Below are 51470 nucleotides of genomic sequence, written 5' to 3'. Positions count from 1 at the left end.
ACAGTCTGTCCATAGGACAACAATCAGTCGTACACTGCACAAATCTGGCCTTTATGGAAGAGTGGCAAGAAGAAAGCCATTTCTCAAAGAGATCCATAAAAAGTGTTGTTTAAAGTTTGCAACAAGCCACCTGGGAGACACACCAAACATGCTTTTTGGCAACAATGCCAAACGATATGTTTGGCGTAAAGGTAACAGCTTATGACCCTGAACACACCATCCCCACTGTCAAACATGGTGGTGGCATCATCATGGTTTGGGCCTGCTTTTCTTCAGCAGGGACAGGGAAGATGGTTACAATTGATGGGAATATGGATGGAGCCAAATACAGGACCATTCTGGAAAACCTGTTGGAGTCTGTAAAAGACCTGAGACTGGGACGGAGATTTGTCTTCCAAAAAGACAATGATCCCAAACAAAGTAAAATCTACAATGGAATGGTTCACAAATAAACGTATCCAGGTGTTAGAATGGTCAAGTCAAAGTCCAGATCTGAATCCAATTGAGAATCTGTGGAAAGAGCTGAAAACTGCTGTTCACAAACGATCTCCATCAAACCTCACTGAGCTCGAGCTGTTTGCCAAGGAAGAATGGGCAAGATACTGCACGCCCCACTTTTCAGTTTTTGAATTCCCACAAAAATTTAAAATAACCAATAAATTTCGTTCAACTTTACAATTGTGTTCCACTTGTTGTTGATTCTTCACCAAAAATTTACATTTGGTATCTTTATGTTTGAAGCATGATATGTGGGAAAAGGTTGAAAAGTTCCAGGGGGCAAATACTTTCGCCAAGGCACTGTATGTGGGCACATACCTGTGCCCACCACACCTCAAATCAACTCCAGGCCTTTTATCTGCTTGAGAATGATTGATTGAGAATGACATAACGAAGGGATTGCCCACACCTGTCCATGAAATAGCCTTGGAGTCAATTGTCCAATTATTTTAGGACCCTTCAAAAACAGGCTGGCACATGTAAAGGAGCTGAAACTCCTAAACCCTTCATCCAATTTTAATGTCGATCCCCTCAAATGAAAGCTGAAAGTCTGAACTTCAACTGCATCTGAATTGTTTTGTTTAAAATTCATTGTGGTAATGTCTAGAACCAAAATTAGAAAAATGTTGTCTCTGTCGAAATATATTTGGACCTAACTGTATATATGGGCACATACCTGTGTGTGTATTCAAATTCAAATAAGCTTTATTGGCAGGACTAAATACACATTAGTTTTGCCAAAGCAAGTGTACAAAAGGGAATAGGGATAGGGACTGTAGGGATGTTGGGTAGGGGCTGTAGGAAAGGTGGATGGGGGCAGATCCAGGATGGGGCTATAGAAGTCCATGGCATGGGGAAGGTGGATGGGGGGGCATGGGTCAGATCCAGGGTGGGGGCCATATACATACAGTAGATAAAAGCAGATTAGAAATCTGCTCTGTTATTGAAAGCATTATCTATGAGCTCAAAAACCTTTCAGGTGATGCAGTTTTTTAAAAAGCTGATCTGCTTTTGCAACTGAAAAACGTGTCCTCAATAAACGCAGGAAAAACGCTGTGTGTGAATGTAGCCTTAGATCAGGAATAGAACAGCCATTTACAGGACATTTCATAACTTTCCCAAATTCCTATGAAAAAATATTCAGCACATTCTGCATTGAATTACTGTACCCAATTTATTATATATTTTAGGAGTTGGAGTCGGTCCATTTTATACCGACTCCAACTCCGACTCCACAGCCCTGCATATACCCATCACACATCCTCCATCCCATAGTCTCATGCCCATATACCCATCATACATATCCTCCATCCCATAGTCCCATGCCCATATACCCATCACACATCCTCCATCCCATAGTCTCATGCCCATATACCCATCATACATATCCTCCATCCCATAGTCCCATGCCCATATACCCATCACACATCCTCCATCCCATAGTCTCGTGCCCATATACCCATCATACATATCCTCCATCCCATAGTCCCATGCCCATATACCCATCACACATCCTCCATCCCATAGTCTCATGCCCATATACCCATCATACATATCCTCCATCCCATAGTCCCGTGCCCATATACCCATCACACATCCTCCATCCCATAGTCTCGTGCCCATATACCCATCATACATATCCTCCATCCCATAGGCCCGTGCCCATATACCCATCATACATATTCGCCATTCCATAGTCGAGTGCCCATATACCCATCACACATCCTCCATCCCATAGTGCCATGCCCATATACCCATCACACATCCTTCATCTCATAGTCCAATGCCCATATACCCATCATACATATCCTCCATCCCATAGTCCAGTGCCCATATACCCAGCAGACATCCTCCATCCCATAGGCCCGTGCCCATATACCCATCATACATATCCTCCATCCCATAGTCCAGTGCCCATATACCCGTCACACATCCTCCATCTCATAGTCAACCATTATGACATCATAATGAGGGGCAGGGCTTGATACGCACACACTTTTTCCCCAGTATGTAGATAGGGGCAAAATTGTTTGGTGAATTGGAACGCGCGGGGTTAAAATTTCGCCTCACAACATAGCCTATGACGCTCTCGGGGTCCAGACGTGTGACTGTGCCAAATTTTGTAGCTGTAGCTGCGACGGTGCGGATGCCAATCCCGGACATACACACACACACACACATACACACATACATACATACACACACTTGAGTTTTATATATTAGATATATGTGTGGGCACATACCTGTGTGCATAATATATATACACACACAGTCCCTATCCCTATTCTCTCTTGTACACTTGCTTTGGCAAAACTAATGTGTATTTAGTCCTGCCAATAAAGCTTCTTTGAATTTGAATATGTAGCGTCCATCCTGCTGCCCCCTCTGTACAGTATATATGTAGCGTCCATCCTGCTGACCCCTCTGTACAGTATATATGTAGCGTCCATCCTGCTGACCCCTCTGTACAGTATATATGTAGCGTCCATCCTGCTGACCCCTCTGTACAGTATATATGTAGCGTCCATCCTGCTGACCCCTCTGTACAGTATATATGTAGCGTCCATCCTGCTGACCCCTCTGTACAGTATATATGTAGCGTCCATCCTGCTGACCCCTCTGTACAGTATATATGTAGCGTCCATCCTGCTGACCCCTCTGTACAGTATATATGTAGCGTCCATCCTGCTGACCCCTCTGTACAGTATATATGTAGCGTCCATCCTGCTGACCCCTCTGTACAGTATATATGTAGCGTCCATCCTGCTGACCCCTCTGTACAGTATATATGTAGCGTCCATCCTGCTGACCCCTCTGTACAGTATATATGTAGCGTCCATCCTGCTGACCCCTCTGTACAGTATATATGTAGCGTCCATCCTGCTGACCCCTCTGTACAGTATATATGTAGCGTCCATCCTGCTGACCCCTCTGTACAGTATATATGTAGCGTCCATCCTGCTGACCCCTCTGTACAGTATATATGTAGCGTCCATCCTGCTGACCCCTCTGTACAGTATATATGTAGCGTCCATCCTGCTGACCCCTCTGTACAGTATATATGTAGCGTCCATCCTGCTGACCCCTCTGTACAGTATATATGTAGCGTCCATCCTGCTGACCCCTCTGTACAGTATATATGTAGCGTCCATCCTGCTGACCCCTCTGTACAGTATATATGTAGCGTCCATCCTGCTGACCCCTCTGTACAGTATATATGTAGCGTCCATCCTGCTGACCCCTCTGTACAGTATATATGTAGCGTCCATCCTGCTGACCCCTCTGTACAGTATATATGTAGCGTCCATCCTGCTGACCCCTCTGTACAGTATATATGTAGCGTCCATCCTGCTGACCCCTCTGTACAGTATATATGTAGTGTAGTATAGCCCCATCCTGGGATCTGCCCCATCCTCCCATCCACCTTTCCTACAGCCCCTACCCAACATCCCTACAGTCCCTATCCCCATTCCCTTCTGTACACTTGCTTTGGCAAAACTAATGTGTATTTAGCCCTGCCAATAAAGCTTCTTTGAATTGAATATATATGCACATACCTGTGTGTGTATATTTTATATATATATATATATATATATATATATATATATATATATATATTGTATATATATGGGCACATACCTGTGTGTATATATGACCCTGACTTTATACAGAGACTGAGAAATATAGACATTCAGATCCTCCTGGAAACATGGACCAGAGCCAAAGAGGAGTCTCTGGTGCCCCAGCGGATACAGGGCAATCTCTGTCCCTGCCCTGAAAAATAAAAACATCAAACAGGGCCGGAGCTCAGGAGGAATACTGATCTGGCATAAAGAGGAGCTCCACCAGTACATCAAACCGGTGAAGAGAGGAGGCAGCCACATATGGATCAGGATCAGCAGCTCCATCTTCACCTCTCAGTCTGATGTCCACCTCTGCGCCACCTATATACCACCACCAGAGTCACCCTACTTCAATCCAGACGGCTTCGAGATCTTACAAAGAGAAGCCGCCCACTATCAGGGCCTGGGCAAAGTTCTCATCTATGGAGACCTCAATGCAAGAACAGGGAGAGAAAACGACTTCCTGACCATGGATGGGAGCATCTACATATTTGCAGCAGAGAATGACGGCCAAGACTCAGTAGTCACAGAGAGAGACAGCTATGACAGTACAGTCAACAAAAGTGGTAAAAAGCTCCTGAACGTATGCAGAAGTTTAGGACTTCATAATTCTTAATGGATGAACCAAAGGAGACTCCTTAGGGAAGTGTACACTAAACTCCCATGTAGGGAGAAGTGTAGTAGATTATGCGATCACAGATATGAACCTGACAGATATCAGCGCCTTCATAGTCTCCCCACAAACGCACCTGTCAGACCACAGCCAACTTCTTCTGTACTTGAAATCTACAGAGAAACCATCCACTCAAAAGCCTCAGCAGAGCGGCCTCTTCACCTGGCCTCCATCCTATAAATGGCACAAAATGTCGGCATTAAAGTATAAAGAGGCTCCCAGCAGACCTGAAATACAGCGGATGCTCCACCACTTCTATAACTACGAGTACCAGCCTAACCCAAAGGGAGTGAGTCAAGCTGCAAAAGACCTCAACAATATATCCTATGCAATGGCCAGACTGTCCAACCTTAAAAAAGTCAACTACAAGAGACTAAAAGAAAAACAGATCAACGGATGGTTTGACAGAGAATATAAAGCTGTACGGAAGACCCTGAGAACAGCCTCAAACAAAAAACACAGAGACCCCAACAACCCGGGTCTGAGGGAAGCCTATGACACCATACAAAGGCAGTACAAAACCATCCTCAGGAGGAAGAAGCAGAGTTACATCTCCACCAAACTTAACCAACTCCAAGACGCCCTCCAAGACAACTCCTTCTTGGAACTATGGAACCACATGGGCACAAAAGACAAGAAAAACAACATCCATATCCAAAATGGCAACATCTGGCTCCAGTACTTCAGAGACCTCTATAAAGACATTCCAAAGGAAGATCTAAGCCAAGAACAGGAAAGCATAATGGCAAAACTAAAAGCAATGGAGGAAAAAGTAAAAAATTTCCAAAACCCCATGGATGCACCTATTACATTACAGGAAGTAGCAGAGAGAATCTCTTCCATAAGATGTAGAAAAGCAGGTGGCCTGGATGGAATCCTACCAGAAATGCTGAAGTAGACTGCAATGGTTAAACTCTTCAATACTGTGCTAAGTGCCGTCTACTTCCCTCGTACCTGGAATCAAGGCCTCATCACACCCATCCACAAGAATGGGGACAGGTATGACTCAGCCAACTACAGAGGCATATGTGTCAGCAGCAACCTGGGAAAACTGTTCAACAGCATCCTGAACAAGAGGATCCTCAGTTTCCTCACTGAGCACAACGTCTTCAGCAAGAACCAAGCTTGGTTCATGCTAACCACTGCACGACTGACCACATCTACACCCTGCACAGCCTCATTCAGAGCCAAGTCCACAATACAAAGAACGGGAACATATACGCCTGTTTCGTGGACTTTAAAAAGGCCTTTGATTCGGTGTGGCACCCAGGCTTATTCCTGGAACTGCTGGAGAGCGGAATAGGAGGAAAGACCTACAATGTTATCAAAAGCTCCTACACCGAGAACCTCTGCAGTGTGAGTGTGAGCGGCAGAAGAACGGCTTATTTCCAGCAGAGCCGGGGAGTCAGACAAGGCTGCAGCCTAAGCCCAACGCTCTTCAACATTTACATCAACGAGCTGGCTACTGCTCTGGAATCTTCCACAGCACCAGGTCTCACCCTCCACGACGCGCAGGTGAAATTCCTGCTGTACAGTCATGGCCAAAAGTTTTGAGAATGACACAAATATTAATTTTTACAAAGTCTACTGCTTCATTTTTTCTAATGGCGATTTGCATATACTCCAGAATGTTATAAAGAGTGATGAGCTTAACAGCAATTACTTGCAAAGTCAATATTTGCCTAGAAAATTAACTTTATCCCCCAAAACACATTTCAACATCATTGCAGCCCTGCCTTAAAAGGACCAGCTAACATCGTTTCAGTGATTACTCCATTAACACAGGTGTGGGTGTTGATGAGGACAGGGCTGGAGATCAATCTGTCATGATTAAGTAAGATTGACACCACTGGACACTTTAAAAGGAGGCTGGTGCTTGGCATCATTGTTTCTCTTCTGTTAACCATGGTTATCTCTAAAGAAACACGTGCAGTCATCATTGCACTGCACAAAAATGGCCTAACAGGGAAGAGTATCGCAGCTAGAAAGATTGCACCTCAGTCAACAATCTATCGCATCATCAAGAACTTCAAGGAGAGAGGTTCCCTTGTTGCCAAAAAGGCTCCAGGGTGCCCAAGAAAGACCGGCAAGCGCCAGGACCATCTCTTAAAAGTGTTTCAGCTGCGGATCGGGCTACCAGCAGTACAGAGCTTGCTCAGGAATGGCAGCAGGCAGGTGTGAGTGCATCTGCACGCACTGTGAGGCGGAGACTCTTGGAGCAAGGCCTGGTCTCAAGGAGGGCAGCAAAGAAGCCACTTCTCTCCAGAAAAAACATCATGTACAGACTGATATTCTGCAAGAGGTACAGGGAGTGGACAGCTGAGGACTGGGGTAAAGTCATTTTCTCTGATGAATCCCCTTTTCGATTGTTTGGGACATCTGGACAACGGCTTATTCGGAGAAGACCAGGTGAGCGCTACCACCAGTCTTGTCTCATGCCAACTGTCAAGCATCCTGAAACCATTCATGTGTGGGGTTGCTTCTCAGCCAAGGGAATGGGCTCTCTCTCAGTCTTGCCTAAAAACAGAGCCATGAATAAAGAATGGTACCAGAATGTCCTCCAAGAGCAACTTCTCCCAACCGTCCAAGAGCAGTTTGGCGATCAACAATGCCTTTTTCAACATGATGGAGCACCTTGCCATAAAGCAAAGGTGATAACTAAATGGCTCAGGGAACAAAACATAGAGATTTTGGGACCTTGGCCTGGAAACTCCCCAGATCTTAATCCCATTGAGAACTTGTGGTCAATCATCAAGAGACGGGTGGACAAACAAAAACCTTCAAATTCAGACAAAATAAAAGCATTGATTTTGCAAGAATGGACTGCCATCAGTCAGGATTTGATCCAGAAGTTGATTGAGAGCATGCCAGGGAGAATTGCTGAGGTCCTGAAGAAGAAGGGTCAACACTGCAAATATTGACTTGCTGCATTATCTCATTCTAACTGTCAATATAACCTTTTGTTACTCATAATATGATTGCAATTACATTTCTGTATGTGATAAAAACATCTGACAAACACACATAAAAACCAGAGGGCAGCAGATCATGAGAAAATATAATATTTGTGTCATTCTCAAAACTTTTGGCCATGACTGTATGCAGATGACCTGCTGCTTCTGTCACCATCCGAGAAGGGCCTCCAAGAAAACCTGAAAATCTTAGAGAAATTCAGCTCCACCTGGGAACTACCGGTCAACCTAAAGAAAACCAACATCATGGTGTTCCAGAAGAGAAAGAGAAAATGAGACCAGCACCCTTCATTTGTCCTCAACAGCTGCGTCCTTACAGGAACAGACAAATATACCTACCTGGGCCTAGAGATTCACCGGTCAGGGAGCTTCAAACAAACCATAGAGACCCTGAAAGACAAGGCCTGCAAAACCTTCTATGCCATCCGAAGGAAACTATACCATCTGAAGCCACCGGTGAGGGTCTGGTTAAAAATCTTCGACTCTATCATCGCCCCAATCCTCCTGTATGGCAGCGAAGTCTGGGGTCCTCACACCTACCCAGACTGGTCAAGGAGGGATCCAAGCCCAACAGAAATATTCCACCTGGAATTCTGCAAGCACCTTCTCCAAGTCCATCGGAGCACCTCCAACAGTGCTTGCCGGGCCGAGCTGGAAAGATTCAATCTACACCTAACTGTTCTAAAGAGGGCACTGTCATTCCAGGCTCACCTACGTAGGTGCAATCCAAGCTCCCATCATCATAAAGCCCTGACACATGTAGGAGAAACAGAAAAACCAGGACCCTCGGAACAGCTCACCCAAACCCAACCTGACCAGAACACCAATCACAGCAACCGGACAAAAGAAGGAATCAGGAAGATGGTAGACGAAGGCCAGGAGAGGTACGTAAGTGACTGGAAGAAGGACATCATCAGCTCACAGAAACTGACCATGTACCGGAGTCTACAGAGAGACTACAGACTAGCCCCATACCTGGAGAAACTCACGGACCCCAGAGACCGTAAGATCCTGAGCCGGTATAGACTCAGTGCCCACAGTCTGGCCATCGAATCCGGCCGACACAGGCAGAGCTACAAGCCCAGGGAGGAAAGACTGTGCCATCACTGTGACCAGGAGGCCCTGGAGGATGAGACCCACTTCCTGCTACACTGCTCCAAATACTCAGCAGTGAGGGACACTCACTTCAGGAGACTCTCACATCTCTTCCCGGATTTCATCACCATGAAGGAGGAAGAGAAAACATATATCCTGCTGGGGGAAGAAGAGAGAGCAGTAGAGATAGCGGCGCAATATGTGAGCGAATGTCATAGACTGCGAGAAAGAGAACTATGATATGCCATGGACTTCTATGGCCCCCACCCTGGATATGCCCCATCCCCCCATCCACATGCTATGGACTTCTATAGCCCCATCCTGGATCTGCCCCCATCCACCTTTCCTACAACCCCTACCCAACTGCCAATATAGCTTCTTTGAATTGAAAGAGAAAGGGAGAGAGAGAGAGGCACATAGAATCATAGAATTGTAGAGTTGGAAGGGACCTCCTGGGCCATCTGGTCCAACCCCCTGCCCAAAGCAGGATTCGCTAAATCATCCCAGTCAGATGTCTGTCCAGCCTCTATTTGAAGACATCCATTGAAGGAGAACTCACCACTTCTCATGGCAGCTTGTTCCACTCATTGATCACTAACTGTCAAAAAGTTTTTTCTAATATCTAATCTGTGTCTCCTCCCATTCAGTTTCATGCCATTGCTTCTAGTCTTTCCTTGTGCAAATGAGAATAAAGATGATCCTTCTACAATGTGACAGCCCTTGAGATATTTGTAGACAGCTATTAAGTCTCCTCTCAGTCTTCTCTTTTGCAAACTAAACAATCCCAAATCCTGCAACCTTTCCTCATAAGACAGGGTTTGCAGACCGGTCACCATTCTGGTTGCTCTTTTCTGAACTTGCTCCAGTTTGTTGATGTCTTTTTTAAAATGTGGTGCCCAAAACTGGACACAATATTCCAGATGAGGTCTGACCAAAGAGGAGTAGAGGGAAATAATGACTTCACGTGATCTAGACTGTATGCTTCTGTTAATACATCCTAGAATTGCATTTGCTTTTTTTGCTGCTGCATCACACTGTTGACTCATATTCAGTTTGTGATCTATTAGTATACCCAAGTCTTTTTCACATGTGCTGTTGCTTAGGCCTATTCCTCCCATTCTGTATATGCTTTTTTCATTTTTATTGCCCAGATGTAGTACTTTGCATACACATACCTGTGTGTGTGTATATATTTGTGGGCACATACCTGTGTGTGTATATCTACAACCCCTACCCAACATCCCTACAGTCCTTATCCCTTTTGTACACTTGCTTTGGCAAAACTAATGTGTATTTAGTCCTGCCAATAAAGCTTCTTTGAATTTGAATAATATGTGGTAACATGCCTGTGTGTATATATATGGGCACATACCTGTGTGTGAAGTTGTGGCCAAAAGTATTAACACCCCTGCAATTCTGTCAGATAATACTCAGTTTCTTCCTGAAAATGATTGCAAACACAAATTCTTTGGTATTATTATCTTGATTTAATTTGTCTTAAATGAAAAAACACAAAAAGAATTGTCCTAAAGCCAAATTGGATATAATTCCACACCAAACATAAAAAAGAGGGTGGACAAAAGTATTGGCACTGTTCGAAAAATCATGTGATGCTTCTCTAATTTGTGTAATTAACAGCACCTGTAACTTACCTGTGGCACCTAACAGGTGTTGGCAATAACTAAATCACACTTGCAGCCAGTTGACATGGATTAAAGTTGACTCAACCTCTGTCCTGTGTCCTTGTGTGTACCACATTGAGCATGGAGAAAAGAAAGAAGACCAAAGAACTGTCTGAGGACTTGAGGAACCAAATTGTGAGGAAGCATGAGCAATCTCAAGGCTACAAGTCCATCTCCAAAGACCTGAATGTTCCTGTGTCTACCGTGCACAGTGTCATCAAGAAGTGTAAAGCCCATGGCACTGTGGCTAACCTCCCTAGATGTGGACGGAAAAGAAAAACTGACAAGAGATTTCAATGCAAGATTGTGCGGATGTCGGATAAAGAACCTCGACTAACATCCAAACAAGTTCAAGCTGCCCTGCAGTCCGAGGGTACAACAGTGTCAACCCGTACTATCCGTCGGCGTCTGAATGAAAAGGGACTGTATGGTAGGAGACCCAGGAAGACCCCACTTCTTACCCCGAGACATAAAAAAGCCAGGCTGGAGTTTACCAAAACTTACCTGAAAAAGCCTAAAACGTTTTGGAAGAATGTTCTCTGGTCAGATGAGACAAAAGTAGAGCTTTTTAGGCAAAGGCATCAACATAGAGTTTACAGGAGAAAAAAAAAGAGGCATTCAAAGAAAAGAACACAGTCCCTACAGTCAAACATGGCGGAGGTTCCCTGATGTTTTGGGGTTGCTTTGCTGCCTCTGGCACTGGACTGCTTGACCGTGTGCATGGCATTATGAAGTCTGAAGACTACCAACAAATTTTGCAGCATAATGTAGGGCCCAGTGTGAGAAAGCTGGGTCTCCCTCAGAGGTCATGGGTCTTCCAGCAGGACAATGACCCAAAACACACTTCAAAAAGCACTAGAAAATGGTTTGAGAGAAAGCACTGGAGACTTCTAAGGTGGCCAGCAATGAGTCCAGACCTGAATCCCATAGAACACCTGTGGAGAGATCTAAAAATGGCAGTTTGGAGAAGGCACCCTTCTAATATCAGGGACCTGGAGCAGTTTGCCAAAGAAGAATGGTCTAAAATTCCAGCAGAGTATTGTAAGAAACTCATTGATGGTTACCGGAAGCGGTTGGTCGCAGTTATTTTGGCGAAAGGTTGTGCAACCAAGTATTAGACTGAGGGTGACAATACTTTTGTCTGGCCCATTTTTGGAGTTTTGTGTGAAATGATCAATGTTTTGCTTTTTGCTTCATTCTCTTTTTGTGTTTTTTTTTCATTTAAGACAAATTAAATCAAGATAATAATACCAAAGAATTTGTGTTTGCAATCATTTTCAGGAAGAAACTGAGTATTATCTGACAGAATTGCAGGGGTGCCAATACTTTTGGCCACAACTGTATATGTGGGCACATACCTGTGTGTATCTATCTACAGCCCCTACCCAACATCCCTACAGTCCCTATCCCCATTTCCTTCTGTACACTTGCTTTGGCAAAACTAATGTGTAGAGTTGAGCGACTTTTGTTTTTTTAGGGTCGCGTTTCGTTTCGTGAAACCCGACTTTTCCAAAAGTCGGGTCGAGCAAGATCGTCCGATTATAGGGAAAAGTCGGGGTCGTCCCGAAACACGAAACCCAATGTAAGTCAATGGGGAATAAAAGTCGGCAGTGAGAGGAGGACAGGAAACACACCTACAGTGCCCATTTGAATGCCAAAAGCATCAATTTTTCTTACTTAAGCTTGTCAACCTTAATTAACTTCATAATACAAGTTACGCACTGAAAAATGGGGGTTATTTGGCTACAGACTGTGGGGGGGGGGGAGGGCTGGCTCCAGGTTTTCATGTGCCCTGGGCGAAAGAGCGCCCCTTTAACACATACCACAACTCATCATGCTCCGATACGGCAGAGAAATAGCGGTATAGTACAATGAAAAATACCTCACTTTTTACATCTCATGACGAGGCCCATCTATTTCTCCATACAGAATCATTGGTCCCATATAATGTTTGAAACAGTATATGATGAGCTCCACATAATGCTACAGTATATGTTGGTCCCCATGGATGAAGCTCCACTGTCTTATGGGCCCAAATAATGCTCCAAACATAATGGGCCCCATTTCTAATGCTCTAGTGTATAATGGGCCCTGTAAATGCTGCTCCAGTGTCTGATGTCCACCTTTGGAATGTTCCAGTGTATGGTGGGCCCCATCTATCATTCTCAGACGGTGTTAGGCCCAGTATGGATTGCACGTGATTGCACAAAGGTTAGAAAGGGTACCGTATCCCCGGATAACATGTATGGATAGCGTACACATTCAAAATATATGTCTATACATCAGGAGGCAGGCTCAGACGGTGTCAGGCACAGTATGGATTTGACGGCCCAGATTACACAGCGGAGGAGCAGGGAGAGGTAAAGATTGCAAATGCTGGGGCCCTGCCCAAGCAAGGGGGGCCCACTCGTGGGCGTCGGTACTGGCACTGGGCCCCTCATAGTACAGCGGTGTGTCTGACGGCGGGTGTGCACCACCACCGTCAGAGACACTTGATTGCACTATGAGGGACCCTGTGCCAGTGCCCGTGCCCAAGAGTCGGCCTACCCACCTGTCCAGGGCAACGGCACTCACACAGTGTCGTGCGGTAGGTGGTGACCCCGGCCATGGGGGGGGGGGAGGCAGCACAGTTAGGGAGTTTTAGAAAGTGGCATATGTTGATGTTGGACATTCAGCTGATGCAAAAGGCGAAATAGGTGAAGTACCAGGAAGAGGTGGACCAAAGCAAGCCATTTTTCTGTCACCCTATGTGTCATCAGGGGAAGGTGGGACAAAATCCTTGGAAACCCATGCGTGGTTCATTTTAATGAAGGTTAGATCATCCACATTTTGGGTTGACAGACGGGTCCTTTTTTCTGTCAGGATTGATCCAGCTGCACTGAAGACTCTTTCCGATAGCACACTTGCAGCTGGGCAAGCGAGCTCCTGTAAGGCATATTGTGCCAATTCAGGCCAGGTGTCCAGTTTAGCGGCCCAATAGTCAAAGGGGAATGACCTGTGTGGGAGAACATCGATATGGGAGGAAAAGTAGTTTGTAACCATAGTTGACAACTGCTGTCTCCTGTCACTTTCCATCGATGCAGTATTACCAGTTGTGTGACCGGTATTTGAAAAATCAGTCCACAACATTGTCATGAGCCCCCTGTCTCCAACGCCACTTCTGCTGTGTGCACCATGAACACCTCTGCCAAGCTGCCCCCGGCCCGTACGGCTCGTGTGAGAACCATCACCGCTGCTGCTTTGTGCTGGGAATGCCTCAAGCAACCGATTTACCAGAGTTGCTTGTTTATTAGCCAATATTAGGTCAAGGTTCTCCTGTGGCATGATGTTTTGTAATTTGCCTTTATAGCGTGGATCCAGGATGCTGGCCAACCAGTAGTCGTCATCGTTCATCATTTTGGCAATGCGGGGGTCCCTTTTTAGGATCCGCAAGGCATAATCTGACATGTGGGCCAATGTTCCCGGTGTCAATGATGCACTGCGAGTGCTGGGTGGAGGAGCACTTTCTGGCAAATCCACATCCCTCCAGTCACGCACAAACCCTGTACCAGACCTTGCCACGCCAACATTTTCACTTGCCCCACGAGATGCATCCTCCTCCCCTAAGTAATCATCCCCATCATCCTCCTCCTCCTCCTCTTCTTCCTCCACCTCGTCCAGGAGAGGTCCCTGAGCAGACAATGGCTGAATGTCATCAAGGATTCCCTCCTCCTCTTCCTCCTCATCAACATTGGCTGCAGACGCCTGCTCCTTAAGGTGCGTCAAAGTTTGCATGAGCAGACGCATAAGTGGGATGCTCATGCTTAGGATGGCGTCGTCTGCGCTTACCAGCCGTGTGCATTCCTCAAAACACTGAAGGACTTTACAAAGGTCTTTCAGCTTCGACCACTGCACACCTGTCAACTCCATGTCTGCTCTCAAAGTGCCTGGCCGTGTATCCTCCCACAAATGCATTATGGCCTGCCTCTGCTCGCACAGCCGCTCCACCATGTGCAGGGTGGAGTTCCACCTTGTTGCAATGTCGATAATGAGGCGGTGGTTGGGAAGGTGGAGCAATCGCTGCAGCTTCTGCATACGAACGGAGTGTACAGGCGACCAGCGGATGTGCGCGCACAGTCTTCGCACCTTCTGGAGCAGGGCTGTTAACTCCGGATAATTTTTGAGGAAGCACTGCACCACCAGGTTCAAGGTGTGAGCCAAGCAAGGTAAGTGGCTGAGTTTTGAAAGGGCTATGGCTGCCACAAAATTACGGCCGTTATCACTAACTACCTTGCCTGCCTCAAGATGTACACTGCCCAGCCATGACTCAGTTTGTCGCTTCAAGTACTCGGCCAGCACCTCGGCGGTGTGTCTGTCGCCCAAACACATCATCTGCAACACAGCCTGCTGACGCTTTCCACTAGCTGCTCGATAGGGGGACACATTGTGTGCAACAGTGGCAGCTGCAGATGGAGTGCTCGTACGACTGCGCTCTGTGGACGAGCTTTCGCTTCTGGAGGAGGAGGAGGAGGAGGAGGAGGAGGGTCGAACGCCTACAGCCAACTGTTTCCTATACCGTGGGCTAGGCAGCACTGTCCCACCACCGCTGTCCCCTGTGGACCCTGCATCCACCACATTAACCCAGTGCGCAGTGATGGACACGTAATGGCCCTGGCCATGCCGACTGGACCATGCATCAGTTGTGAGGTGCACCTTTCCGCTCACTGACTGCTTGAGTGCATGGACAATGCGGTCTTTCACATGATGGTGGAGGGCTGGGATGGCTTTGCGAGAGAAGAAGTGGCGACTGGGTAGGTCATAGCGTGGTACTGCATAGGCCATGAGTTCGCGGAAAGCTGCGCTTTCCACCAACCGAAAGGGCATCATCTCAAACGAGATTAGTTTGGCAATGTGGGCGTTCAAACCCAGTGTACGCGGATGAGAGACTGAGTACTTTCTTGACCTACTCATAGTGTCTGGGAGGGTGAGCTGGACTTGAGAGCTGCATATGGTGGAAGTAGCGGTGGACAGGGCGTACTGAGAGAGGGTTGATGATGGTGATGGAGTTGGTGTTCTTTCTCATGGCCTAGAATCAGTCTTTCGTTGATTTAACAGTGGGATTCCCTGACTGCTGTGGTCTTGCAACGACACCTCAACATTTGCTGCTGTGCTAACCGGTGGGCTTACAGTGGGGGAAACAATGTAGCGTTGCTGACTACCTTCGTTGTGATCAGTTGCACATGTGGCACTTGAGGTTTGGTGTTGTGTCCACGCTTGCAAGTGCATGCTGGTTAAATGTCTAAGCATGCAACTGGTATTCAAATTTTTCAGATTTTTCCCTCGGCTAAAGGTCTTTGCGCACTTCTTACAGATAACCTTGGCCTGATCATGAGGATTTTGTTCAAAAAAGTGCCACACTGCACTCTTCCTACTTTGGCAGACATTTTGCGGCCTAGCACGCTGTGATCTTTTGACCCTCTGGACAAGCTGTCCAGCAACTCTTTTGATTTTTGGAACCTGTCTTTGGAGTGCTCCGGGCCTGCCAGATAACAGCTGTTGCGATGTCGATGTCTGCTGTGGATGCTCCTCATCTGAGCTATTGGAAGCAGCACCCTCTTCCCCCAATGGATGCCAATCTGGGTCAACAACTGGGTCATCCATCACCTCCTCTTCTATGTCATGTGCACCTTCCTCTGTGTCACCGTGTATGGTGGTATAGTGTGCGGGAAGGGGCACCTGAGTCTCATCAGGGTCAAAATCTGGCTCTGTACACTGCGAGGACAATGTAGTGCTCTGAGTGAATGTACCAGCAGAATCATCCATCAGCGGCTGTGCATCAGTGCACTCCATGTCAGATTCATCTTGGCCTGGGTAATTCACCATTTGACTTGATAATCCAGGCATGGTATGTGAAAACAGCTCCATGGAGTAATCAGTAGTATGGCCTGCGTCATCCTTCAATCTTGGTTGGGGTGAAGGACACAAGGAAAGGTGTGGTTCATGAACATGAGCCTCCAATGACGACTCAGTGCTTTTACTTTTTACAACTGAAGAAGAGGAGGCGATAGAGCTGGAGGCTGAGTCAGCAATGTAAGACAAAACTTTTTCCTGATGCTCTGGCTTTAAAAGCGGTTTGCCAACTCCTAGAAAACTAAGCGTTCGAGGCCTTATGTAGCCAGACGATGACGCAGGGTCAGCACCTCCTGCATTCGGTCCTATTTTGCTCTTGCCACTACCATCAGATCCACCACCAACACCATCATTACCAGCTGCCAACCCCCGCCCAATTCCACGGCCTCTTCCACCAGCCTTCCTCATTTTTGGTAGAAATGTAGACAAAATCCAACAAACTATATAGTAATGTAAAACAAGGTACAAGGTGTCTATAGGACAGGGGAGATTTTGAATTTCTGCAGACACTTGTGGACATTGGACACTTTTGGATTGTGTGAGGCCCACTGATATCTGAGCGCTATGTGACAGGCTCGATGGCACAGCTGTGACCAAAGTGACTAGAGGATAAGGGAGATTTTGAATCTCTGCACACACTTTTGGACACTGGACACTTTTGGATTGTGTGAGGCCCACTGATATCTGAGCGCTATGTGACAGGCTCGATGGCACAGCTGTGACCAAAGTGACTAGAGGATAAGGGAGATTTTGAATCTCTGCACACACTTTTGGACACTGGACACTTTTGGATTGTGTGAGGCCCAATGAATATCTGAGCGCTATGTGACAGGCTCGATGGCACAGCTGTGACCTAAGTGACTAGAGGATAAGGGAGATTGGATTGCTTTTAAAAAAGCAGTTTGCGGAGCAGTGGGTAAACAGCAATGCAGGAATGTCAGGAAGCCTTAGAAGGCAGCCCAACAACCAACACCACTGATACACCACAATATAGCCTCCCCTTGCACTGCACACACAGTGACTGGTGTGTTGTGCAGGCCAAATCGCTAGCAGAAGCAGTTTTTTTGTCTTCTTCCCTGCCTAACTCTCTCCCTACAGAATCAGCAGCAACCTCTCCCTATACTAAGATCGGCAGAAGTAAGATGGCGGTCGGCGTGCACGCCCTTTTATACCCCCTGTGACGCCCACCAAAGCAAGCCAATCACTTGCATGCCCTTCTGAAAGATGGTGGTGACCCCTGCCTATGTCATCACGTTCCCACAGTGTCCGTGGATCCTGATTGGCTGAAAAAGAGAGCAAAACAAACTTTTGAAACGCGACTTTGGCGAGTAAGTCGCCGACCTCGTGGCCGACTTCATCCTAGGGTCGGGTTTCGTTTCATGAAACCCGACTTTGCCAAAAGTCGGCGACTTTTGAAATTTTTCGACCCGTTTCGCTCAACTCTACTAATGTGTATTTAGTCCTGCCAATAAAGCTTCTTTGAATTTGAATTATATGTGGCAACATACCTGTGTGTATACATTTATGTGGGCACATACTGTACCTGTGTGTGTGTATATATATATATATGTGGGCACATACCTGTGTGTGGAGCTGTCGCAGGGGCCATGTGTGGACAGAGTCGCCCGGGGACGGTGGATACACGCAAGAGCCTCCGCACGATCCGGTTCACGCGGATTGAAGTCACCCAACCGATGCTCCGTACACAGCTGACACACGCCCCGCCTCCCGTGCTGTGTTGTTGCTGACGTCATCACGCTACGCTCCCTGAGCTGTGGCGGCCATCTTTAAAATGGGAATGTCATTTCATTCTAGTTGTTCTAGTTCACGGACTCTGCCTCTTGTCTCCATGGAGACGGGCGAATCAGCCGTCAGTCATGTGACAAGGCCTGTGTTGCGCTGCACAGCGCTGTGCCCTCGGGTCTAGTGGCTGTGGTTACAGAGGTCTCTGGAGGGGACACCTGTGAGCCTCACCCTGTGAAGCACTGTGGGGTGTGACTTATTGGTGGACAGCCCCTTTTAGGGCTCAGCAAACATATTAGTAGATGAAAGTTCAGATTTTACATTCATATAAATACAGATCCATGGAATTATTGGCGCTTACATGGCCTCCATGAGCTCCCAGCAATGTTCTGGGGGTGTTAGCGGTGACCCTCCTAATGTCATCCCTCTCCCAATGATTGCACAGCGAGCCCGGGGTCTGTCTGCTGCAATTGATGCCTCTGCCCATTGTGATTCCAATGACTCCACTTTATGTTTACCCCCCTCTATCTGCCCCGATCTACCATGGACCCCCATGATCTCTCCTAGCTCTCCATGTGGAGGCCACCCAAATTCTTGGCAGTAGGCACAGTGTGACTGGCATTGTGGTGGGCGCTGTATATAGGTTATTGGTGATCATGACAGCTGGCACCGGTACAGGGGTATGTGTGACTGGCAGTGTATAGTATCTGACGCTGTATATCTGATTGCCGGCAGTATAATTTGGGCGCCGTAGCTGGCACTGTTATGGAGGGTAACTGTGACAAGTAGTAACCAGCATCGCAGTACTTGTAGTGGGCGATATTATGGTACCGTGGTAGCACTATGGAGTATTGGTGACTGGCAGTATATGGCGCCACAGTGACTGACGCTGGAGCTCAGATATTGGCATTATGGTTTGGGCCTAGTAGTCAGCCCTGTTATGACTCTGGTAACTGGTAATGAATTTGTGGTTGGAAATATTATAGCAGTATAGTAGTTGGCAGTGTTATTTGTGGCTGGCTGTATAGAGGACCATGGTGACTGGCACTGATTGTCACTGTCATTATTATGGGGGTATAGTGACTGGCACTGTTATGGGGGTAATTGGGAATAGTAGTATAGAAGACCATAGTGACTGGCACTGTGTTTGTCAGCCATTATTATGGGGGTACAATGACTGGCACTGTTATGGGGGCATTTGTCAATAGCAGTATAAAGGACCATGGTGACTGGCACTGTATTTGTGGCTGTCATTATTATGGGGGTACAATGACTGACACTGTTATGGGGGTATTTGTGAATAGCAGTATAGAGGACCATGGTGACTGGCACTGTATTTGTGGCTGTCATTATTATGGGGGTATAGTGACTGGCACTGTTATGGGGGTATTTCTGAATAGTATTATATAGGACCATGGTGACTGGCACTGTATTTGTGGCTGTCATTATTATGGGGGTATAGTGACTGGCACTGTTATGGGGGTATTTGTGAATAGTATTATAGAGGACCACGGTGACTGGCACTGTATTGGTGGCTGTCATTATTATGGAGGTATAGTGACTGGCACTGTTATGGGGGTAATTGGGAATAGTTGTATAGAAGACCATAGTGACTGGCACTGTGTTTGTCAGCCATTATTATGGGGGTACAATGACTGGCACTGTTAAGGGGTATTTATCAATAGTAGTATAGGGGACCATGGTGACTGGCACTGTTTTGGGGGAATTTTGTCATTAGCAGTATAGAGGACCATGGTGACTGGCACTTTGTTTGTGGCTGTCATTATTATGTGGGTACAGTGACTGGCACTGTTATGGAGGTATTTGTGAATAGCAGTATAGAGGACCATGGTGACTGGCACTGATTGTCACTGTCATTATTATGGGGGTATAGTGACTGGCACTGTTATGGGGGTAATTGGGAATAGTAGTATAGAAGACCATAGTGACTGGCACTGTGTTTGTCAGCCATTATTATGGGGGTACAATGACTGGCACTGTTATGGGGGCATTTGTCAATAGCAGTATAAAGGACCATGGTGACTGGCACTGTATTTGTGGCTGTCATTATTATGGGGGTACAATGACTGACACTGTTATGGGAGTATTTGTGAATAGTATTATAGAGGACCATGGTGACTGGCACTGATTGTCACTGTCATTATTATGGGGGTATAGTGACTGGCACTGTTATGGGGGTATTTGTCAATAGCAGCATAGAGGACCATGGTGACAGGCACTGTACTCGTACTTAGTGTTATTATAGGGGTACATTATCTGGTATTGCTATGGGGGGCATTTGGCCGGCACTGGACCCCCCCCCACTGCACTCATCCATTTGCAGATTCACTTCTTTGAAATCCTTTATTTCAGCAGCCGTGGTGTCCATTATAAGCCATAAGAATCACTCCCCCCAGTGTAAATGATAAGGTTATGATGCGCCACCTCGGAGATGTGGGGTCTGTACGCAGCGCTCCTCCAGACTTTCTGGGGTCATATAATTGATCACTCTCTCCGTACATAATGGAGCCGTGCAGCCGTGGTGATGGGGGGGATCTATTTACCCCTCTGTCGCTGCTATAGGCCTAATTTGCTTTTTCCTGTTCTGAAACCTGCAGATTTCCTGTCGACGTCGGAGATATTCACCAAAGGTCGACAGACATCTGTTCCCTTGGAAAGTGCGCAATTCATGAGCCGATGGCCTGCAAATTGTGAATGGAGAAGAACGTATGGGAAGCGCAGAGGACGCTGCAAAGTTTCCTGGACCCTCTGTCCCCCTATAGATCAATCATTTCAAGGGATTTTCCAGTTTTATGTCTCAGCCATCTTTTTTTTATTATTATTGTTCCTATACATGTAAATGGAAAATGTAAGCAATCTTTGCAAAAAGGTCTTCTTTAGAAATTTCCAATTGATTTGTGCATACAGCTGCTTTGCAACCCTATGCGTCTCCATGGTAACAGACTACAAAACAACCTCTGTGCAGTCTGAAGCTACAACTGTCTGTCCCCTACAATTCTGTTGGTTAGCATGACTGCAAGGCCAGTCTGCTCATGTGGAGATGCAATGGAGCTGCATACGCAAAACGGCAGAAGATTTGTAACCAAGACATCGAGCTGCTTCGAAACTCCTTTTATTTATCAGGGTTGTTGAATATAAAATCTTGCAACTTTTTTTTTTTCCACGAATGCACTTTATTCCAAACTTTGCGACTACTTTCATGCATTATATAGCAATAATTTATTAATTACATAGCACACCCAGGGATGAAGTATGCAGGGCGAGGTCAGACCCCTCATAGAAAGTCTGCAACATACGTCAGGCACCCATTCATCATTGATTTTTTTACACGTTTTTTTTTGTCTACTTCCGCGTACTTTTTGTTTGCCCCATATTCGTCTTTTCGTTTGCGCCTTTTTTCACTTTTTTTTTTTTGTGTTTATTTTCAGTTCATCATTGTTGAGCGGACTTTAGTGTTTCCAAATGTTTTCGCCTGATTCGTAGTTTTTTATTTATTTATTTTTTGCACCATTGTTGCGACATTTTGCGGACAAAGGGATGCTGTTTTGATCTGGCACAAAAGTCATGACACTCGTTCGCCGTTCTAAAGAATTTGCCACACACAAAAAAAAAAGCCAGAAAAGAAAAGTGACTTAAAAATGCAAATAATTAACTGTGGTAGTATATCTCTCACATACGTATCATATGGTGCACGGAACCCCTGTTGTGCAGGGAAAAACTGTAAACGGGGCCCAGCACTTCTTCAGAGCTATGTCCCTTCATTCTTAGAATGTGTGGGGGTCTTAGAAATCGGACACCCCCCCATAATAAAGTATCATCACTTAAGATGGGAGTACCCCTTTAAGATCTACCAGTCATAGATGAAATTTTCTTTGGGGGCCGTCACACAAACTAAATTCACATTAATAGCAATTCTTTTCCAGACCTGGAGTTGCTCATTATCTGTGTCCCTGTGACAACATTCCGGTGCAGTTAGAAGAGCTGACACTCAGCACTTTTTTTTATCTGTGCTGAACCTTGCTCATCCAGATCCTCCAGCAGTTTTTCACTTTGGGTCATGTTTCGTGGATCTCCTCATTGGCTCAGGTTTATAGATGGAAACATTGCAATATATACATATTTTTTTCCACTCAGTCCGCACCCTCTAACACTTGTAGGTTCATTGCTGATTCATTACCTTATATAACTTTTTCGCAATAGACATAGATGGGTATTTTCTTGCAAATATGAGTCATTTTGCAATTGACTTGCTTGTGAACATGATCAGCCGTTGTTGAGAAATCATGTTTTTTCTTTCTGTTTGTTTACAGCTCTTTGCCTTGTAGAACGACCACCGCTGCTAGACAGCAGAATATGCCCAGTGTATACAAGCTCTTTTGTATTGAGCTTGTAAGTGCAGTTTTGAAGCCATCCAGGATTGCGCTGTTATCTTCTAATCTCGGCTAGTTTTAGTGTGGTGCTTACAAGCTAGAGAGCAGCGGTGGTCGGTATCCTAGGCAACCAGGTGTAAACAAAATAAAAGTGTTAATATGTGTCTGGAGGGGATTGAAAATTCCAGGGGAGACAGAGGAACCTAGGGGGATGTAGAAACAACTTTGTTTTTGGTGTTTGTCAGTTAATAGTAAATTAACAGTAGTATATAATGTATCATTAAAAGAGCGTTTATTAAAGGAACAGGAAAATATAAATAAACAGGTTAATTATAGTTCTAACTAAGGCAATTAGGTAGAAGGTAGGAAAGGCAGTGACTCTCTCATTGTGTTGTTTTACATATATCAGCAACAACAGAACCTAATCTTCCCCAACATCATCTGTCAGAGGGGCCGGGAGGTCCCCAAACACACAACATAGTCGTCTAGTCCTGTCGTAATCCGCGGTTTCATTCTACTTTGGGGACCTTTAGAGAAACTTAGTTTCTTACAAGACAAAAGTTAGTAAGTCTATACATGCCTAGAAATCGGTCATGATCCAGACCAGGTTTTGAGTCCGGTCTTTCCATGTTCCCAGTTTGGTCATTTCAGGGGTTAACTTTTCTCAGCCTCAGTCTGGTCTCAGGGTTTGCTATTTAGCTCCTCTGCATCCTGCAGGCGGTGTCAGCTGTAGTTCTGATTTCAGCATGTGTATCTGACTATGGTATATCCTAATTTGTCCTGCTGTGATCCCTGATGTGCCCTGTATCTTTTCATTCCTTCTGTCTGTCCTGACTCAGTGTTTCCCTGTAAGTTTGTTGACTCCCTGGTTTTGACTTGGCTTGCATTTGGACCTGCTTCTGTCTTTGTCTTATCCACCTCTGACCGTTGCTGATCCCCAGGTTTGTTTCTGACCATGTGTACTGCTGTGACCTTTTGTACATCTGCTCCTGTTTCTGACTCGGCTCGTCTGACCACTCTTTCACCACCTGGTGGCGCTTGTGCTGCTGCTCATTGTTGCTATGCTGTATGTGCAACCTCTCTTCCCTCACCATCATCCCCTGGTGGAGGTTGCGCTATACTGCACTGCAGTAGCATGACAAAATCCTTGCACCCCCATCTCACAAATATTCAGGTTTGTCTTTGCAATTAGGGGACCTCTTAATGTTTAGCTTTTTATTCACCAGTCATGGAGACATGTCCATAGTTGGCTTCCAAAAAAGGGACAAAGGTGTCTGGTAAGGACACAGGAGGTTAGAAGGGAACAGAGGGTCTTAAGGAGGACAGAAGAACCTGGAGGAGAAATGCATCCAAAGGGAATAAAGTTTTCTGGAGGCCACAGAGGAGATTGGAGGGGACAAAGGAACAGAGAAGAATCACAAAAGCAAGGAAGAGATAGAAGATTCTGGAGGGGACATAGGAACCTAGAGGGGGCAGAGGAGCTGAAAGGGACAAAGGAGTCTGGAGGGTGTAGAGCATCCGGTAGGGGGCAGAGGAGCTGAGAAGGGACAGATGAGCATGAAGGAGCTGGGAAGGGACAGGGAAGCTTGGAAGGGGACGGAGGACCTGGGAGGGGGCAAATGCGTTGGGAGAGGGTAGAGGAGCTGAGAAGGGATAGAGGAGCCTGGAGAGGACGGAGGAGCCTGAGGAGGACAGAGAAGTTGGGAGAGGACAGAAGAGCCTGGAGAGAACAGAAGAGTCTGGAGAGGACAATAGAGCCTGGAGAGGACAGAAGAGCCTGGAGAGGACAGAAGAGCCTGAAGAGGACAGAAGAGCCTGAAGAGGACAGAAGAGCCTGGAGAGGACAATAGAGCCTGGAGAGGACAATAGAGCCTGGAGAGGACAATAGAGCCTGGAGAGGACAGAAGAGCCTGGAGAGGACAGAAGAGCCTGGAGAGGACAGAAGAGCCTGGAGAGGACAGAAGAGCCTGGAGAGGACAGAAGAGCCTGGAGAGGACAGAAGAGCCCGGAGAGGACAATAGAGCCTGGAGAGTACAGAGGAACAGGGAGAGGACAGAGGAGCAGGGAGAGGGTACAGGAGCCTGGAGAGTACAGAGGAACCTGGGGAGCATCGAGGAGCAGGGAAAAGACAGAACAGCCTGGAGAGGACAGAACAGCCTGGAGAGGACACAGGAGCTTGGAGAGGACCCAGTGGCCCAGAATGGATAGAAGAATCTAGAGGATACTTAGGGGAGGCTCTTGCAGTGTCTTATTTCAATCCCCAATATATATACATTTGTTAAAATAACTTCACAGAGACCATGAAGCCCCATGCAGACTTAGTGGTGCTCACACTGCTGCTGAGGTTTGTTACACTGTATCTGTGTAAGAATTCTCAGCTGGAGTCCAGGACTGGAGGTGGACTTGTGACTGTACTGCTTTGTTTTGCTCACAGAGGATTTACCCATCGTAACAGATCAATCAATTGCGTGAGCCGGACTAGGTTGCTGCCCATCATTTCCATCAGGGATGAGTCCTGGTAAGAGAAAGTGACATCCGAGGAGCAAAGACGGCGGTATTATCCAGGGCCGGTCACTTTCATTAGCTATAAAATAATTTAGTTAGCGAGGGGCCAGCTCATCCACCCATCCCCTGGTCTCCTTTAATGTGCTGGTTCAGACTCATAAATCTAATCACAGAAGCGTTAGAAATCATTTCTTTTTTCCGCATTGTACTCGCCTGCCCCTGTTCACACACTCAGTGCCCAGTCAATAAGCAGTTTATCTCTGCAGCCAGCCCTGGCCGATATTACACCTCCGCCTCTACAGAGTTTCCTGTAGGGTGCTGTAGGCACTCCGTCTCTTTTCTGTTCGTATATTGTTCTTTCGCGTTTTCGCCACCCGACGCATCTTTGAACACCATGGCTTCTACCGACTCTTTCTCCTTCTTCTTCTTGGTAAAGAGTAAATGTGTTTTGTATCTGTGTAGAGAGTCAAACATGAATACAGTGAGTGTGATCTGAGGTGCAGTACCAAGAACGGCCACTATGCGGTGTATAGAGTTGGCAGCTGGTGGACCTGCAAACAGCTGAACATTGGGGGGTGGAGGGTGTCGGACCCCCACCAGTCTGATATTATACTGCTTGTAGTTTTGTAAAATACGACTAAACTTACTTTTTAATATAGCAAATGGCGAGGACCACAGCCGCTATAAAAAACAGCAGCGCCAGTACGAGCAGCGTCGTAGGTAATCCTGAGGACAATAGAAATAGCTTGTAAATCCTTTGCCATACTTGTCAGGCACCCATCAAATATTATACATCCGGAGCTGCATTCAAAATTCTGCCAGAGTTGTTTCCATCGAGCCGTGCAATGTGGGAGCTCTTATGTTAGATCAGAGACTGATAAGAGGGGGAAATAAACTTCAATATATCCTCAAGCTACAAGTAGATTAGGTGTTGCATTATATCCTGTGCTACCGCAAAAGCAGAACTGTAAATGCAGCTCTGGATGTGACTGGAGAAGATCAGTACAAGCAAAGAAAAATATGTGGTAAAAGCGTTACCGAGAAGTGTGAAATATTCTTAAAAACTTAACAGCGTAATTAAAGGTGATGGAAAATAGCACCACCCATGTGCTTAGGTTGTATCTGGTATTGCAGCATCAATAGAAGAGAACTGCAAACAAAATATAGACAGGCCGGTCGCTCTTATGGGAAGAAAACTTTCTAATCACAGACGTTCACCTGTTTTTACACATTAATATAGTGAAAAGTTTGAGTTTTTACCTCCAAATACGACTCTCTCACTTTTTTGGGCCATCTGGTTCTCCTGTTTCGTGGGTGATACGGTGTCCGTCGTTGGCGTTATCTGTAGTGTGGTGGTGGACCGCGTCGGCTTCACTGTGGTCACTAATGTTGTGTGTAATGACGCGGTCGAGGCTTTCCACGTGGTCCACACAGGCGGCGGAGACGTCGCTCTTGGCTCCGTCTGAGTCTCTGTTTTTAGGCTGGTTGATGTCATGGTCGATTCAGATGTTGGCACTGCTGCACTGCTCGATGTTAGCTGTGTAACCATGGTCGATCCAGATGTTGGCACTGCTGCACTGCTTGATGGTGGTTGTGTAACCATGAGCCCGGGCTTACAGGAATTGATCCGGATGTCTGAAATATATGATGGAAGGATTCAGCGGAAAGGGAGGAACGTAAGTAGTCACCTTCCTCCCCCCCACACTGACATTAAGGACCCCTTGCCCAAAAAGTGACACATCGCTGGAATCAGAGTCTCTGCCCCTACACTATGTTGCTCTCAAAAAACCTGGTGATAGATTCCCTTTAAATAGATTCCCTTTAAATAAATATATCTTAGCCCTTCTCTACCTTTATTTCAGCCATACTCCTACCATAAGGCCCCCCCTACACACTGGATAAGGGTTGGCTAAACCCACCTCTTTCGCCCCATCATCTAAAATGGACAGGAGATTCCAAACTCTCCACCGACATCATCAGAATCCCCCCCAGTTTAATTTCAATGGCCACTCCTTTTGTTCAGTGCAGAGATAATTACGACTCTCTCATAGATGAGATGTGCGTTACTGTGTATGGGGGGAGTCTGGAGATAAACCGGAGCTGTCCGCCGAACGATCATTTTCCAGTCGTGTCTGGGTGGATAAAACACTGACTGTAGATTTGATCCATAATCAATAAATTAAAGAAGAGAACTGTGAATGTTCCCAGATAAGAAAAGATTCCATAGCAAAAATCAAAAATGGAGCAAGAGGGTCGACCATCCCACAAGCTTTGGCAATATTGAGGTCATGACCCTAGTCTGTTTCTTCTCTATGTCACACCAACGCCCCTTCTTCAGTGACCCCATAGAAGCAGATGCCTCCATTATGGAGAACACTTCCAATATTTAGGCTCAATTTTGCAATGTGTTTTTTAAATGTCTAATTAAGGCCTGTTTCACATATCCGTTATTTTGACGGGAGGCAAATCCGCCAGAGCGGTTAAAAACGGATCCGCCTCCGTCATGGGCTAAACGGATCTGCTGGAGGGGAAATTTAAAGGAACTGCGGCTTGGAAAGGACAGAGAGATATTTTTTTTCTTTGCACGGCTGTTCCGGAACGCCATTCAGGGGTTAAAAGCCCTGCTCCAGCGAATCTGCCGGCATGCGCAATATAAATGAGCGGACCGACGTTCGGAAAAAACGTTGCAGAGTCCGTCCTATCCGCCCGGGAGACGCTAACATTTTGACGGATCCGCCAAAAAACGGGTGGGACGGACGACCGTCAGTCAAGATCCGCCTCTAATGTAAGTCTATGGGGGAAAAAACGGACCCGCCCCTTTTTCGGCGGATCCGATTTTTTTCGAAAATTGCCGGATTTTGACGTCAGAAAACGGAGGTGTGAAACAGGCCTAAGGGGTTGTCCAGTGAAAACAAGTCATTATCTTCATTGGAATAGGTGATAGCTTACTGATCCCGGGGGGTCCGACTGCTGGGACCCGCACTGATCGGCAGAAGATGGAATTTTCATCCCCAGAGCGGCAGGATCGACGCCCGACCCCCACTCTATTCATTCTCTATGGGGCTTCCAGAAAAAGCTACACTTGGAAGCCCCCTTAGGCAATGACAGGAGCAGTGGTGGTTGAGCATGCGCACTGACGCTTTATTCTTCTGATCGGTGTGAGCCCCCGAAAATTGGACCTCCAAGATCAATAACCTATGATGTGGATAGGTGATAGATTGTTCTCGCTGGACAACCCTTAAGCCAATCTGATGATGTCACCGCCATGTGTTATCCTCTGCGTAGGTGGGCATACCGCTATACTATAGCCATTTATTAAGGCCGGAGGCCTAATTACCCAAAGTGATGCCCAAAGGGTTATAAACCAATGGTGGTCACCGGCCTCAGTAATGATCCTTAAGTTTTCATTGTTTTGGGCCACCTTAAGAGATGTCAACCTTTGGCCATAGGGTCATTTGCAGCCGGGAGTCAGACATCAGAGAAGTGAAGGTGACAGTAGTGGTGGCCATACGTTTTGTCCGAAGCTTTCGGGAATGCTTTGGCCTTGACCCTACCCAATCCAAGCTCTGTCCACTTTACTAATCCTGCCTGTATACAGGACATAGAGGTTGAGTGCATTACTTATTGTTTTCTGTGATAATTCTTTTCAGTCCTCTGTCTGAAATCTTGTGGGGAGAAATTTTTATGGTGAAATTATGTTCTTTCCACTTCCAGATTATCGTCCCGACAGTGCTAACTGGAGCTTTCAGTAGTTTAGAAATTCTTATGTAGCCAATGCCATCAGTATGTTTTGCAACAATAAGGTTGTGAAGGTCATGAGACAGCTCACTTGTTTAACCCATCATGAGATTGGTAATGAGACACCTTTTTATAGCAGTCATGCTCACTCACCAGACTCATTGAAACAGTAGGCGCTGAAGAACATTTTGTTGAGATCAACCTTCCAGGTGAGGACCCCAGTTTTGTTCCTGCCGCAGTTTTCGTTGTTTTGGATCCTCGGAATCACCCCAACTTGTTCCGATACCCATCCATAGCTGCAAAGAGCAGAGAGAAGTGATTATGTGTCTGTCTTCACTGCAGTTTTATTGCATTCAGTTCATATAACAGCACAAAAGAGATACAGAATATCACATGATGGGAAGACTTGCCTGCATGTCTCATATCCGTATCCCTTGGCCTTCTCGACCTGAGCCTTGCTAGCCAGCTGTAAGCCCAGCTCCTGGCACGCACTTTCCGCCATTGTGTAGTTGAATTTCTGTGACCGGTCTTGATTCTCCACCAGAACTACGCCGGCTATTCTGCATTTTGATTGCGTGAGGTCTGAAACGGACGCAACGATGGATAAAGATGTATGGCAAGCAAGGGGTTAAAAGCGATCGCTGGGATTGTGTCAGACAAAGGGTGCAAAGATTTTATCTTTCTTACATCTTAAAGGGACCATATTGCGGATAAATCTAAATTTGTTAATTTCGTATTCTTCTCCAATGTCTACATGTCCGCTCGCGGTCAGTGAATTGCAAAAAAAAAAAATCTTGTTTATACCCATTGTGATCAAATTCTTCTCACAGCTGAGAGTTCGTTACAGTTGTATCCAGTCCTAGGCAATCTGTAGCATAAACGGTCTAAAATCCTGACTTATATGCTTTACCTGCACTGATACACTGTGACAAACCTGCAGCTGAGAAGTGAGAGTTTTGCAGATGATTTGTTTTTCAGACTGGATTACAAATATACATAAAAAATTTACATTTCTGAGAAGTATTATGTCTGGAGGGTTTTTTTCAACATCTGAATATAAAGAAGATTGTTCTCATTCACTGACAGAAAGCAGAGATTTTGAAAATAGTGAGAAATTCTGCTTGACATTTTCATCCAAAGCCTAAATTAAGATGTGATAATGAGACTGCTAGTGGCAGCTAATAATTCTTAGCAGGTAGCAATTTTAGATAATAAATAGAAAATTATAACATACTGAAAATATGTAGTAAATCTATTTCTATTAACACAAAATTCTCACCAGATGTCGATAACAACCCAATCCAATCCACACAGGCAAAGAAATCATCATAGATGTCCTTAAATTAAGTTGTGTAATCGTGAGAAATGACACAGGGAAAACTATTGACCACTGTTACTGAAATTTATTTAATACTTTGTACAAAAACCTTTGTTGGTGATGAAGCTTCAAGATGCATTTGTATGGAGAAACTAGTCGCAGGCATTGCTCAGGTGTGATTTTGGCCCATTCTTTCACTCCCTTTTCACATCCTGAAGGTCCCGTAGGCTCCTCTTATGATCTCTGAGCTTTAGTTTCTTCCATAAATTCTCTTTTGGAGTCAGGTCCGGTGATCGGCTCGGCCATTCTAGCAGCTTTATTTTATTTCTCTGAAGCCAACTGAGTTTCCTTGGCTGTGTGTTTGGGATCATAGTCTTGCTGAAATACCCACCTGTTTCATTTTCATTATCCTGGTATATGGCAGCAGATTTTTTCAAGAATGCGTGGGTACATTTTTTCATCCATCCTTCAGTTATTGAAATTTGCCAGTGCTGTATGCTGAAAAACAGCCCCACACCATGATGTTCCCAGCTCCAAACCTCACTGGAGGTATGGTGTTTTTGGGGTGATATGCAGTGCCTTTTGGCTTCCAAACATGTTGTGTATTATGGCATCTAAAGAGTTCAATTTTGGTCTCTTCTGATCAGACTATTCTCCCTGTAATTCACAGGCTTGTCTAAATGTAAATGGTAAAACTGTAAATGCTCTTGACCATGCTTCATGTTCAGAAATGGAGTCTTGCATGGTGAGCATGCAGACAGTACATTGAGATTGAGTTCATTACTTATCATTTTCTGTGAAATTCTTTTCACTCCTCTGTCTGAAATCCGGTGTGGAGAACCTGATCGTGTTTGGTTTATGATGAAATGATGTTCTTTCCGCTTCCGGATTATCGCCCTGACAGTGCTAAATAGAACTATCAGTAGTTTAGAAATTCTTATGTAACCAATACCATCAGTATGTTTTGCAACAATAAGGTTGTGAAGGTCTTGAGACAGCTCACTGCTCTTACCCTTCATGAGATGTTTCCGGTGTGGCACCTTCTGATATTATTTGTCACTAAGTGGTAGGATGGCTTTCTAATTTCTGATAGATTTTAGCTGATGTCAGGACTTTACAGGGCTTTTTCCATCTCTCTTTCTTCAGGTGTTCAATACTTTACCCTGGATAATTTCTCATTATTATACATAATAGACATGTATGGTTTTAGCATCAATTGTTGGAGCAAAGTAATGCAACTAATATTTGGTGTAACATTAGACTAGACAGTCTAGAGATCACACTCTCAACTATTGTGCCCAAAAAGTTACTAAAAAGTATGAGGAAAAGGAAGGAAAAGCAATCCCATCACTGATATCCCTGGGAAGACGGGTAAGTCAGGATCCGCTATATTAAAAAATCTTCTTTTGTTCTGTGTCACATAATCCTCCATAAAGTCACCGTGATTCAGCGCTGCTCAATAATACACTCAAAGTGCAAGATGGAGACAGGAATACATGTAATATGCACCAGATGATTGTTTTCATGGAAGAGCATATATAAATATATATATACACATTACTCCACGTCTCCCAACGTGACCCCTCCACTGGACATGACTAGCATCCTCTATACATAGAAGACTACAACCCCCAACATGACCCAACCACTGGACACAACTTTCATCATCTATACGTAGAAGACTACAACCCCCAATATGACCCAACCACTGGACACAACTTTCATCATCTATACATAGAAGACTACAACCCCCAACATGACCCAACCACTGGACACGACTTTCATCATCTATACATAGAAGACTACAACCCCCAACATGACCCAACCACTGGACATGACTTTCATCTTCTATACATAGAAGACTACAACCCCCAACATGACCCAACCACTGGACACGACTTTCATCATCTATACATAGAAGACTACAACCCCCAACATGACCCAACCACTGGACACGACTTTCATCATCTATACATAGAAGACTACAACCCCCAACATGACCCAACCACTGGACACGACTTTCATCATCTATACATAGAAGACTACAACCCCCAACATGACCCAACCACTGGACACGACTTTCATCATCTATACATAGAAGACTACAACCCCCAACATGACCCAACCACTGGACACGACTATCATCATCTATACATAGAAGACTACAACCCCCAACATGACCCAACCACTGGACACGACTTTCATCTTCTATACATAGAAGACTACAACCCCCAACATGACCCAACCACTGGACACGACTTTCATCATCTATACATAGAAGACTACAACCCCCAACATGACCCAACCACTGGACACGACTTTCATCATCTATACATAGAAGACTACAACCCCCAACATGACCCAACCACTGGACACGACTATCATCATCTATACATAGAAGACTACAACCCCCAACATGACCCAACCACTGGACACGACTTTCATCATCTATACATAGAAGACTACAACCCCCAACATGACCCAACCACTGGACATGACTTTCATCTTCTATACATAGAAGACTACAACCCCCAACATGAACCAACCACTGGACACGACTTTCATCATCTATACATAGAAGACTACAACCCCCAACATGACCCAACCACTGGACACGACTTTCATCATCTATACATAGAAGACTACAACCCCCAACATAACCCAACCACTGGACACGACTTTCATCATCTATACATAGAAGACTACAACCCCCAACATGACCCAACCACTGGACACGACTTTCATCATCTATACAAAGAAGACTACAACCCCCAACATGACCCAACCACTGGACACGACTTTCATCATCTATACATAGAAGACTACAACCCCAACATAACCCAACCACTGGACACGACTTTCATCATCTATACATAGAAGACTACAACCCCCAACATGACCCAACCACTGGACACGACTTTCATCATCTATACATAGAAGACTACAACCCCCAACATGACCCAACCACTGGACACGACTTTCATCATCTATACATAGAAGACTACAACCCCCAACATGACCCAACCACTGGACACGACTTTCATCATCTATACATAGAAGACTACAACCCCCAACATAACCCAACCACTGGACACAACTTTCATCATCTATACATAGAAGACTACAACCCCCAACATGACCCAACCACTGGACACGACTTTCATCATCTATACATAGAAGACTACAACCCCCAACATGACCCAACCACTGGACACGACTTTCATCATCTATACATAGAAGACTACAACCCCCAACATGATCCAACCACTGGACACGACTTTCATCATCTATACATAGAAGACTACAACCCCCAACATGAACCAACCACTGGACATGACTTTCATCATCTATACATGGAAGACTACAACCCCCAACATGACCCAACCACTGGACACGAATATCATCATCTATACATAGAAGACTACAACCCCCAATATGACCCAACCACTGGACATGACTTTCATCCTCTATACATAGAAGACTACAACTCCCAACATGACCCAACCACTGGACACGACTATCATCCTCTATACATAGAAGACTACAACCCCCAACATGACCCAACCACTGGACACAACTTTCATCATCTATACATGGAAGACTACAACCCCCAATATGACCCAACCACTGGACATGACTTTCATCCTCTATACATAGAAGACTACAACCCCCAACATGACCCAACCACTGGACACGACTTTCATCATCTATGCATAGAAGACTACAACCCCCAACATGACCCAACCACTGGACATGACTTTCATCTTCTATACGTAGAAGACTACAACCCACAACATGACCCAACCACTGGACACAACTTTCATCATCTATACATAGAAGACTACAACCCACAACATGACCCAACCACTGGACAGGACTTTCATCATCTATACGTAGAAGACTACAACCCCCAACATGACCCAACCACTGGACACACATTTCATCATCTATACTTAGAAGACTACAACCCCCAACATGACCCAACCACTGGACACAACTTTCATCATCTATACATAGAAGACTACAACCCCCTACATGACCCAACCACTGGACAGGACTTTCATCATCTATACGTAGAAGACTACAACCCCCAACATGACCCAACCACTGGACACACATTTCATCATCTATACATAGAAGACTACAACCCCCTACATGACCCAACCACTGGACATGACTTTCATCTTCTATACGTAGAAGACTACAACCCACAACATGACCCAACCACTGGACACAACTTTCATCATCTATACATAGAAGACTACAACCCCCTACATGACCCAACCACTGGACACACATTTCATCATCTATACATAGAAGACTACAACCCCCAACATGACCCAACCACTGGACATGACTAGCATCCTCTATACATAGAAGACTACAACCCACAACATGACCCAACCACTGGACACGACTATCATCATCTATACATAGAAGACTACAACCCCCAACATGACCCAACCACTGGACACGACTATCATCCTCTATACATAGAAGACTACAACCCCCAACATGACCCAACCACTGGACATGACTTTCATCCTCTATACATAGAAGACTACAACCCCCAACATTATCCAACCACTGGACACGACTATCATCATCTATACATAGAAGACTACAACCCCCAACATGACCCAACCACTGGACACGACTTTCATCATCTATACATAGAAGACTACAACCCCCAACATGACCCAACCACTGGACACGACTATCATCATCTATACATAGAAGACTACAACCCCCAACATGACCCAACCACTGGACACGACTTTCATCATCTATACATAGAAGACTACAACCCCCAACATGAACCAACCACTGGACACGACTTTCATCATCTATACATAGAAGACTACAACCCCCAACATGACCCAACCACTGGACACGACTTTCATCATCTATACATAGAAGACTACAACCCCCAACATAACCCAACCACTGGACACAACTTTCATCATCTATACATAGAAGACTACAACCCCCAACATGACCCAACCACTGGACACGACTTTCATCATCTATACATAGAAGACTACAACCCCCAACATGACCCAACCACTGGACACGACTTTCATCATCTATACATAGAAGACTACAACCCCCAACATGATCCAACCACTGGACACGACTTTCATCATCTATACATAGAAGACTACAACCCCCAACATGAACCAACCACTGGACATGACTTTCATCATCTATACATAGAAGACTACAACCCCCAACATGATCCAACCACTGGACACGACTTTCATCATCTATACATGGAAGACTACAACCCCCAATATGACCCAACCACTGGACATGACTTTCATCATCTATACATAGAAGACTACAACCCCCAATATGACCCAACCACTGGACATGACTTTCATCCTCTATACATAGAAGACTACAACCCCCAACATGACCCAACCACTGGACACAACTTTCATCATCTATACATAGAAGACTACAACCCCCAACATGACCCAACCACTGGACACAACTTTCATCATCTATACATAGAAGACTACAACCCCCAACATGACCCAACCACTGGACACGACTTTCATCATCTATACATAGAAGACTACAACCCCCAACATGAACCAACCACTGGACATGACTTTCATCATCTATACATGGAAGACTACAACCCCCAATATGACCCAACCACTGGACATGACTTTCATCCTCTATACATAGAAGACTACAACCCCCAACATGACCCAACCACTGGACACGACTTTCATCATCTATGCATAGAAGACTACAACCCCCAACATGACCCAACCACTGGACATGACTTTCATCTTCTATACGTAGAAGACTACAACCCCCAACATGAACCAACCACTGGACATGACTTTCATCATCTATACATAGAAGACTACAACCCCCAACATGACCCAACCACTGGACACGACTATCATCCTCTATACATAGAAGACTACAACCCCCAACATGACCCAACCACTGGACATGACTTTCATCCTCTATACATAGAAGACTACAACCCCCAACATGACCCAACCACTGGACATGACTTTCATCATCTATACATAGAAGACTACAACCCCCAATATGACCCAACCACTGGACATGACTATCATCCTCTATACGTAGAAGACTACAACCCCCAACATGACCCAACCACTGGACACAACTTTCATCATCTATACATAGAAGACTACAACCCCCTACATGACCCAACCACTGGACAGGACTTTCATCATCTATACGTAGAAGACTACAACCCCCAACATGACCCAACCACTGGACACGACTTTCATCATCTATACGTAGAAGACTACAACCCCCAACATGACCCAACCACTGGACACACATTTCATCATCTATACATAGAAGACTACAACCCCCAACATGACCCAACCACTGGACACGACTATCATCATCTATACATAGAAGACTACAACCCCCAACATAACCCAACCACTGGACATGACTAGCATCCTCTATACATAGAAGACTACAACCCACAACATGACCCAACCACTGGGCACGACTATCATCATCTATACATAGAAGACTACAACCCCCAACATGACCCAACCACTGGACACGACTATCATCCTCTATACATAGAAGACTACAACCCCCAATATGACCCAACCACTGGACACAACTTTCATCATCTATACATAGAAGACTACAACCCCCTACATGACCCAACCACTGGACATGACTTTCATCCTCTATACATAGAAGACTACAACCCCCAATATGACCCAACCACTGGACATGACTTTCATCCTCTATACGTAGAAGACTACAACCCCCAATATGACCCAACCACTGGACACAACTTTCATCATCTATACATAGAAGACTACAACCCCCTACATGACCCAACCACTAGACATGACTTTCATCATCTATACGTAGAAGACTACAACCCCCAACATGACCCAACCACTGGACACACATTTCATCATCTATACATAGAAGACTACAACCCCCAACATGACCCAACCACTGGACACGACTATCATCATCTATACGTAGAAGACTACAACCCCCAACATAACCCAACCACTGGACATGACTAGCATCCTCTATACATAGAAGACTACAACCCCCAACATGACCCAACCACTGGACACGACTTTCATCCTCTATACGTAGAAGACTACAACCCCCAACATGACCCAACCACTGGACACGACTATCATCATCTATACATAGAAGACTACAACCCCCAACATGACCCAACCACTGGACATGACTTTCATCCTCTATACGTAGAAGACTACAACCCCCAACATGACCCAACCACTGGACACGACTATCATCATCTATACATAGAAGACTACAACTCCCAACATGACCCAACCACTGGACACGACTATCATCATCTATACATAGAAGACTACAACCCCCAACATGACCCAACCACTGGACATGACTAGCATCCTCTATACATAGAAGACTACAACCCCCAACATAACCCAACCACTGGACACGACTATCATCATCTATACATAGAAGACTACAACTCCCAACATGACCCAACCACTGGACACGACTATCATCATCTATACATAGAAGACTACAACCCCCAACATGACCCAACCACTGGACACGACTATCATCATCTATACATAGAAGACTACAACCCCCAACATGACCCAACCACTGGACAGGACTTTCATCCTCTATACGTAGAAGACTACAACCCCCAACATGACCCAACCACTGGACACGACTTTCATCATCTATACGTAGAAGACTACAACCCCCAACATGATCCAACCACTGGACACGACTATCATCATCTATACATAGAAGACTACAACCCCCAACATAACCCAACCACTGGACACGACTATCATCATCTATACATAGAAGACTACAACCTCCAACATGACCCAACCACTGGACATGACTTTCATCCTCTATACGTAGAAGACTACAACCCCCAACATGACCCAACCACTGGACACGACTTTCATCATCTATACGTAGAAGACTACAACCCCCAACATGATCCAACCACTGGACACGACTATCATCTATACATAGAAGACTACAACCCCCAACATAACCCAACCACTGGACACAACTTTCATCATCTATACATAGAAGACTACAACCCCCAATATGACCCAACCACTGGACACGACTTTCATCATCTATACATAGAAGACTACAACCCCCAACATGACCCAACCACTGGACATGACTTTCATCCTCTATACATAGAAGACTACAACCCCCTACATGACCCAACCACTGGACACGAATTTCATCATCTATACATAGAAGACTACAACCCCCAATATGACCCAACCACTGGACACAACTTTCATAATCTATACATAGAAGACTACAACCCCCAACATGACCCAACCACTGGACATGACTTTCATCCTCTATACATAGAAGACTAAAACCCCCAACATGAACCAACCACTGGACATGACTTTCATCCTCTATACGTAGAAGACTACAACCCACAACATGACCCAACCACTGGACTCGACTTTCATCATCTATACATAGAAGACTACAACCCCCAACATGACCCAACCACTGGACATATCTTTCATCCTCTATACATAGAAGACTACAACCCCCAACATGACCCAACCACTGGACATGACTTTCATCCTCTATACGTAGAAGACTACAACCCACAACATGACCCAACCACTGGACACGACTTTCATCATCTATACATAGAAGACTACAACCCCCAACATGAACCAACCACTGGACATGACTTTCATCCTCTATACGTAGAAGACTACAACCCCCAACATGATCCAACCACTGGACACGACTTTCATCCTCTATACGTAGAAGACTACAACCCCCAACATGACCCAACCACTGGACACGACTTTCATCCTCTATACGTAGAAGACTACAACCCCCAACATGACCCAACCACTGGACATGACTTTCATCCTCTATACATAGAAGACTACAACCCCCAACATGACCCAACCACTGGACATGAATACCATCTCCATACATAGACTACAACCCCCAACATGATTCCATTGTACATGACCTATTGCACTCTATAGGTAAAGCACTACAACCTCCAACATAATCTAACCAACGGACATGACCATTGTGCAATTTTATTATGCTCTATACATAAAACACTACAACCCCCAACATGACCCAACCACTGGACATGAATACCATCTCCATACATAGACTACAACCCCCAACATGATTCCATTGTACATGACCTATTGCACTCTATAGGTAAAGCACTACAACCTCCAACATAATCTAACCAACGGACATGACCATTGTGCAATTTTATTATGCTCTATACATAAAACACTACAACCCCCAACATGAACGGGCTGCTGGGCATGTCAGTAATACAATTCTAATATATTCAATATTTGGAAGACTACAACTCCCTACAGAGTCTAACCAAGGGACATGAGCATTACACATTTCTATTACTTTCTCTGGTTAGAAGACTACAATCCCCAACATACGACTGACCACTAGACATGACTCTAATAGAATTCAATACATAGAACACTACAACTCTCAACGTGACCCGACCACTGCAGATGACCATAATATGACCCCAGAAGACATTCACCAGGGTCTGAGGGGTCGTAGTCATCGTGCAGCTATTTGGGAGTCCTCAGAATTATGTCATCTGGTGGTCCGGTACTACATCCACTACACCCACCATTATCCATCCTTAGAACTGAGCTGCAGACTGTTCCTCAGTTTTCTCTCTTTGGTAAATTCTCCATGTTTCTTCTAGATTTCCTAGACCTGGTGCAGACTTGGCGGCACGTCATCCAGATCCCATCATCTTATCAGTGTCCTATGTGCGGTGAATATAGGGGGATCCACTACGTACCTTTCACATCTATAGACGAGACCGATAAATAACCCCTCAGGATGAAGGAAAGGAGCGAAAATCGAATCCCAAAGTGATACGACATGTTATAGTCAGGGGGTCCGGCGACCTGCTGGGGATCCGCACTGTCCGATAATGGGACCCTGAGAATAAGACTTCAACTTCATAAACATCTCCTGTCACACGGCGGACAATGGGTGGAAACTCCTGACGTATGAAGACCCCGATCTACTCTGTGGACAGATGTCTGGAATATTGTACTTCTGCTGATTCAGACGACACGGAGAACAGAGGAAACGAGATAACGCAAAACCTAGGAAGAGAACGTGTAAATAACTGCGGATTTATTACACCGTGTCCTCTGTCATCCCCACCCCATAAACACCACACATCACCCGTATATCTTCTTATAGGAGCAGTATTATAGTAGTTATATTCTTGTACATAGCAGCAGTATTATAGTAGTTATATTCTTGTACACAAGGGGCAGTATTATAGTAGTTATATTCTTATATATAGGAGCAGTATTATAGTAGTTATATTCTTGTACATAGGAGCAGTATTATAGTAGTTATATTCTTGTATATAGGGGCAATTTTTATTGTATAAAACCAACAAATACATTTAAAATAAACAGAATTCTTCCTTAATACAAAACATAAATTCTCATGAATGCATCAGACAATAATTAAACAACTAAATTAATGCATTAGGAATAAAGGTAACTTAGAGTTCTCTCCTGTGGAAGTAAGAATATGAAATAAACACTTTTAGTAACACGATCATGTTATTATCCCACGGACACATTCCTCCATAGTTTCTCATTTCTCTGACTTTTCTTTATCTCTATCGCTCTTATCCATCTGAGCTCTGACAGTATCTTTGTGGCTGCGGTGACGGGATGGAAGGGCTCGCTGTGGAGAGACACTCGGGTTCTCATGTGCCAGTGGTAATATTTAATGGTGGTACTGATCAGGTACATTGTCCCCCTGTCGATGTTACCGTCTGTGGATGGGACTCCATAGATAATGTCAGGGTATTTCAGGGACAGCAGTCTGGGGATTTTCAGCTTGGTCGATACTTCCGTCCATATTTCCCTACCTCCCCAGCAATCACAAATAAAATGCTCCATGGTTTCCTCCTGATGACAACCAAGGGGACAGTTCCGATCCGAAACACTTAAATATTTCAAGTTCCCCCCCACAAAGAGTTTCCCATGTAGCGACAGCCAAGCAATGTCAAAAAACTTTGCTGGAAGTCGCCTCCCGTTGAGGAATCGGAGACTGTCCTGAAGGGTCCTGGTGGCACAATCTCTTAGGGCCAGTGGAGAGTAGAAGAAAGTCCTACATATATGAGCACACAGATCTTTCCTCGTATTACTCTCAATGTAAGACTTCTCCAGTCCCCACTTCCTGACACACTTCAGACCATATTCCAGATACTGGGGGAGGTGGTCACCTGTCCATCTCCTCCTCTTGAGACTGCCGCCTCGCACCCAAGATTCTGCAAAAGGCAATATCCAATACCTGATACTATTCGCCCACAGGGAGCTACTGTTTGAATCCATGCTCCCAAAATTTACTTTCAGAAACAAGGAGTCAAAGAAAACCCTTGGATTTAACATATCCAGCCCGCCCTCACTCCGCTGTAGGTACGTTATTCCCCTCTTTATCAGGTTCATCCTGTTCCCCCACAAGAGCTGGAAGAACAGGCTGAGGAGCCTCGCCGAGAAGGATTCTGGCAAAGGAAAAACGACAGAGACATACAAAAAGACGGGGACCAGGTACGTCTTCAACATAGCAACCCTTTCTCTGTAAGTCAGCCTCCAGTTCTTCCATCGCTGAACCTTTGCATTTGCGGTCTCCAATTTTTCCTCCCAATTTAGGCTGGCATTATCTTCCCTCCCAAATTTCACCCCTAAGATCTTAATATGGGTAGAGGCCTTAACAAACTGCGGCAGATCAAAGTCTGGGTCAGATTGCAATGTCCACAGAGCTTGACTCTTCTCAAGGTTGACCAGAGACCCGGAGGCCCCTGAGTAACTTCTGATGGCCGCAGACAACATATGCACCTCATGAGGATTAGATATCACCAGCGTCACATCATCCACGTAGGCAACCACCTTCAGAGGCAAGCAGTGGGGGACCGGCACCCCCCAAAAGTTACACTCCTGCAGTGACCTCAGAAACGGGTCTATGGCAAAAACATACAGGAGTGGACTCAGCGGGCAGCCCTGTCTCACCCCCGCCTCAACTCCAAAAGTGCCACCCTGCCAACCATTAATCAGAGGAAAGCTCACCGCCTCTCTGTACAAAGTCTTCAGCCAATCCACAAATTGTCCTGGAATACCGTACTTTGACAAAGTGGCCCACAGATAATCATGATCAACTCTGTCAAAGGCTTTAGCCTGGTCCAGACTGACAACATATCTCCCACACCGCAGAGCTTTACATCTCTCAAACATCTCCCATATCAAGATGACTGCTCCAGAGATGTTCCGCCCTTTTACCGTGCCAAACTGAGAGCCTACCAACAGTGCCGGGGACAAACAGACTAACCTAGAAAACAGGATCTTCGCCAGAATCTTCCTGTCAACATTCAAGAGGGCAATTGGCCTCCAGTTCTTGATGTCGCTCGGCTCCTTACCTTTAGACAGCAGAATTAATGAGGACACTCTCATGGATGGAGGCATCAGGTGATTTTCTAGACAATTTTTGTAAACATCCACAAGAACTGGAGCCAGGAGGTCTCTGAATTTCTTATAAAATTCTGCTGTTATACCATCTGGACCTGGTGCCTTCTTCAGATGTAACTTATCAATGGCCTCCTTAACCTCCTCCACCGTTAATTCTGCTGTCAAAGGAGAAAAGTCCAGATCATTAGCATCAGGCACTGGAGTTGCCTCCAAGAATTGAGTCATTTTATGTTTATCCAAAGCCTTCCTCTGAAACAAGTCAGCATAATAAGATTTCACAACGCCCAGGATACCCTCCCGAGATTCCTGCAATACACCCTGGGAGTCAATGAGACCTGTGACCAATTTATTGGCCACCCGCTCCCGGCAATTCTCAAAGGGATCAGGTGCCCCTAAGATCCCATAATCCTGTTCGAGAACCAAGGAGGTATACCTGCAGTACTGATACTGCCTTATCTCAGATTTCAACCGGTCGATCTTCTCTTTGTTACCCCCGCCCTCCGAATAGAGTGACTCCAATTCTTTGCGCAGCCTTAGGTACTGGCTATACTTACTCCTGCCCTTTTTAACTGACAGTCTCTTCAAGAGGTATCTGATATCATCCTTGACGTCCTCCCAACAGTCGGCCATGTTGTCATAGAAGTCCACTCTCTGTAGATGACCCTGCAAAAGGGAGTGGACACAACTCTGGACAGAGACATCATGGAGGAGGCTGGAATTGAGTCTCCATAGCCCCCTACCAACATCAGCTCGCTTAGTGGCCCCCAGGCAGAAATATAGGGCAAGATGGTCTGAGTATGGGACGACTCTCTCACTCATGGCACCAATGACTTTCATGGGACTTACAAAAGCCAGATCTATTCTACTGCCTCTATTGGAGCAGGAATAGGTTAATTTTGGCTTTCGACCTCCCCGTTTAAAGACGTCCCCTAATCCGGCCTGCAGGACTATGTTATTCAAGATCCTACCATCCCTCGTCACGGTTCCAGGACCAGACACCTTCCCATAACCACCTCCTTCATCCTATGTACTGTCACATCCCTGGTGTTAAACAGAATGGCGACCCCGGCGTACGACTCCACAGCCAGTGACCAAAAAGAGGGACCAGACTGCCATTCCCTCTCAGCCTCCCTCATGAGCCCCTGAGTCGTCAGCCGCGTCTCCTGCAGAAAGAGGACATCTGCGTCCAGGTATCGGAGATGGTCATAGACAGCGTGCCTCGTCCTCCTCACCTTAATGCTGTTCACATTACTGGATGTTATTTTTAATGAGAAATCCGCCATCACAATGCCACAACAGAGGAGCAGAGACGTAAAAGCCGCCATCATAAGTCTGGGTCATAGATGTTCTGACTACCACCGGTCTCCATGTCAGACTGTATCTCAGTGTCAGCAGGTATGGGCTTCTGTTTTGTAGGGGGATGGTCCGCTACATCCCTGTCATACTCAGTCTCTATTCTTTTTATCTCTTCCTCCAAGTCCCCATCAGACTCAGACAAAGCATCAAACTTATTGGACACGACCATCACACCTGCCGAACTCTGGACTTTTTTCCTGCCACCCTGGCTAGTGACATACTCCTCCTCAGGTTTACGGGAGGCCTTGTCTTTTTTTTTCCTTTTTACCTGATTACAGCCACTTTCTTCAGCTAGAGATGGTGATACTGAAGTGGCGGCTACATGTGGCTGCTGGACCTGAGGGACGACCTCCATGCTCCCCTCTGTACAAAGCTGCTCTGATGTTACCTGAGCGGACCCCTGGTGGACCTCTGACCTGGTCAGTACTGTCCCTGACATTAAAGCCTCCTCCTCCTGAGCCTCTGTCCCTGTCACTAACTCCTCATCAGGAAGGAGCTTGCATATATTGTGCCAGGCATCAGGACAGTCCCTGTGAGGGTGGCCGATCTCCCCACAGAGATTGCACTTGATGTTCTGGCAATCTGCCGCTAAGTGGCCGACTTCCCTGCACAGGCTGCACTTTACCATGGTACAGGTGTTTGCCAGGTGACCCACTTTACCACACTTAAAACACTTTCGTGGCTGCCCAGGGTAGAAGCAAACCCCCTTCTCCCTCCCGATAAAGAAGGAGTTGGGTAAGTGAGTCGTGATATTGTTGTGCTGGCGCAGTTTCACCAGCACCTTCCATCCACCGGTCCATATACCGTCCTCATCCCTGTTTTTGGTGAGGTCGGAGACAAGGTCACAATGCCTCCGGAGCCACACCACAATGTCCTGCGGGGGAACAGCCTCATTCCAAAAGATGATATTAACCGTGGCGGTATCCGGCTTAGATATTGGAATGAAGCTGAACTTATTCCAGCCATCAGCATCCCTGAACTTGGGGAAATTGGCCCAGAATCTGTCCAGATCAGACATAAGCTTAAAGCTGATGTCATAGCCCTGTCTGTCTGGCAGATTGATGACCGCCAAGATATTAACCGGCGCAAACCCCATCTGGCGGCACAGAAGCTCCCTGACCACCAGCCTCCTCTCTGGCAGATCCTCCTTGGCACCTCTGTGCCTGAACCGCACAACATTCCTCCTTTTGAAAGCCTGCCCGGTGTAATTGGCGCTGGAGGTAAAGGACGGAGCGCCGCGGCTCCAAACATTACTGGGAGGGACCTGTGGGGCCACACTGGGCTGACTGACAGGGCGAGGGTCTGCAGAGGAGGGGCCTGTTGCACCTTGTGTGCTGGAAACCAAAGGGGGGAAATTACAGACATTTTGCACATTATTATCATCATCATCATCATCAATCTCAATAGCATCATCAGGATGCGCAATGTCCACCACAGTCTCTGTACCCCCTTCAGCCCCCAACCCCACATGAACAGTATCAATATCCCCAGAATTAGTGCTCTCCTGGGCTCCAACAGTAGATGCAGTCTCATGTCCACTGTCTTGCTGTTGTGCTGGGCATGCTGGGACTTGTGGTACCGCTGGGATCTGAGCCTCTTGCTCCTGCTTGGGGTCTGCCGCAGGTAGTTGCGGCTGCTGGTGCAGTATCTGACCCTCCTTAAAACAGAAGCTAGCGGGCTGCAGCACCGGCCGTACCTGCTGCTGGGTCCCACCTGGGACAATGTCTGTGCGGGAACCAGCAGAGTCCTGCGTGCAGGACCTAAACCGCTCCTGGTTCCTATATGTCTCTGCCAGGGGCCCCATCCTCGCCAGCACACAGTCTATGTCCCGCACCACAGTCGCCAGCTCTACCCCCAGTGCATTCAGTCTCTGGTCATATGCAGAGTGATCCCCAGGATTAGCAGCCTTCAACTTGTAAATGCAGTCAATTTCCATTTGCAGAAGATTCCTCTGCTGCTGCAACTCACCCATCCTCCTGACCAGTCCTGGTATCTCCTCTGCCAGCTGTAGCTCCGGGGCACGCGGCGGCTCCTTCTGGGGTCTTGCTTTAGGGGTTGACACGTTGGTTTTTAATGTCGCTGGTTTTGTGGCTCCAGCCTCCGCAACACTTTTACCACTGCCACCAGCCTGCAATCTCGTGCGTCCAGAGCTCGCCATGCTGGTCACCACATGTCCCAGCTGAAGGTTCTCCTGGAGTGTTTGCTTCTCCAGAGATGTCCGTCTCTGTCTGCCTGGAGTGAGCTGCACACCTGAAGCTGGTGATGGACTCTGCCTCACCTTCTGTGCAGCCACCTGCCCTCCAGCACTCAGGGTCTCAGCAGAAGATGCCTCCTGGCATTTCCTTCCAGGCTCTGGACACTGTTTGCCTTGACTGGTCGACTGTTTAACTGCAAGATCCTTGCACACAGACAAAGCTTTCTCTTGTTTCTTTCCCGTACTGAGCTTCAACACAGGATCTTTCTCCATGCTGCTGGGACTTCCATTCTGAGGTTTATTTTCCGCAGAGGCAACTCTGGGATTTCCATCCACATGAGAAGGATGGGAGTTTCCTCCCAGTGTAGGCATGGAAGCCAGGGCCTTGCTTGGGGAGCTTCCCCGCCCAGGGTGGCCCCTCCCTGGGCTTGCTCCAGACATCAGGAGAACCACTGACACACAACCTCACAGCTAGGAGGCAGTATTATAGTAGTTATATTCTTGTACATAGGGGCAGTATTATAGTAGTTATATTCTTGTACATAGGGGCAGTATTATAGTAGCTATATTCTTGTACATAGGGGCAGTATTATAGTAGCTATATTCTTGTAATAGGAGCAGTATAATAGTAGTCATATTCTTGTACATAGGAGCAGTATTATAGTAGTTATAATCTTGTACATAGGGGGCAGTATTATAGTAGTTATATTCTTGTACATAGGGGCAGTATTATAGTAGTTATATTCTTGTACATAGGGGCAGTATTATAGTAGTTATATTCTTGTACATAGGAGGCAGTATTATAGTAGTTATATTCTTGTACATAGGGGCAGTATTATAGTAGTTATATTCCTGTACATAGGGGCAGTATTATAGTAGTTATATTCTTGTACATAGGGGCAGTATTATAGTAGTTATAATCTTGTACATAGGGGGCAGTATTATAGTAGTTATATTCTTGTACATAGGGGCAGTATTATAGTAGTTATATTCTTGTACATAGGGGCAGTATTATAGTAGTTATATTCTTGTACATAGGGGCAGTATTATAGTAGTTATATTCTTGTATATAGGGGCAGTATTATAGTAGTTATATTCTTTTATATAGGGGCAGTATTATAGTAGTTATAATCTTGTACATAGGGGGCAGTCACTGGCGTAGCGTGGGGGGGGCGGTCCGCCCCAGGCGGCATGTGTGTGGGGGCGGCGCGGCAGCAGCAATTCCACCCTGCAGTGCAGTGCAGCGGCGGGCAGGGAGCGATGCGATCACGGCAGCTCCGCTGCCTGCAAGAGTGAATAGCAGGAACGGAGCGGCAAGGGTCCGTCCTGCTTCCTGCCCGGAGGCCGCGCTTCCTGTTTCACACAGAGGAGCGCCGCTGAATGACGTCATCATTCAGCGGCCGCTGCTGTGTGAGGGAGGAAGCGCTGGCGATGCTGCGGACAGGTGAGAGGAGAGAGGTGGTGTCTTGTGTGTATGTATGTGTGTATGTATGTATGCATGTCTCTGTGTGTGTATGTCTGTGTGTATGATGGAGCAGGCAGTGATGGGAGTGATGGTCTAGAAGGCAGTGATGGGGTGAAGGAGCAGACAATGATGGGGGTGATGGAGAAGGCAGTGATGGGGTGATGGAGCAGGCAGTGATGGAGCAGGCAGTGATGGGGGTGATGGAGCAGGCAGTGATGGGGGTGATGGAGCAGGCAGTGATGGCGTGATGGAGCAGGCAGTGATGGGGTGATGGAGCAGGCAGTGATGGGGTGATGGAGCAGACAATGATGGGGTGATGGAGCAGGCAGTGATGGGGTGATGGAGCAGACAATGATGGGGTGATGGAGCAGGCAGTGATGGGGTGATGGAGCAGACAATGATGGGGTGATGGAGCAGGCAGTGATGGGGTGATGGAGCAGGCAATGAGGGGAGTGATGGGGGTGATGGAGCAGGCAATGATGGGGTGATGGAGCAGACAATTATGGGAGTGATGGAGCAGGCAGTGATGGGGTGATGGAGCAGACAATGATGGGAGTGATGGGGGTGATGGAGCAGGCAATGATGGGGGTGATGGAGCAGGCAGTGATGGGGTGATGGAGAAAGCAGTGATGGGGTGATGGAGAAGGCAGTGATGGGGTGATGGAGAAGGCAATGATGGAGTGATGGGGTGATGGAGCAGGCAATGATGGGGGTGATGGAGCAGGCAGTGATGGGGTGATGGAGAAGGCAGTGATGGGGTGATGGAGAAGGCAGTGATGGGGTGATGGAGAAGGCAATGATGGGAGTGATGGCGTGATGGAGCAGGCAATGATGGGGGTGATGGAGCAGGCAATGATGGGGTGAAGGAGCAGACAATGATGGGAGTGATGGGGTGATGGAGCAGGCAATGATGGGAGTGATGGGGAGAAGGCAGTGATGGGGAGAAGACAATGATGGGGTGATGGTCGAGAGGGCAATGATGGGGTTGTGGGTGAGAATGCAATGATGGTGGTGGTGGAAAGGGCAATAAATGGGGGTGGTGGAGGAGGAGGAAATGATGGAGGTGGTGGAATGGGCAATGATGGGAGTGGTGGGGGAGAAAGCAAAGATAGTGGTGGAGAAGAAAATGATGGAGGTGGGGGAGAGGACAATAATGGGATGCGAGGGGAGGAGGACAATGAGGGGTGTGGGGGATTGGGATATACATAATAAAGGAGACTATGTAATATATACCTGTATGTGTGTGTGTGTGGCTATATAACATCAATAATCTATATATATATGTATATATACACACACGTAGCTTTGACGCCATAAAAGGAGGGGGGCCCGGACACATTTCTTGCACAGGGACCCCAAGCTGTCAGTGTCCGCCCCCTGTCCGCCAAAATAATTTGTACTTTCTGTTTTTTTTTCTGTCACATTATTAAAAATTAGTATTAAAAAAAGCCATTAGGTCTTCATCCAGCATCATCAAGCTAATACATACATATAGAGAACTGCAAGAAGTTGAAAGTCTAGAAATTTAGAAATAATAGCAGAGTTAGTAGCAGACTAAAAATTAGATCTTTGAGTGTAGTGTGGGCTCTTCGGATGCTTCCGAATTATCAACGACCAAAGGGGCGGCAAATTTTTCGACCGCCCCGGGCGCCACAAACAGTTGCTACGCCACTGGGGGCAGTATTATAGTAGTTATATTCTTGTACATAGGGGCAGTATTATAGTAGTTATATTCTTGTACATAGGGGGCAGTATTATAGTAGTTATATTCTTGTACATAGGAGCAGTATTATAGTAGTTATATTCTTGTACATAGGGGGCAGTATTATAGTAGTTATATTCTTGTACATAGGGCCAGTATTATAGTAGTTATATTCTTGTACATAGGGGGCAGTATTAAAGTAGTTATATTCTTGTACATAGGGGGCAGTATTATAGTAGTTATATTCTTGTACATAGGAGCAGTATTATAGTAGTTATATTCTTGTACATAGGGGGCAGTATTATAGTAGTTATATTCTTGTACATAGGGCCAGTATTATAGTAGTTATATTCTTGTACATAGGGGGCAGTATTAAAGTAGTTATATTCTTGTACATAGGGGCAGTATTATAGTAGTTATATTCTTGTACATAGGAGCAGTATTATAGTAGTTATATTCCTGTACATAGGGGCAGTATTATAGTAGTTATATTCTTGTACATAGGGGCAGTATTATAGTAGTTATATTCTTGTACATAGGGGCAGTATTATAGTAGTTATATTCTTGTACATAGGGGCAGTATTATAGTAGTTATATTCTTGTACATAGGAGCAGTATTATAGTAGTTATATTCTTGTACATAGGAGGCAGTATTAAAGTAGTTATATTCTTGTACATAGGGGCAGTATTATAATTGTTATATTCTTGTCCATAGGAGAGGATAGACGTGTGTTTGTGAGCTCCCAGCAGGGCGGAGGCATGGCTTCTGACCCAGGTGGAGGGTAGGGAAGCTGGGCTGATGATCCAGGGAAAGCCCCTAGCCTGCCGCATGGACCTGATGGTAATGGAAAACTGGAAATGGTGGCTGGTGAGTCTTCTAAACCTGCTTGTTATGTTGCTGGATTGAGTGGTAAAGTTACAAGGCAAAGCATTTTTAAGCTGGAAATGCAAATCAGCAAATTACAAGATGAAATTAAGAATGAGACTGATCCAAAGATAAAACTGATGAAATGTGAGAGCCTGGATGTTTGCAGACGAGAGCTGGACATTCGGAAAGGAAACCTGGACAAAGATGTGAACTCTGTGCCCAGAAAGGAAACTTGGGCTGTGGAGAAAAAGAGGGGAGCCAGAGCCCAGAAGGAGAATAGAAAACACTCCATTAGTAAGGACATTAAATCTGAAATTGTGCACAGTGTGGGGCAAGGATGTCTGGTAAGAAATGCAGCACTTATATCAGCCGCACAATGTGAGGGGTCTGAGGCAGCAGACAATGCTGGGAGCGCTGCAGAGGAAAGTGTGTCAGCAGCCAAGGGGTTAACCGCAGTGGACTCTGTGTACAGCAATGAAGGGAGCTCAGCTCCTGTAAGTGATAAAGTAAGTGTCCCCTGTACTGTCACTGTGTGCGAGACCCCGCTCAGTGCTGTGAGTGAGACTCCACTCGGTGCTGTGAATGAATGTCTGCAACAGATACAAACATTATAATGGACTCTGAACCCTCCATGTCAGTGAATGGAGACCACACTGCAATAATAATGGACTCTGAACCGTCAGTGATAATTGACTCTGAACCCTCCATGTCAATGAATGAAGATCACATTGTGCAACAATCAGTAGTGGATCTGGGCATTTTTTCAGCACAAACACGTGTCAGTGATCATGGGGCTGTTGAGAGTTCCGGCACTGATCCTCCTGCAGCTGGGGAGAGCTCCGGCGCTGCTCCACCTGCGGCTGGGGAGAGCTCCAGCACTGCTCCACCTGCAGCTGGGGAGAGCTCCGGCATTGATCCTCCTGTGTCTGGGGCGAGCTCCGGCACTGATCCTCCTGCGGCTGGGGAGAGCTCCGGCACTGATCCTCCTGCGGCTGGGGAGAGCTCCGGCACTGCTCCACCTGCGGCTGGGGAGAGCTCCGGCACTGCTCCACCTGCGGCTGGGGAGAGCTCCGGCACTGCTCCACCTGCGGCTGGGGAGAGCTCCGGCACTGCTCCACCTGCGGCTGGGGAGAGCTCCGGCACTGATCCACCTGCGGCTGGGGAGAGCTCCGGCACTGCTCCACCTGCGGCTGGGGAGAGCTTCGGC

The 51470-nt window shown here is 46.1% G+C and overlaps 2 protein-coding genes across 4 annotated transcripts in view; both read right to left on the bottom strand.

The window, feature by feature from the left end:
* RNF141 (ring finger protein 141) overlaps nucleotides 1-18166 on the bottom strand; it is a 35757-nt gene extending 17591 nt beyond the window's left edge. The window contains exon 1 of one of the 2 annotated variants that reach the window (XM_073578392.1): nucleotides 18014-18166. The gene's annotated coding sequence lies outside the window, so the exon portion shown is untranslated. The remainder of the gene's footprint in view (nucleotides 1-18013) is intronic. The other variant, XM_073578393.1, reaches the window with a different exon arrangement.
* A 4675-nt stretch (nucleotides 18167-22841) lies between these two features.
* LYVE1 (lymphatic vessel endothelial hyaluronan receptor 1) lies at nucleotides 22842-51266 on the bottom strand. 2 transcript variants are annotated; one of them, XM_073578391.1, is made up of 6 exons: nucleotides 51151-51266; nucleotides 29220-29391; nucleotides 28963-29105; nucleotides 26332-26706; nucleotides 25719-25797; nucleotides 22842-25525 (listed from the first exon to the last, which is right to left on the bottom strand). In XM_073578391.1, the coding sequence occupies exons 1-6, from the start codon at nucleotides 51173-51175 to the stop codon at nucleotides 25354-25356; spliced, it is 966 nt and encodes a 321-aa protein (XP_073434492.1). In that variant the 5' UTR covers nucleotides 51176-51266; the 3' UTR covers nucleotides 22842-25353. The 2 variants fall into 2 exon arrangements, with proteins under 2 accessions (XP_073434492.1, XP_073434491.1); XM_073578390.1 differs by lacking the exon at nucleotides 51151-51266 and adding an exon at nucleotides 39984-40115.
* Nucleotides 51267-51470: the final 204 nt, after the last annotated feature.

This window comes from Dendrobates tinctorius, unplaced genomic scaffold (assembly GCF_039654945.1).
Source record: "Dendrobates tinctorius isolate UK_male_01 unplaced genomic scaffold, ASM3965494v1 ptg000059l, whole genome shotgun sequence".
Classification (NCBI taxonomy): Eukaryota; Metazoa; Chordata; class Amphibia; order Anura; family Dendrobatidae; genus Dendrobates; species Dendrobates tinctorius.
Note: the sequence above shows the minus strand (reverse complement) of the source record. Positions and strands in the feature narration are given on the sequence as shown.

What these genes read in the sequence shown, in the direction of transcription:
- LYVE1 (XM_073578390.1), bottom strand. Translation starts at nt 40,068, where the DNA reads ATGTCGTATCACTTTGGGATTCGATTTTCGCTCCTTTCCTTCATCCTG. An exon ending in TACGGATATGAGACATGCAG is followed by an intron (nt 29,106 to 29,219) that starts GCAAGTCTTCCC and finishes TGCTCTTTGCAG; the next exon opens with CTATGGATGGGTATCGGAAC. An exon ending in GCCATTTGCTATATTAAAAA is followed by an intron (nt 25,526 to 25,718) that starts GTAAGTTTAGTC and finishes CTCTCTACACAG; the next exon opens with ATACAAAACACATTTACTCT.